General features: G+C 41.2%; 1 protein-coding gene across 1 annotated transcript; it reads left to right on the forward strand.

Moving 5' to 3' along the window:
* The first annotated feature begins 38568 nt into the window (after positions 1-38568).
* On the forward strand, positions 38569-57669 carry KCNG1 (potassium voltage-gated channel modifier subfamily G member 1). Its single transcript, XM_020779550.3, has 3 exons — positions 38569-38706; positions 49034-49842; positions 55207-57669. Exons 2-3 carry the CDS (start codon positions 49084-49086, stop codon positions 55975-55977), a joined length of 1530 nt encoding a protein of 509 aa, XP_020635209.1. The 5' UTR covers positions 38569-38706; positions 49034-49083; the 3' UTR covers positions 55978-57669.
* The last annotated feature ends 3279 nt before the right edge of the window (positions 57670-60948 follow it).

A 60948-nucleotide genomic window follows, 5' to 3' on the forward strand; every position in this document is an offset into this window, starting at 1 on the left:
TGCTTCTTAATTTAAATATCAAAACAGAAATGCAATTCATAAAATACAGAGAAATACTTAACAACATTGATAAACCCTGAGTGTGCATATTTAGTTGTAGAGGAATGTCCTTGCCTTAATTAAATATCCTGAATAAAAAGTTCTGCAATTGTTGATTACCACTGTTAATTACCATTTCCTGGAAGGCAAGCCCGATTAAACCTGATTTTAAATATCTATATTGTAAAACTGTAGTTGGTTATGTTGACAGAAGCATGATTTTATCTTTGCATTATTGAATTAAATTATTTAGGCTGTGGTTACACTGTTGAGATGTATCGGAAGGTGGGCCAGGGGTTTCGAAATCAAATTAAAGTCACATGGTTTTTGTGTCAGTGGGTGTGTCCTTTGGGGACTATTTTAGACTGGTTTTTAGCTGTGTGGTATACCAATCCCAGGAACTACACAGACTTTGAGATTGTTGCATTTACACACAAATTGAGACTTCAGTGCTCCAGGTCCCAGTGTTTCCTGGTACCTCATCACACCCAAAAACTGTGTTCTTCTCATGTGTTGTATTTTGTCCCCATGTACACAATTCATGTAAAAATAAGAGACTCTCTGCTGTGTTAAGAGTTTCTCCAGTTGCACCTTGCCTTCCAGCCACACTTGCCTTTTCTACCTGTCTGTTGCATGCAACGGAAAAACACACAAACCCACACACACGAAAAGAGGAGGAAAATGGGGGCAGGGGCGGGGAGTGTCTTCCTTTGCTTTCTTAACTGTTTAATTTGCAGATATCCTGAACTGGCTCATTTATTGTGGGTTGAGGTACCCCTGAGGGCACAATGAGGCAAATTGGTATACTCATTGTGTGGACATTAAAAAAAAGAGCCAACCAATCTGCCTCTACCAAACAGTGGGGCAGACGCCTGTCTAGACATGACATTTGTTAATATAAAATGGTGTCAGAGGGTCTTTCAGGAACATATAGAGATGCAAATTTTTGCGTGGTGTCTATGGTCAGAGCCATAGGAGGGCCTGGCATGCTCTGGTCCATGGGGTCACAAAGAGTCAGACACGACTTCACTAAACAACAAGAACAAATGGCCAGAGCATGGACATGGTACTTTTTCGCTTACAAATCCCAGCATCCCACACCCAGAATCCCACATCTCCAAGCTCTATCTATAGCTGCCTAACCATGTTCTTTCTTCAGAGACACATCTGAGCAATAAGACAGGGAAAGGTGGATTTGTGACATACATTTTGCTGTGTTATGCCTGGAAGATCAAACTATTGTGTTGATTCTTAATTACGCTGAGCACAAATAATAGTTTGTTTTTCTTTTTCTTTTTGGTGACGTCTGAATTGAGCCAAACTCCACAACAGGGTTATTAGAGCTAAAAAAAAAACCCATTATGTTATTTGAAATATCTCACTCTTTATAAGAGCAGAATGTCCATTTTGGCCATTTCCCACTTCTTTAAGCAGCAAAAGAGTTGGGGGGATAGTACTGCAGGATTTGGTTTTCTGTGAAAGAGAGGGTGCATTGGAAAGTTATGCTATAACCTATTCTTTTTAGGAGGGGGGTTGCAAGTACACATATACGTACTATAGGGAGAAAGCAGACTAGGAAAAAGCAGCATGACTGCTAACCTGTGTGTCAGGTTTCCAAGGCAATAGCAGAACTTCGAATCAAATTTAGACTGGGCAGGCATTCAAATAGCAAGCACCTTCGAAATACCACAGCTTTTCCATCCACTGAAGACTTGTGCACTTCCCATGTAATTGAAACACCTGCACTACCCATACAACTGAAGATCATAACAGTCATCTGTTTGTTGTTGTTCTTATAATGAAAAGGTGACTTCTGTTGCAGAGTTTTGAATTTCTGGCAAAAACTCCTTTTGGTACACAGTAGAAATATAGAGACTCTAATCAGGATTAGTTTATTGGCAGATGATACATTACAAACCATAAAAGATCCAATAATGGTTATGCAGAGAGATGAATCACATTTGAGAGAATTTGGAGAGATAGATGGTTTACGTATACATTGGAATTAATCTGAAATGAAGTTGTATAATTGCAATAAAGAAGAAAAAGAGAAAATAAAAAATGAATTTCAAAATAAGTGAAGTTAAAAAATAGTTAGATATAAATATAACGAAGAATCTACAAGAGTTAAAAAATAATTTTGATAGGAAAAAATATAAAATATTGATAGACATAGAAGACCAACAATATAGTCTTAAAACAATATGGAAGCAATTTAAGTAAAGAAAGAAGTGCCATGGTTTGGAAGAATATATGAAATAGATGTATTCTAAAGATTATGTCAGTGAGGATAAGGGAAAACTGATATAAAATAATCTGGAGATGGTAATTAACACCAGTAAAACTGAATTGTCTGGATTCCAAATAGTCTATATTATGTTGGAGTTGCAGTCAAGATATTGGTACCTAGCTTCATATGTGGTGGAAATGCAATCCTGTTTTGAAATTTTGGAAGACAGTATTCAAGGAAATTACTGAAATACTATGTATTAAGGTGGAAGTATGCCCCCATATTACATTTGCCGTCCCAACCCCGGAATAAAGCGCGAGACAGTGATTTGGGTTAAATACGGGACATACTTTATTAATATACATTCAGATTCAAAATTTTCACTCTTTCTCAAAAGGTGGGGGTCTGCTGTAGTGTGGAAACTGTTAAATGATGTGAGTACAGTATCTAAATATCCCTTGATCAGTGAAGGGGCAAGTCCCCAGCCCCAGGTTCCAGTGATCTTAAGGACAGCAGGAACCCAGCAGGCCGCTAATAAACACCCCCAGACCTTGAGCCCTCTTTATTCGAGGGCTGTTAGTCCAGAAGAGGGCCAGTGCGTCTTTACGCCACAGGCACTGTAATCGCACGATCCGCAGTGCTGGGAGGTTGGATGTGCTGTTGGCTTACTTGAAACAGCGGGACCCATTGAAAATACCTGGATTTTTCCACTCTATCCATCAGTGTGACCAAAATTTAGTCCACCAACTTGCCAACAACCCTCTTCCAGTGTGGGATAGGCAAAAACTCCCCCATCCAAAGGCCAATAAGGACGAAGGTCAAAATTCCTAACCGGCCCCTTAAAGGCGACCAGAAGAACTCACACTAGAAATAAGGAGGGCAGGTGGATGCTTGAGAAGAAGAGGGCGGCCTAGAGGGGAAAGCCTCTTAAGTAACCTGGCTTTCCCCTCCCACATATTAATCACATGAGACTAATCCATCCCACGATATCCCGGGGGAAGGCAAAAGCCAGCCTCGCTGTTCGAGATCTGAAGCTGGAGCATTTTGGCTATTTTTGACAATGTTAAATTGGGATGGCAGGAAATATTAATTACAAACCTAGTTATTAGCAAGGCTAAATATAGCAAAAAAATTGGAAAGTTAAATTTAATTTTCAAATTAGTGAATGGTATAAAGAAGAGAGGACTCCCTGGAAAAGATCTTAATGTTGGGAAAGTGTGAAGGCAAGAGGAGAAGGGGACGACAGAGGATGAGATGGTTGGACAGTGTCACCGAAGCAACCAACATGAATCTGACCCAACTCCGGGAGGCAGTGGAAGATAGGAGGGCCTGGCGTGCTCTGGTCCATGGGTTCACGAAGAGTCGGACACGACTAAATGACTAAGCGAAACGATAAAGAAGCATGGAATTGAGCTATCAACAATAAGCTCACATGTGAGATTAAATTTAGAAATGAATAGATTTAGCAGCATATGGGGAGATATTGTAGAGTAGGTTTTTGTGAATGGGAAAAGCCAGGTATCAGGACAAGCAACATGGCATTTTTGGAAAGAACAAAGGGTTTGGAATGAATAACTAAATTATCATCTCTCAAAAAGTCCTTGGTGAGGGGTGGAATGGGACACTGAATATTGGAAATAAGAAAGATTGTATATAAGAAGCATAACCTGCAATAATGGTTATATTGTTATACTTGTAGTTATTAATGTTTTTATTGTACTATTGCATTTTTCTTATATTGAAATTTTAAAAAATAAAAAAGAAGACGTACAGAGAGTCACAGAGGAGAATATAGTAATTATAAGTTCAAAAGAGTCCAGCCCTTTCTCATTACCTGGCACTTAAAAGTCTCAAGAACTCACCCTGAGACGTTTGTATGAGAAAGAATGTTACTTTTTTTTGAAGAGCTCTTTTGGACTTAGTTAAATAGTGAAGCAAAGGTGTGAGGAGGTACAACGCATACAACAGAGAAATATACATGTCCTTTAACCACTTGGTTAAACTAATGTTGTATGCCCACTCCACCAAATGCAGACTGGAAAGCTATGTTCCAGCTTCAAATCCTTCTCTTTGAGTTAGGCAAGCTGAGGAGGAAAAGCTATATTGGACCAAAAGTTCTACTAACATGTTATGTGCATGTTTTCCAAAATATGTCCCTTTGCTTTTGGAAATTTTTAAAAAGGGAGAGGTTGGAGTTAGCAAAGATGGCACTGGAAGGCAATGTCAAAATCATCCATACTATGTGAAAGAAAGGCAGTGAAGAAAGATAGGGGCAAATCAACTCATTTGAAATGTGGTGTTGGTACAGATATTAAAAACAGCCAGACAGGCAGAAAAGTGGATGCTCAGTCACATCAAGCCTGAATTCTCACTTGAGCTAAAATGAGTAACCTGAGTCTTTCCTGCCATGCACAGATAATGGAAATACAATAGTGACCAGAATAAACTACTATATTGCTGGGGAAAGTGGGTTAGACCAGTACACAAAGAGGAAGATCTAATATGAAATGGGTTTACTCAATAAAGGAAGCTACAGCTGTTAGTTTGCAAGATCTGAGCTTAATGGAACTTAATGGAAAAGACAATATTTCTAGGAAGTGGGGGCAGCAGGAAGAGAGTAAACTCTATCCTGAGATGCTGTTGGTTTGCAATATCAGAGTACAGGTCCTAATGATATGTTATTTTGGAAGTCTGTAAGTCATATAGATTGAGAAAGGGAGAGGAACTGGTTTTTTTACCTACCCAATGTTCTCCCTCTCATGTCCTTGGGCGCTGTTTCCTTACTCATGAGTAAATGAGATAAACTCACTCATTTGTAAAGCAGGTAAACTTACTTGTGAGTAAATGAGTTAAAAACGTGCTTTGAGATCATCCCCAGTCACAAAGCAAAAAACCCAATATTTTCACAGCTTAAATGAGTAAGCTTCTGGATATTATTCTATATATATATTTGTTAGGGATAACTCTATTTTTTTGAATTGGTTTACAGAATGCTGAATCTTGCTGTCAGCACAATATATTGCTGCCCTGTCAGGCACCAATAACAAAATAGCCAACTACTGTATTATAACACAGCTATCATTGATTCTTAGAGAGGCTCAAGAACATTTACTAGTGTTCACAGAGCAAACAGCATCTGAGTTAACTGGCAAGCCCATCCCCTGAATGTCAGAATCATTAAGAAAGCACTTTTTACATTGGGAGAAGGAAATAACATCCAGACTCCTTATTCAAGGAAAATAAGAAAACTGCTATTTATTAGTGATAGGAAAAGTAATAGGCATCCTAGTTCCACCTAATGAAGGGGGAGATGCAGACAGTCAGGCTGCCTGTGTCTTTTGGGACCCTCTGCAAGGGAAGGCTGAGAGGGAAAATAGAGGAGAGAATGTCAGCATAAAGAAAGAAAGGTGAGCATAAATCAGAGCAGGTGAAGGACAGGCCATCTATGCCTTCCTGTGTAAAGACATGAATCTCAGTATAGAGGATCTCAGCAATTATTTGCACTATAGGCAGTGGAAATGCTTATATGAAGGGCAGGTAATCTAGCTGATATCTGTGTTCGTCTGTTGCAGCCCAAGAGAAACCAGAAGCCTTGTAGGAACCTTTAAGACCAACTAGTTTTTACTTTTCATATGTTTTCCTGAGTCCAAGCACACTTCTTTAGATAAATGAAGAGTAGTGGGTTTCTGTTTAGGAAATAGTATTGCCTTTACACACCTGTAACTATTTCAAGGTTACAAGAACAAAGTGTAGTTCCACTTTGTTTCAAGAAAAGAAGGAGTAAAATACGATCGTTGTCTTGCAAAAAAATCTTGCGAAAAAATTCCCTATGGGAACCTCACAAGACGAATGAAATTTATTCATCTTGCGAAGCATTGGTCTCACAAAAAAAAAGTATTGCGAAGCATGGGCATAGAAAAAACCATCTTGGGAGGCACCATAGGGGTCGCTAAACACTTCGTCTTGCGGGTTTTTTGTCCACCGAGGCAATCATCTTGCAAAGCACCACTGTAGTTCATTGTCATACATTTATGTGTTATGCCTGAAAATTGATTCACTGGCGTTAAATGTTAGAAATGAGGAAATTAATTCAGTGCTGTTGCCACATAAACTGGGAAACATTTAATCATCCGAATTAGCATGATTAATTTTTAAGTACTTTCCCAGTTTTTAAGTAAACAGGGGGGGTTGCAGAGAATGTCATGTAGGTTGTCACCATGGCCTCCTGTGAAAACTATCAAGTTCCAGAAGGATGGTTCTCTAGCCACAGAGGAAGAGGTACCCAACTGTGCACACCCAACACAACTCACCCTACACAGAGTCATTAATTTATTTGAACACTTCAAAGTGCATTGCTTTAGCAGAAAACACTAAGCTTTGCCCCCAAAGGTAATCTGAAATGGGGGGGGGGGGTTTGCTGAGCTTTTCTCCTCCAGCCTTATGCCCTCCATAGGCTGTAAAGGTCCAGAAACTTAGCTCATTAACTTGCTGACTAGAGCTTCTGAGAAATGGACTCCAGAAGAATTTGAAGTGCCAAGATTATGAATCACCGGTGTAGAGTTAGTTCTCCAGGGAAGTATATGGGTGATTTCTTCCTGAGGAAGAATAGTCTGGATACACTGGCATAGTAGAAGCAGTGCAAATTTAACACCTTAAAGTTTGTTCGCATTGCATGCTACCTGTAATGTGTTAGATAAACTCGTACTTCTTCCATTTAATGGATAAAGAAACAAAAGTGACATTAACATACTAATTTTAATACTTTACTCTCAAGCTTCTAAGAAACCCATCCCTCAAATATTTATGCATTTGGAGTCTGTTTTTGTGTTTCGACAACAAATTAAATTCAATGGTCAAGATAGTGGGTTTGAGTTGATTCAAAGTTCACTGGTTGAGTTAAATTTTTAGTTAAAAATTAGTTTGTTTTTTGCCACACTGACTGAGCACTATAGCAACAATATGGCGATAAATATTGACATACCTTTGGTGGTAAATGCCAGTGAAAACTATAAATATAACATACTAATTTGGAAAATCTGCCTGTACATGTGTTGAAAGGACCTATAGCATTTTTTAAAAAACTGCTAGGTTTTTGAGTTAAAATTTTATGTATTCTTTTGTATTTTTAAAAGCCTTTGATGAAGGAATTGTATTTCTGGAACATGCTTGCCATGGTAGATTAAATGTTTTTCCCTATTATGGGGCAATTAGAGATTTTTCCATCCAAAACAAAATGACTTAAAAGAACTAATATGTCCAATTCAACCCCACCCCCTCATATTTTCTTAATATTTGGGCTTACTACGTACCTATCACCTAAAATTACTTGCCTCACAAAGTACCTGGATAGGTCTATACAGTATTAAACGATATCTTTCTAGCTTTTTAAAATAAGGCATCATATATTGCCATTTAAAATTGCAGGTGAAAGTAATCTCACATCTTATTTAGCAGGTTATAATCAACCTTCACGGTCTTGCAAAGAACTGAATATTCTCTGGTGATGGATGGAATACAGAATTTTGGTTTTGTGCCACGTTTAAATCTGTGTTTCTGACAGTAAGCTTCCATCTGTTCCAATGAAGGGAGAGAGAATAGCTGCAAGATGAATTAATTCGGTGTGACCCAAACACTTTCAAAAAGTGCAGTATAAAATTATGTGTGCAACTGTATAACAGAGAAAGGTCAGTATCTTAAAGGTTTATGTTCACTGTAGCTTCTGGATAGTGTTTTGAACTGGCATTTAAGCAAAAAGCCTGAATGCCTTCATCTGTGACAGGTAGGATATTAGATACCAGCCTTCTCCAATCAAGTGCCATTTGCATGTGTTGGGTTACAACTCTCAAGAGTCCCAACCATCATGAGGATTCAGCAGGACTGGGAATTATGGGAGTTGTAGTCCAATACACCTGGAAATTGCTAATTAGAGGAAGGCCAGATTACATTGGCCAAGAGTATCCCAGTGTTCGACTCACTGTGTTTCACCAGGGGCCACCTTGTAGGTTTGTTGAGAGAATACAACAGGGAAGATGACAGCTATGTATGAACTCACTGAAAGAAATACAGTATGTGCTATAAATGTAACTCTTTCAGAGGGAAAATGTATGTGCAAAACCTCTGAGTTAGCCAATGCTAATGTTGGTACTTTCCACCCTACTCTGACAACACAAGACTTGGTCGAATATCTTCGGTGACTTCTTGTGAGTTGTCTGCCTTTCCATGCCCCCTGACCTGCCCACCCACCGCCGCCCACTTCTCCAGGACATGATCTATTGTGTTCTGGGGATTTATTCTGATTTGTTCTGGTGCTATCAACCGAAAGTTCATTTTCGTGATGAAAACTCTCAGTCAGAAACTTTAAACTAGATCACGATATTAAAAATAATAATTTTGTGCCATCAAGTCAATTCTGACTTAGGGTGACCTTTTTCAGTGTTTTCTAAGTGGACACTGTTCAGAAGTGGTTTACCAGTCTCTTCTTCTGCAGGGGCCCCTGGGACTGTGCAGCTTGCCCAAGGCCACACAGGCTGGCTCTTCTCCCAGGAGGCACAGTGGGGAATCGAACTCCCAACCAATAGCTCCTCAACCAGATACCTAAACCACTGAGTTCTCCAGCCAGCTCACTCATTCAGAAGGTCACCATAAGTTGGAGATAACGTCACAGCACATAACAACAACAGCAGAGCTAACCTTTTTTTCTGTTGAGAATCCCATATACCTTGAGGGGAAAGTCTCTCACATGATGAAAATGAGCAAAGCTGGCAAAAGAGGTGAATCGGGTCACTTTCTCTTTTCCCCTCTCTGATACCCCCAATGTCTCTCCCCACTACCATCTTGCCTAATAAATTTTAAAAAGGGGGTTGGAGGAGAGAATGCTCTTATCAAGGGAAATGACCTGGACTAAACAAGTTGACAATGGAGCAGTTTCCACAAGCCAGCATGATAATTTCATTCTGCTGTGGAGATGAGGAGGAGACTAAGAATATCTCTGCACTAATTTCACAAGCCTCTTTTTTCCCATTCCATGGCAAATTGTTCTTTTAATTTATACTCTAGCAGAAGAGAGAAAACCCATTTTGCACAGACTAAAACCTCATTGTCAGACCAAAAATATGAATTCTGAAAGCTGTAAAGATTGTGGGTTGTTTCCAAAAGGAAACATTTAGGAAATGTCATTTTCTGTCCTGAATCAGTGGAGCAAATGATGATAGCAAGTGCTCTAACAATGGCAGAACTAAGGGCGGATAATTTAGCTCAAGTTATCTTCTCTATTGTTGGTTGTGTCTCCACACAACCTGTTCATGCCTTCACACTAAAAGGAAATGCTGTTGCTAATAAACGCTTTCTCTATTCTCTCTATTCCTTTATGATTTCTTTTTTTAAAAAAAATTGCATTTGCTCCTTCATTCTTGATTATCTTGCTTGACATTTGCAATCAAATAATGGGCCAGATGTATTCCTGAAATGAAAGGTGTTTATTTGGTGGGAAAGAAGACAAGGCTTATTATAGCAACTCAGCTGAATTCATAACCATTGCTCATAAGACTACTGCAGCGTAATACCAGGTCTACAAGCAAATTTAAGTGCGTTCACTTGGACTTGCTCTATAGTAAGTCCAATAGAAGACATCCATACCAAGCATCTTTTGGCCTCCAAGCTTACAACGGTATACCAGGGCCATTGCTTCTTACAAAGTGTAGTAGTGATGGTTTTTTTTGTCCTCTAAGTTTTCTCCAGCAGAATGATAACTTTCAGGTCTAGTGTAGAGTGTCCCAGGGAATTAAAGTGATTTGAAACAGGTTTCTATGCATTGCCATTCCTGATGTCCGATTTGTGTCCATTAATTCTTTTGCACAGATACTATTCTGTTTGTCCTATGTAGAATGCAGAGGAGCACTGTTGGCAAAAGAGGGCATAGACAACATTGGCAGAGGAACAAGTAAAGGTACTCACATGTTATTAGAAATATTCTGTCCACAGACAAATAAAATAAAATAAAAATTCAAATCTTTGTGTCTTATCTATCAAAATCTTGCTTACATTCTCTTTTCTTCCTTCTTAGTTTCAGGTTGTTGTTGTTTAGTCGTGTTCGACTCATCATGACCCCATGGACCAGAGCATGCCAGGCCTTCCTGTCTTCCACTGCCTCCTGGAGTTGGGTCAAATTCATGTTAGTAGCTTCAGTGACACTGTCCAACCATCTCGTCCTCTGTCGTCCCCTTCTCCTCTTGCCTTCACACTTTCCTAACATCAGGGTCTTTTCCAGGGAGTCTCCTCTTCTCATGAGATGGCCAAAGTATTGGAGCCTCAGCTTCAGGATCTGTTCTTCCAGTGAGCACTCAGGGTTGATTTCCTTCAAAATGGATAGGTTTGATCTCCTTGCAGTCCAGGGGTCTTGAGCCTCCTTCAGCACCACAATTCAAAAGCATCAATTCTTCCGCAGCCAACCTTCTTTAGGGTCCAGATCTCATTTCCATATAATGCTACTGGGAAAACCATAGCTTTGACTATGTGGACCTTTGTTGGCAAGGTGATGTCTCTGCTTTTTAAAATGTTGTCTAGGTTTGTCATTGCTTTCCTCCCAAGAAGCAGGCGTCTTTGAATTTCGTGTCTGCTGTCACCAACTGCAGTGATCACGGAGCCCAAGAAAGTAAAATCTGTCACTGCGTCCATATCTTCCCCTTCTATTTGCCAGGAGGTGATGGGAACAGTGGCCATGATCTTAGGTTTTTTTATGTTGAGCTTCAGACCATTTTTGGTGCTCTCCTCTTTCACCCTAAGTACGAGGTTCTTTAATTCCTCCTCACTTTCTGCCATCAGAGTGGTATCATTTGGATATCGGTGGCTGTTGATATTTCTTCCGGCAATCTTAATTCTGGATTGGGATTCCTCCAGTCTGGCCTTTCGCATGATGTATTCTGCATATAAGTTAAATAAGCAGGGGGACAATATACAGCCTTGTCGTACTCCTTTCCCAATTTTGAACCAATCAGTTGTTCCATATCCAGTTCTAACTCTTGCTTCCTGTCTCACATATAGATTTCTCAGGAGATAGATAAGGTGGTCAGGCACTCCCATTTCTTTAAGAACTTGCCATAGTTTGCTGTGGTCCACACAGTCAAAGGCTTTTGCATAGTCAATGAAGCAGAAGTAGATATTTTTCTGGAACTCTCTGGCTTCCTCCATAATCCAGTGCATGTTAGCAATTTGGTCTCTAGTTCCTCTGCCCCTTCGAAATCCAGCTTGTACTTCTGGGAGTTCTCGGTCCACATACCGCTGAAGCCTGCCTTGGAGGATTTTGAGCATAACCTTGGTAGCATGTGAAATGAGTGCAATTGTACGGTAGTTGAAGCATTCTTTGGCACTGCCCTTCTTTGGGATTGGGATGTAGACTGATCTTTTCCAATCCTCTGGCCACTGTTGAGTTTTCCAAGCTTGCTGGCATATTGAGTGTAGCACCTTAACAGCATCTTCTTTTAAGATTTTAAATAGTTCAACTGGAATGCCATCACCTCCACTGACCTTGTTGTTTGCCATGCTTTCTAAGGTCTACTTGATTTCACTCTCCAGGATATCTGGCTCAAGGTCAGCAACCACAATATCTGTGTTGTCCGGGATATCCAAATCTTTCTAGTATAATTCTTCTGTGTATTCTTGCTAGTTTCAGGTACATAGGATAAACTAGCTGTGCCTATTTTAAAAATGGAGTGTGACAATAACTTTGACTTCCCTGAAGAATATGTTGAGGCAATCCTCTCTTACTAGTTATTTTCTGAATAACCCACAAACACTAGGCCCTTTGTGTACCCTGGATCAGTTCCTAAAATAGCTCACCTCTCTTACTTAAGCCTGCCCCACCTTGCTGTCCCATCAAACCATCTGTACAACAGACCAAAGCTTTATTCTTGCTATAAGGGACCTCCGATTCCTGGTCTGTATATTTTAATCCTAAACAGACACTGAGTAGCATGTCCACAATTCCCTCTACATTAGCTGAACTATGTGCAAGCCAGAAGCCTGTGATGTGTTTATAAGCAAGGGAAAAACATACATAATTATAAGAAGGTGGGGGAAGAAACATTAAAGCAATTGTTTATTTTTAGATAAAGACTTGGAAAGTTCAGGAAATGCAGAAGATTTATGGTCCAATTATCATGAAATACCATTATCTGATTCTTGTGTCTGCTTAATAAAGGACTTATTTTAGAATAATGTTTCCTAAACTTAATTTGTAAAAGCAAGAATCATTAACTAGATAGCTAAACTACATTTCATGGTAATTCTGTCCTATGCAAGGCGTAGGTGTATAATAATTACATTATGTATGCCTCATATCTTTGTGTATTTTTTTAAAAAAATGCTGGATTATGTGAATTACATGCAGTATACTGCTTGAACTTCATGTTATCTCACCAAACCCACTGTTACATATATATATATATGTATGCCCTTAGCATGCTGAATTGTCTTCCCAAACCCTTGCACTCCAATTTAGATTAAAGCTGATTTAACTGCATGCTGTTATATTCCTCAACTAAGCAGCATATGGGGAAACTACTTTTAGAGGCATCTACTCTCTCAAAAACCAATCAGCATTTCCCCGCTCTTTCCCTCTCTTTCCTTCTTATTTCTCACAATCCTTTTTTTGCATCAGAGTTCTGATAACTGGCATCCTTTAAGTGTCCTTACCCGATGCATGAAATAATGCATGGTGTAGGAAAAAATGGTTTGAGAAATGTTTTTCTCCATGTCTTACAACATGAGAACCTGGGACCAATGGTCATCTGATGAATTTGAGAGCAAAACTGTATATTAAAGATAACTCATAATTAGAAGAGTACATTCCTTAGGGGATAACTGTGTGAAAGCATGATCACTTGATAGAATTGTGATTCTTGCATAAGCCCAAGTTAAATTGTAGCTTAATTTTATGGTCAAATGATGTATGGCCATTAGCAATTCATTTTACTGGACAGCAGTATACAGTAACTGCAGTTCAATTCCCATTTGCTAGGATGTTTCTTGTAATTCTGCCCAATTTCCACACCATGATTTCTGAGGTAGGGCATCTATGCAACTCTCCACTTCTAGCCACTTTATTTGGGCTCATAGATGGCCATCAGGTCCATGTAGGAATACAGATCGAAGGATATCTGCCAGGTAAAGGTAAAGGTAAAGGTTCCCCTTGACAATTTTTGTCCAGTCATGTTCGACTCTAGGGGGCGGTGCTCATCCCCGTTTCCAAGCCATAGAGCCAGTGTTTTTGTCCAAAGACAATCTTCCATGGTCACATGGCCAGTGCGACTTAGACACGGAACGCTGTTACCTTCCCACCAAGGTGGTCCCTATTAATCTACTCGCATTTGCATGCTTTCGAACCGCTAGGTTGGCGGGAGCTGGGACAAGCAACAGGCGCTCACTCCGTTGCGTGGATTCGATCTTACGACTGCTGGTCTTCTGACTCTGCAGCACAGGCTTCTGTGGTTTAGCCCACAGCGCCACCACGTCCCAGGTGGTTGTCTAAATTTATCTTGAATCCCTTTAGTGTTGGAGCATTCACCACCTCTTAAGGTAACTGGTCACATTGCTGTACTGCTCCAACAGTTAGGACGTTTTTCCTGATATTCAACCAAATGTCTTGCAATCTGGGATAATTGAGAACAGATCCCACCCCTCCTCTGCATGAAAGCCTTACAAAGTGTTATCATATCACCCCTCTATCTTCTTTTCTTAATGCTAAACATGCCCAACTCTTTCAGTTTTTCCTCATAGGGCTTGCCTTCCAGCCTCTTTATCATCCGTGTTGCCCTCCTCTGAACTTGTTCCAATCTGTCAGCACAATATTCAAGGTGAAACCTAACCTCAGGAGAACTAACACCTCATGGGATTTAGAGACTAAACTTCTGTTAATGCATCCTAAAATAGCATTTGCTTTTTTTGTAGGCACATCACACTGTGGGCTCTTATTCAGCTTGTGATGTACGATTCCAAAATCTTTTTTTTTTTTTTTTTTTTTGCTTGTAGTATGGCTTGTAGTATGGCTGAGCCAGGTATGCCCCCATCTTGTAACTGTGTGTTTGGTTTCTTTTTCCTAGGTACAGTACTTCGCAGTTATCCTGGTTAAATTTCATTCTGTTGTTTTCAGCCCAGTGCTCAAGCAGATCCAGATCATTTTGAATTTTCTTTCTTTCTTCCAGAAAGAAATAGCTAGTATTAGCTATTCCAACCAGTTTTGTGTCATCTGCAAATTGGAATAGCATTCCCTGCATCCCCTGACCCAGGTCGTTAATAAAAATGTTGAAGAACACAGGGGCCAGAACTGAGCCTTGGGGTACCCCATTTGCTACTTCTCCCCAGTTTGAAATGGAGCCATTAATCATCATCCTCTGAATATAATTCTGTACTCAACTATGTATCCACCTGACAGTTGTTCTATCCAGCCCACACCTAGTTAACCTGAGAATCAGAATATTATGGGATACTTTGTCAAAAACTTTGCTTAAGTCAATATATTATGTCTATAGCATTAAAAAATCTGTGTTGGCTCCTAGTTATTACTGCAAGTGACCACTTTATAATCTGTCCCAGAACTTTCCCTGGAGTTGATGTCAGGCTGACTAGTCTGTAGTTCCTAGGTTATTCTCTTTTGCCCATTCTGAAGACAGGGACAACCTTAGCACTCTTCCAATCATCTGGCACATCATTCATTTTCCACGTTTTCAAGAAAACAATGGACACTGGTTCTGAGAGTTCTTCAGCCAGTTCTTTCAATATTCTTGGATGAAGTTCATCCAGCCCTGGGGATATGAGTTCATTCAAGGTAGTAAGATATTCCTTGACTATTTGTTTAGCAATCTCAGATCCTCTTCTTCTTCCACAATATGAATGATGATGCAATGCTCTGTTCAAACATGCCTACATATTGTTTCCATTCGCCATAAATTTGAAACTAGAGCATGAAACCAGCTTCTAATTCTCGTTACGGAGTACAATCCTAAACATGTTTATTCAGATGTAAATGATACTGAGTTTGCCAGAATTTACCCAGGGATGGCAACTTCTGGCTCACCAGATGAGGCTGAATCCCAAGGGATATCAGCCATAGCCAGTATAGCCAACAGTGAGGGGTAATCAGAGTTGAAATCCAAAACTATATCTGAAAGATCATAAATTGTTTTCCTGTGCTTAAATGTAATTCTTTTTAAAAAACCCTGTTTATGAATGTGGAATATTGCACTTCTGTATCCACAATTCAAAACACCAAGAAATGCACCCACATTGCCAGAAGGAAAAAGTATGCCAAGCTTGACACAGCAAAAGGTAGCCTGAATGTTGGCAATACCAATGGTAGCAGTCAAGATGGTCTAAAGGATACTCTTGTGCTCACTACCATTCACAAAGTGACACCAAGCAAGGAAAATCCAAGAAGCTGACTTTATTTCATGAGTTAACTTCTTGCCCAAACACAAACGAGTTGTCAGGGCTGCTTTTCAACAAGTGTGAATGGTAGTGAAAGAACATCTTTGGTTTTTTTTTCTTAATTACCAGACAATTGTATAAGGACAAATGTTGAAACTGTAACATGGTATAGACACCAAAACTTTGTTATCATTGAATAAGACTGTTTGGCCAGAAAGGAGTTAAAAAGTTCTCCTCCTGAGAGACAGCTAATTGGGTCTGATTGATGGGGTCAAAGATTCAGATTTCCCCAGCTGATTCCCCCTTTGAAGACTTATATCAGGAGCCTGGTCTCAGAAATCCTGAGAGAATATTTACTGAAAGCACTGAGGACTGGGACAAACACAACTCTTCTGTGGTTTTGTAGTGCAGAAATATTTTGAATGTACTTTACAAAATTTATGTTAATTCCTTCGAAATACATGGCAAAATGTCCCCTTTCCAAGAGGGCTCTCACTCAATTACTTCCTTTTGACTCTTCAAAGAAAAGCTGCCTTTTGACTGTTTCTGTAATCTTTCATTGTCTTCCAAATGTCTCCCTTCTAGGTTCACAAAGCTGCAACATTGTATGTCAGTTTATTAGTCACTGTTTTACTGTTTTGGAAGGCCTTTTGGAAGGCACAGTATTTCAGCTCCTGCAGCCTGGATTCCTTCCAAATAAAAAAGTGGGTGGAGCAAACCATTATATTTTAATATAAGGAAGACTGTTCTTTCCAATTTATTTGAAATACAGTTTTACTTTTTAAAAAATTATAACTTGAAAACCCTTTCCCCAAACTTCCCCAAATTTGGAAAAGGGCAGGAACAGACAGCTCACTATACCTGGGCCAAATATGGTGCTGATCTGATATCCGGTTTCAAGGTTATAATTTTGTGTTTGGGCTGTCCCCATTTTTTGAATTGCCTTGTAGAATGTCAATTTGCTCTGCTTCACAATGACATAGCTGCACTGCCATGCAGCTATAATAAGCATGCTTATGAATGTAACCGTATTCTCTATTTTAAAAGCTACCCATGGTTAGAGATAATTGAAAAAGCTGTTGAAAGAATAATGCTGGGTAATAGCTTGTATCAGTTCTTTTTGTTTGCACTGCAATTCCCAGCAAGCATGAATTTTCCAGAACACTCCCGAAACTCTGATTCACACCACCCTGGGAAGAAGGGCATAATCATACAAGTGAAGGAGATGGGTGGGGGGAGAAATTTGTTTGGTGTTCTGATAGAACTACTAGTTTCCAGACCTTTCTTCTACAAAACAAGAACAGCACTGTCAAAACCTGCCCTTGACCTCCTACTGAGACCAGGAGAAGTGAGACCAGAAGGAATGGGGAACTGTATTATTCTTCAACAATAGCCTTATAAAGAGCTTTTCCACTCTCAAAATAATGGTAATTTACTTCTCTGCACAGCCTTCAAACTAATCAAACTGGTATATTTCAATTAAAAAAAATTTCAGGGCAGCACAACTTGAAAGGCATAATGAAACACTCATTCACACTGCTGCAGTTAGCAAGCGGAGTGAGGCACAAAGAAACAGCCAGAAACTTTCTAGTGAACCGAGAGAAAATGATCAGGTTCACATTGTCACCCATGCACGCTACAGAAACAAAAGAGCAGGGTAGAAAGGAAAGTGACACAAATGATCAGGGAGGTAGGAAGCATTCTGAAATAAACTGGGTGACATAGTCCAGACTATTTGCAGGATGGAAACTGATGGCTGGAAGGGAAGTAGGATAACGCTGAGAAGAGGGCTGAACTTAAACTAAATCATAATCAGATATAGCTCAAAGGAAGAGAGTCAGGACTAAGCAAATACCTCCTTGGAGGGGAAAACAAGAACATAGGGCAGCACATGGTCAGTTATACAAAATGGCACAGTGGAGCCAGGACTGAACTCCAGAGATTATTGGAGAATTTTGTTAACTCCTTTTATAGTTAGCAGAGTACTGTACTGTATCGGGTAAAAACAAGAACTGCAAGAAAAAGTGTAAGAGAATAGCTTAAGTCTCAGTAACCCACCATTTTTCATACTGACTCGCAGTTTATACATTAAAAAACACTCTGGAAGCCTTTTAAGTGGCGATAGCATGTATATTTGCTTACAGTTGCTGTCTATGGTTACACTCAGTAGAAAAATAGGAAAATGGTGTCTCCATATGTGGGAGAGACCTCTCCGTGCTTCCTGCGTTCTCAGAAGTCAGGAAAGGAGAGAGAGTAACAAAACAAAGGAAGCAAAGCAAATGAACAGGAAGAGGGGAGGGAAAAACTTTATCACTAGGTTTAGTAGAAAAGAAGAATCTCTTTAGGTCCTCAAAGCCATCTTCTTACTGATACCCAGCGTTAGAAAGCATGCAAGATTGTTATTATCTCAACAGAGATCACCTCAGCAGCAGGCACTATGATAGCATTCATCACCCCTTCAAACTTACCTCAGTGAGCTCAACTGCACTCCTTGTTGCAGCAGGAAGAGACATCTATTTTTCCAACAGTATATTGTTGCTACAAGCTATTCCTCTTGCAGTCCAAAGTATCGGAGAGTAGTTTGGTCTTGAATGGTATATTAAGAGCCACTACCTATACAAAAGTCCCGTTCTTCATCTATTAATATGGGACAACCCAGTTGTTAGGGAGAAAGCTGACCATGGGGACTACTAGGATTAATTCTCAGACAGTACACTATTAATCATATTGTATCCCATCTACTCTGAATGGCAACATCTTTTCTGGACCTTAAGCTGAGATCCTTCTCGTTGCCTGCTATGTGACACTCTTAATAAAACCTTTTGTGGGAATGTAAGAGCTTACATGTGTTCTGTGCCACTGGGTTATAGAGCCTTTCCTATAAAAGTTTAGCCAATACAAGAGATGTTTAGGGGGAAAATCATGTTGATCAGTGATCACTGATTAGAGTCATCAAAGGCAAATGGTCAGTATGGCTCTACATCACTTCATATATCACTTGTTAGAAAACATTAGATGGATAGTATCACTGTCATCCTGTCTTGCTCCTTAACTTCCCTTTAAGCAACTGATTAGCCATTGTGGGAACAAGATGCTATACTAGATATTCAGTCTGTCACAGCATACCTGTCACAGCAGCTTTAGAATAGAATATGTGGATTTATTTGCTTTCACCAGCAGCTCTCCATGATACATGGAAAATGGCTTTCAAAAATGGGGGGGGGGGAGGTGATGCTAAATAAATAACATAGGAAACAGTGTTGTGGTGGTGGAGGGAGAGAATTAACACTGCCCTAGGCTTGAGTAAATGATTGAACACTACTCAGGAAGCTCTCTGGACTGCAATCCTTGTCAGATTTATTGAATTTTTTTTTCCTTTTTGTTTGTTTACATTCATCAGTTTGGTTAGAAACATAAGAGACACATGATTACACGGTTCAAAGAAAATATCAATAACTCTTTATTTCCACATTGCTCAAACAAATCAGAGGGAAATGTCTTTTTCTTAATTTAATTTTACATAACCTATTACCATAGAGCTGCAATTGAGAAATGCAGAACACAAGTCATCTTCCAGGATTCCTTTAGCTTTAAAGCTTACACTATTTTGAAATAGGCTGTAGCTTCTTAGGACCAATTCTCTCTCTCTCTCTCTCTCTCTCTCTGTGTGTGTGTGTGTATTTCTCAGTTGACATCAGTAGCTCCCCCTTGCCCTCCCCAAACTCTATAGGTATGAGAGGACAAAGAAGATACTTTAGGGATCCATTTTGTGTGTTTGTGTATGGGCATGGGGGCATATGTATACACAATTATAAAGTCATATTTCTCTGCTCTATGACATCCCTTGATTATGTAGAAAGTCTAGTCTGTGGACTGATGTTCTGTCACAGCTACCTAAATATGAAACCACCAAGTATGACATTAGAAGTATGCAATGAAGGTTGTTCTGCATCACCAGCCATTAACAGATGTTAGGACTCTAGTCCAATTTCAAATGGGATCCTTGACGTATTGGCCAGAATCCCAGTGCTGTGGCTAACTGATGAGGCATTGGGACATGCAACTGAAGCTGCAATATCACCATACAGTCATCTGCAAGCATGTTGCTACAACACAGTCAAGCTAGCAGTTCCACCTAGAAATGCATGAGAATTTTGTTTGCTCTGCATTTTTGATAAGATTAAAGAATTCTGATTCTTCAAAACTTCATGGGGAAAAATGAGATTTAAGAAAACAATAGAAAAGCATGCAAAACTGACCATTTTTTCCCATTCTTATCCATGTTTAAACCACCATTAGACATGTTTTGAGAACAGTAAGAGTTACTGGAGCTTGGGAGCTTCATAAATCACCTCAAAGCCATGTAGCTCAGTTAATCTTCTTGCAGGTTTCATCCAAAAGCTGGAATTGTTTGCAAATCTGTAGATCTATTGAAGGTGAAAGCATGTTTTGAAGCTCCATCTATCATTTCAAAATGTGCATTGACTTTACCTGGCAGGCTCCATTTAAGATGCACCCCGATGTTTTTATCCAAAGCTTTGGGGAGAAAAGATTTAAATATGCAGCCAATACAGATCTCTCGTTGCATCATTATCTTCTGTACATTTAAATCTTCTCACAGCAGACTATGTCCTGCGTCTTGAAAAACCCAACCACAAATTTCCTTAAAAGAATCATAAAACTGGAACCCTAGAGTCATAATAATTTCATCATTACACATGTCTAGATTATAAATTTTCAAGTCTAGCATGTGAAGATTCATAAATCACTCTTCTATTTCAGACCATAGTTTGACCTTTTGCAGGAACTCAAAAAGCCCAATGTTGCAGTCCTAGCCAAGCCACTGATATTGGGAAGAAAAAGTGTTATTCCTTTCGGTAAAGCAGGCACCAACTCTGCAGCCAAATAATCTGCTTGGCACACAAGAAATTCCTGATTGAATCCTTGGCTTCTTGAGTTAAAACAATCAAATGATGCAAAAGACTTCTACCTGTGATTCTTTGGTGATGCTGCCATTTCAACCGGACCATAATGTGCTAGATAAACATTGGTTCCTTCCTTTGCTCTAAAACTGTGATTCTCACTTTGCAGGAAATACTCCATATCATCAGCAGCACTGAGGGGATTTGCAGATGGAATGCCCAATTTCACAGAGTGAAACTCATAGTACAGTACAACCACTGACAAAATAAACATAGGCAACAGCAGCCACGGGCTTTAAAAAGCAATATCTGATTACTATGCATGGATTAAATCACTAGTTTTGCCTAAGCTAGCCAGTGATGCATTGCCAAATAAGAGGGAAATGCATTTCCAAAAACAGGTTCAATGATGTGCATGCAGTTTGTTTGGGCAGATTTATATACATAGATACAAACTCAAAATATTTCATTCCTGGCAGTCCATGGTCTAAGCGTGTATGAACCCTTTTGCTATTTCTTTGTGATGGCCTACCATTGTCAGTCACAAGTCATCTATGCATTTTACTATATCAGGGGAGAGAGTGACCAGGTGACTTGTGTCTGTTGTCCAGGTGATAATTCCCAATGTCAACTGTCTTCTCTTCTTCATATAGTTCTTTATCTTTAAGCTGGGGTTCAACTGAGCAGTCCTTCAAAACTTCCTATTTAACAGATCACATTTTGAGCCACGCCACCTAGAAACTCTCAGCAATCTTCCCCGTTCTCTATCTCTATTTGCTTCTCTGACCATGATTACATTAGAATAAAAACCATATTTTAATCAGGTCTAGCACGTTTTAAATCAATTTTTAAAAAGGTGACTATGACAAAATAACACATAGTCACCCATGGAAGCATGGGTTGATTTGGCAGAGAAGTGTGTCATTTTGATTGGAAGCAATATAAAATGCAGCCATGAGGGTGACTGGATGCAGGACAAAGCCTCAAATACAATGATTCTAAAAGCCCATGGAGCCCTTCAACTGATACACAACAGTTTAAAGACAGATTAAAAGTTTTCCCAAGAGGACACGCACACCAATGCAAAAACCACATGACTACCACAGGACTTTAAACTGAATTTAAAACCCCCGATTCCTCACTTATTACAATAGTGTAACCACACACTCTGTTTCTCGAATGCAGTCTCTGTATCACTCATCTCAGATCTTGGATATGGTAGAGATGAAACCCATAAAGTGCAGCCATACACAGAGAAAACCCTCAGCCTACATGTGCAACAGCCCTCATGCTGAGGCATTGCTGTCTAATTGCTATGATCAGCTTGCCTAATGTAAACCTGATGGTAGTTGGAGGGTTTGACAAAATAATGTTAATGTTCTTGAGTGTCTGTAGATGTTTCCCCAATGGGCAATTCACGTTGGAGACAAGCGCTCAAGAGAGCCCATCAGAGAAACAAAAAGGCAAGTAGAGACAGAGAAATCTGCCAGTTTTTAACTGGAGCTGCAGAGGGTAATGTAGTTTCAGAAACTGTTGAAATTGTTGTCTAGAAATGGAGGCCAACAGGGGGAAAAAGTGGTCTGCCATGTTGCTTAAGTCTCAGCCTCAGTGTTCCTCATCTTGTATTAGTTCATTACCTTTCAGCACATATTTATGCGCAGTTCTGGAGTCAATCAGTTTTGGAGTTTATGGTGTGTGTGTGTTTTTGAAACAAATAAACTTTGATTTGTAGTTGCACAGACATAGATTTTGTATTTTTATATGCAGCCCATTCTACTCTATGATTTACAACATGCAACAGAAAACTAACTCTGCCCATCCTAAGCCAGAATTTTATATCAGATTTCCTGCCTTTTCCACTCACCAGTTTTCTTTCTGGCTCCAGCTGCTGAATGTTAGCAATATAGTTTAACAATAAATCTGGAAACTGGGAAAGCATGTACCTACAGGAGGTGGCAGAGTAAGATCCCCAAGAATATTCTCTATTATCTTATTTGTTGCTTCCTTGCCTTTAAACTGGCTTTCTTAGGTTTGTCTTCACCTCCTCTTACTTCTCGTCTTTATAGTTTTTGTCTTAGTCATGAAGCTCTAACCAGCAACGCCCATCCTTCTTTGTCTATTAAGTACGTAATTTCCTTAATATAATTTCTCAGGGAAGTCTTAAATACTGATCCAGTTTCTATGCAAAGCCAAAAGAAGTGTAAATCCCACAAGCCTGAAGTCTGCCCATCTCTGCTCTAGAACAGAGATAGAAAATCTGTCAGCTCTACTCTCCCCCATGTTTATTTGTATGCATGTTTAACCCTCAAGCTGTTTCCATCCTAAGTACTTTTCAAACATGCAAAATTCAGCAATTGGTTCAAAATGAACTAAAAAATATTTTCTCCCACTTGCAGCAGCTAAGTTGAACTGGCAAGGCTATTTAGATCATGGAGAGGACCATGTCGGTCCTACCTGTCATGTATGGATTACATAGCCAACTATGGATTATGTATAAGATGAGGAGAAGAATTAACACCCTAATTCCACACACAAACAGATTACAGTATGCAGAGACTGAAATCTACTTTTTCAAGAAGCAGAGTAACTTTGCTACTCCATAAGAAAAGTGCAAAATCCATATTACAGTAATACTGTACCTTTCACTCAAAAGTAAGGATGAATCACTGGAGTCCGAGACCAACACCAAGATCATCCACACTCTTTTATTCCTGATCACCATGTAGTGGTGTGAAAGCTGCACAATTAAGAAAACTGACAAGGGAAAAAAATAAATTCATTCGAATTGTGATGCTGGAAAAGATTTTTGCAGATAGCCCGGACTGCCAGAAAGAAGAACAAGTGGGTCCTAAATCAAATCAAGCCTGAACTATCTCTGGAAGTAAAAAGCTGAAATTGACTATGTCCTAATTTTGGCAAATCATGAGAAGAAATAATGAACAAAAAAGTACCTATACAACCCATTGTGTATGAGAATAAGACACTTCAAAATGTTGTTCTTCCCTGTGAGATGCTGATATATTTTCTCCTTCTATGGAGGAGAGTTCTTTCCTTTGTGAGCACTCTTTTTTTGCACAAATTGTGAAATTGTACAAATAATAATGGCTGCTGTTTTGTTGCATTAACTTCTAAAACTTAGAAGGTTTAATTGGTTGGTTATCCTTCTGTAATTGTTACGTTTTTGCTCTACATCCCAATGGAAAACAATAGTTTGTGGACAGATATTTGGCAAAAAAAGAAGGAAATTGCAATTTTTATAAAAGCTTCTTATCTTACACCTAAATTGGAAAAAGTAAGTTAACAGACAGTCAAGAAGTAGAGGATGGTTGCCTCTCTTCAGCATAGAATGGAAATTTCAAAAAAACCTCAAATTCATCAGTATTTTATTTTATTTTGCTTGCAGTCTTAGGCAACACCTGTAAAATCTATGGGAGACAAGTAATACAACAAGCAAAATCATATTGTTTAGCACAATAAATTGTACTAGAGTAGGCCCGCTACCAGGGATGTGGTGGCACTGCAGGTTAAACTGCAGAAACCTCTGTGCTGCAAGGCCAGAAGACCAGCAGTCGTAAGATCGAATCCACGCAATGGAATGAGTTCCCGTTGCTTGTCCCAGCTCCTGCCAACCTAGCAGTTCGAAAGCATGTAAAAATGTGAGTAACTAAATAGGTACCACCTCAGTGGGAAGGTAACAGCATTCTGTGTCTAGTCGCGCTGGCCACGTGACCATGGAAACTGTCTTCGGACAAACGCTGGCTCTATGACTTGGAAATGGGATGAACACCGGGCCCTAGAGTCGGACACGACTGGACTAAATGTCAAGGAGAACCTTTACCTTTACCTAAACCCACTGAATCAATGAGAATTTGATGAATCGATTGCATAACTTCCATTGATTCAAATGGGTCTTCTTCTTTAGTTGCAAATTACCTCAGCACAGAAATCTGCAGTAAGAGTTAGGCCCATTTGAATCAATGGAACCTAGGAGGGGCTGAGTCACCAAATCCCCATTGATTCAATGGGTTGAGTCTAGTGCTATTTACTACACTGATGGATTGACTGATTTGATTTGATTTGTACACTGCCCCATTAGTGTGATGCATTATCCAAGGCAATTCACAACATGGTAAAATAAGGCACAACAGACAATAAGATTAAATAGACACAAACAATAAAACCAAAAACTACAATTGGTGTAATCTGCAGATAAAAGGTGAAACATGAGGCATAAAATCAGGCAGGGTTGCATTGAAAGACCTCTCTGAAAAGCAACATTTTCAGAAGCTTTTTCAATGTTGGGAGGGAAGGGGCCAGGCACAGCTCCATCAGCAGTTGATTCCAAAGTGTTGGTGCCACAGCATAAAAAAGACCTACGGTACTTCTCACAGATGATTTCCTGGCCTCCTTCAGAGTGGCTACCCAGAGGAGCATTGCCTGGGGCAACCTAGTGGGGCAGGTAGATGACCTTGCAAAAAGATGCTCAGAAAAGTCAAAAGTTAAGCAATAGGATTTTGGCCATTAGATTTCCCAATGCCTATTTTGGGTCATTTCTGATTCCCAACTACTGTAGATAACTTACCAATCTTGATTCTTCATTGTATAGCAATTCCTTGAAATATTGTATGGCTTAGGAAGCTTCCATTCCTGTAAATATTCTCATTGCTTTGTCTTAGCAGAGCCAAAGCCTATTAATATTTTAAATAAATAGTTATTTGTTTTATTGATCATTCATTATTTCATCTGCAATCCACATATGGTACACAGTACCTAGAGACACAAATGGCTCTCTCTTTTTTAATTAATGTACAGTTAAACTACTTGAGAGACTTGGGAAATCTACCACAAGGACAGATCAGAAAACATCTATAGCAAGGGCAGGCAATAATGTAGCCCTCAAAGCTTGAGAGCAAGACATGAATGGTAGGCATTAGTCCCCATGGCACTTCTACTGCAGATATTAATATCACTGAAATCAGAATCCAAATAATTGTGCCATACAGTCTCATGAGGCTGCCTGGGGCAGAATTCTTTGGTGCCTTCCTGAAGCACAGAGCTGCTGCAGTTGCCACTGAGTATTGGCAACAAATGCCATGATGACGTATCTGTGAGGGAAGTCTGAAGGGCTGTAGAGTAACCAGTGAAACCCCTTTCATGCCAAGAAGTTGACCGTCCCAATTTATATAACAGGTTCCATAAGAATTCAACTCCAGTTGGTGTTTTAATTTGCCTCATTTGAAAGATTTTTGCAGTATTTCTGGGAAATTGCTTAAGGTAACTGAAAGTTGAGAGATCCTTGAATGAGAAGGAACTGTAGTTGCATGTAGTCCATGGACCACACTCTGCTCACCCAAACTACAAGGAGCAATAGATGGATATATAAATGTAAGGCACAGTTACAGCTTCTGCTGATGAACCTCTGTTGAGTTGTCAGATATGATGAATTTGATACAATGGACTGGAATACAAGAAGCATGAAGCAAGTGATCAGGTGCTCCACTGAAAATGGGCCTCATGTTCCCTTTGCTCCAGATATTGGTCACTCAATTGTTTATTGCAAATAATATAATGCATGTCCCTGGTTGCTTTTCATACACTGGACCAGATCTAAGTGAAGATCTTTGAGAATCAGACCCACTCTTATCTGAGTAGCCTTGCCTAGGATTCCATTTCCTGTTATAGTACAGAACAACTCAGAAATTTTTTAAACTAGCTTTTATCTTGATTACTAAGGAATAGCACACAACCCTCAGATGAATGGGGTAAGATTTGAGAGCAACAAGCATATGTTAAATTCATGCTTCAACACCTGTATATACTTTGGAGAATTGATTATGCTGAGAACACCTCATTTTTATCATTAATTCAGAGCCTGAAGAAGTCATTTAGGAGGGGGGAACCACAACTCACAGACTCCCCTAGCCAGCTAAGGGCTTCTGGGAGTTAGTGTCCAAAAAAGTAACTTTTTTCAAGCTTTAAGCGAATTCTTTATCTACTCTTTATTTTTTATTTCTTCTTCTTCCTTATTACAGGGGTTTGCTGAATCCAGATTTAGGTCCAACCGTGCAGAGAACAAATTAAATTCTGCTTTCTGCCCCAAAGTCCAAATCGCTGCTGCTTCTCCTTTGGCATTTCTACCAACTGCTGAATGCCTCTAGATTTATCTGCAGAGCACAGGGAGCTGCTAAGGCAAGGTTTCCACTACAAGACTCAGCAGAACAGAAGCCGGCCCTCAAGCGAAAAAAAAGGAATGAGGGTTGGATTAACATTTCTTCTGGAGCTAAATCTTCAAGGAGAAGAGAGTGGCCTGTGTATTCAGGAAATCCTTACCAGTGAAATAAGCATTGATTCTACCTTTCCTTTTGTCCTTGCAGAAACAGGTGAAGACTATCCTTTTTAGACAGGCTTATAACAACTTAGCAGTAGAGAGGTTTGTTCTTGGGTGCTCAGCATTATTATTGGGTGCATTTTAATGTGCTCTTAGGGTGTTTTTCAACAATTTACTTAATTGTTTTAATAGCATTATATTTTAAGTGTTTTTAATGTACTAATGTATCATGTTTTTAGTTGGGTCTTTTTTTCTTAAAATAATTTGAGAGCTTCCTTGGATCCTTTCCTTGGGAGAAAGTTGGCATAAAAAGGAATAAATAAATAAATAAATAAATAAAATGCATCCATCATATATGAGATAGGAAAATATTTCTAAAACTGATCTCTGCTCAGTGGCATCTGTTTTTCTATCTGAATTCAGAGTGCGATGCCCTGTTTCAAGGCTGTTGATAGAGGAGTGACACTGCAGTTTCAAATGACCTATAAAGTATGAAAACAATAGGACCATTTAGAAAACCCAATTTTTCAGTTCCAAGTACTGTATACCCTATACAGTTTTTTGCATGCTTTGTTGGAGAATACACTGAGGCCAGAAACTAATGTTAGAGGTAGCCTGTGACTAAAAGAGGAAGATCCTGAACCAATATGAGCATCTGACTTGTCACAGCATGAGCTTCCTTTACCATTGGGATTATGCAGAATAGCATGTTTGCTTGGTGACTGGTCTTCGGGATTTAAGCACAGAATTCCTTTAAAGTCTGATTTCACAAATGTAAAAAGATTGCTTCAATCACATTTCTGAAATATTAATGTTGTTTCAGCTGTAATTATTTGCTATCTCTAATGGCCGATTCTGGTCTCAAGGGTGCAAAAATGGATTTAGCATTTCATGCAATCCCTGTGTCATCCAACCCTACTTTAATATGATAAAAGTGGAAGCATTCAAGAGAAACTTAGACAACCACCTGGCAGATATCCTTTGATCTGTATTCCTACACGGACCCTTCTCTATTCTATGATAAACGTCCAGGGCTTGACAAAAATTACATTTTTGGAACTATATCTCTCAGAATCCTCCAGTCAGTATTTTTTTTCCTAGAACCCTGTCATTCATCATTTGCAAGGGCATCTGTTTTTCTATCTGAAATCAATGGTGATGGTATGGATTGGGATGCCCAGACATCTCCCAAAATCCTCATGACCCATCATGAAAAGCTTGCTCAACCAATGAACATGTATAAAGATTTAAATAGCAAAGCTGTGGATTACAAAGCTTGATTATAGTACTTGAACTGCAATTATAGTCCAAAGATGTCTCCAAGCTGTCAAGCTGATATAAAGTTCACATACAGTGTATCTTGTAAACTATGGACCAGAGGGTATTGGAGAATTATAAATAAATTCCATATCAAAGTGCCTTAACCAGCTCATTATAATAGGCCATTTGTTCAGTGTGGCTAAAATCCAGAAAATATGGCTATGCCCCAAAACACCATTCAAGTCAGTATAATGTACAGTGGAGTCTCTACTTAAGAACTTAATCCGTATTGGAAGGTGGTTCTCAAGTTGAAAAGTTCTTATGTTGAATCTGCATTTCCCATAGCAATGCATTGAAAACCATTTAATCCGTATCTGCTCTTTTCCGTCCATAGAAACTACAGTGGAACCTCTACTTAAGAACTTAATCCATTTCGGAATGGTGTTCTTAAGTTGAAACGTTCTTAAGTTGAAGCAAAATTTCCCATAGGAATGGACTGAAAACCAATTAATCCGTTCTGGCTGTTTTTTTGTTATGTAGAGGTGCGTTCGTACATTGAAGCATTAGTTCCCATAGGAACTAATGCAAAGCTGGTTAATACGTACTCTACCACTAGGGGGAGAATTTTTTTTAACCTAAAATGACCTAAGGTTAAAAAAAGAGCAGGAAAGGTTTTTTTTCCTGTTCTTATCTTGGATTTCTGTTCTCAAGTAGAAGCAAAATTTAGCAAATGGAGCTGTTCTTAAGTTGGATTGTTCTTAAGTAGGGACTGTTACATACAGCACTGATGTTACCTGTCTGTCATGGGTTTGGAGGGAAAGTTCCATCCTATGGGGAGTGGAAGGCGGGACATCAGGAGGAGGGGCTGTACTGTATATATATGTGGAGCTTGTGTGGAGAAGCTGGAGGAAAAGCTGAGAGAAGAAGCTTGAGTGGGAGTCTGTGTGTCAGACAGGGTACTACTGTGTGTCAGTCAGTACCAACCTGATAGGTTCAGGTGTCTGTATGGTTAGCCAGAACTGATAGGTTCAGGGTCTGTGCTTCAAGTTAAGTGTTCTGTGTGAACCAAACTGTGTGTATGTATGATTGAGACTAAGCCACGTTACTGTATCTTATTCACTTGATCCTTTTATTTTTCCCTGTGTGTTATTTAATAAACCTTGTTCTTTTATTTGTTAAAAATCCATCCCTGGTCTGTGTGACTTCTTATAGGGAATGGTTGGTGGCAGCTTAGTGAAACTGTGGCATATCCCAGTAGGTCTGGGTTTGTCACATTGATTGGTGTCCAGCGGGTGGGATACGACTGGTCCAGTTGTCCAGTGGTACAGCAAAGCCTTGGCAAGTGTGCCCAGAGCAAGGGGGGTCTAGTCAGGGACAATCTGAGGGCGCGTAGGTAATCTTCTAGGTGTACCTCACGGGGAGGTGCGCTAGTGGAAGAACGTGCCAACTGGGGACTAGATTAGGGAGCTCTGAGGCAACCTGTTTTGGCGGGAAAAAGGCTGAGGCAAAGCTGTGTAAAGTAGAAGTGATTTAGCCTGCCTGCTGAGAGGCCTAGCAGAGGGGGGTAGACTCTGGCTCGCAACTGTTGCAAGTTAGTGCTGAAGAACAGCAGCAATCTATAGAAAGCTGGTTCTGAGGCAAAAGAAAAAAAAAGTGGTCGCTTTATTTTGAGGCTTGACTTTTGAAAGCAGCCTGTTCTGGGGGGGGGATTATGCCCTTGACTCGAAGCCAAATGGCAGAAATGGGTGAAGTGAAAGACCCCCAGGTTGACCAAGGTTCTGAGGATGAATTTGGCTCAGTGCAGGGTGACAGCACGGGAGAACAGAACCCAGAACTCAGAAAATTGCTCATAGCCCAACAGCATGAACTGAGGGTGAGGGAAATGGAGGAAAGATTAGAGAGAGAAAAAATGGAGGAAAGGGAAAGAGAGAAACAGAGACATTTCGAATTAGAGAGAGAGAGAATGGAAAAGGAGGAAAGATTAGAGAGAGAGAAAATTGCTCTGGAAAAAGAAAGGATGGCGTTTGAGTTAAGAAAATTGGAAATGATGAACCAGAACAATAATAACAATAGGGATTCTGAGGGAGGCCAATTGTCTAAAGCTGACCTGAAGAAATTCCCTGTGTACCACAAGGGAGATTGTCCTGAGGTGTTCTTTTCCCTAGTGGAAAGAGCGTTTGTGGACTTCTCAGTAAGGGAAACTGAGAAGATGACCATTATGCGATCTTTAATCAGTGGCAGCCTAGCAGAAGTCTATGCAGAGATGCCAGAGGAACTGATGAAAGATTTTGCAGAGTTTAAAAAACTGGTGTTTGCCAGACATGGGATAAATGCGGAACAGCTGAGGCAAAGATTCAGGTCACTCACCAAGAAACCAGAGCAGACTTTTACCCAAGTGGGGGCCCAATTGGTGAGGCTGCTAGAGAAATGGCTATCTCAGGAGGGGACAGAGACCTTTCAGCAGCTCAAAGACTTGATAGCGCTGGAACAGTTCTATTCAGTCCTGCATGGGGAACTGAAATTCCAGGTGAGGGAAAGGAAACCGAAATCTGTGGCAGAGGCAGCCGAGATCGCAGATTTTATTTACCAGATAAGAAAGCCCTTAGGTGAGGAGAAATCTGTAGGAAAACCCAAAGAAACCTACAGCAAGTACTCTCAGGGACCAGGAAAAAACCAGCAAGGGGGAGGGACCCATGGTGAAGGGAAGCCCTCAGACATGAAATCAAGACCTCAGATTTTGGAGGGAAAACCAAAACAAGATGAGAAAGACTCAAAATATAGCAGAAAATGTTATTTCTGTCAGGGAAAGGGCCATCTAATCTCAGAGTGTGAGAAATTAAAGCAGCTAAAAGGAATTGTGCCTCAGGATTCGAGTGGAACCAAGCCAAAAGCTGTGTTCTGTGTCCAGAAAGAGCAAAGCTGCTTGTCACTGAGGGAGCCTGTTGCCATGGCTACTCAATCTGGAACAGTGACATCTGCTGATCAGGCTGAGGAAAATGGTCCTCTTGTGGAGGTCAAGCGCTGCCTACTTGTGAGAACAGATTCTCAGTTGTTTGAAACAGCAGGGGTGGACGTAGGAATACTTGACCATCAGTATCGGGGGCTGAGGGACACTTGTTCCCAGGTGACCCTGTGCCATCCAGATATTATTCCTAGGGAATATATAATCCCAAATGAGAGCATGAAGGTGGCAGGGATTGAGGGGCAGGTGATCTCACTGCCAGTAGCGGAGGTACCTGTGAGCTTTCAAGGCTGGAGGGGAGTTTGGCAGCTAGCAATTTCATCGACTCTGCCAGCAGCCGTGCTCGTGGGAAATGACCTGGCTGAACATGTGAAACGGGTGCTAATGATTACACGCTCACAAGTCACCACGGGGACAGTTCAGGGGGGTACTGATGAGCCCGAGATGGAAGCAGAGGGGAGTTCAGAAGCTGTGGTGGAAACCTTAACCACAGACAGCCGATTTGGCCAAGAGCAAAAGGCAGACGCCACTCTCCAAAAGTGTTTTGAACAGGTGACTGACGCCCAGCTAACACCTGAAACCCCAGTGAGATTTCTAGAGAAAAAGGGGATTTTGTATAGAGAGACCCTGAGGAATATCTCAAAAGGGGGAGATGGGATCCGAAGTCAGCTAGTGGTACCTGAAAAGTATCGCCCCATGATCTTACAAAGGGGGCACTCTGACATGTTTGCTGCGCACTTAGGGGTGAACAAAACACAGCAGAGAATCACACAGAATTTTTACTGGCCTGACATAGGGAAGCAGATCAGGGAGTTCTGTAAACAATGTGATGTGTGTCAAAGGCAGGGGAATAGCCGCGACAGGACCAAAGCAAAGTGGTGCCCTTTGCCTGTGATTGACACTCCGTTCAAATGCATAGGGGTGGATATTGTGGGACCTTTGCCCAAGGCCACAAAGAGGGGGAACAGGTTCATTCTCACCATTGTGGACCATGCCACGAGGTACCCTGAAGCCATTCCCTTGACTAACATTGAAACTAACACAGTGGCAGATGCCTTGGTGGGGTATATGTCCAGGATGGGATTTGCCTCAGAAATAATCACAGATTTGGGCGCATCGTTCACATCGAAGCTCATGAAACGCTTATGGCAAATCTGTGGAATTAAGCACAAGGAAACCACTGCCTATCACCCTGAAAGTAATGGGTTAACTGAGAAGTTCAATGTGACTCTAATGCGCATGATTAGGGCTTACTTGGCAGAGAATCCAAACAATTGGGACCAGAAGCTGCAATCCCTTTTGTTTGCTTATCGATCAGTGCCACAAGCCAGTACCGGGTTCAGTCCGTTTGAACTTTTATTTGGGAGAAGGGTGAAAGGGCCCCTTGATTTGATCAAACAAAATTGGGAGCAGATCACCCAGGATGACCCACAAGACGTTGTGACATACATAGACACCTTGATGAATGACCTAAAGAGAAACCTAGAGCTAGCAGCAGAGACCCTGCAAGCTCAAAAGGTCAGAAAGAAAGCTTGGGATGACCAGGAAGGCAGGGAGAGACACTTTGACCCAGGGGAGGAAGTGCTTTGGCCTAGGCTCTGCAAAGAGAACAAACTGCAGCTGGGTAGCCCAGAAATAAAAGACTTGGGTCACATAGTAGGGGGAGGAGTGATCAAACCCCTAGAGGCCAAGATAGAAGCAGTTCGTGATTGGCCCAAACCCAACACCAAGAAAAAAGTCAAATCATTTCTTGGGTTGGTGGGCTACTACAGAAAGTTCATCCCGAGATTTAGCGAGATTGCGGCTCCGCTGACCGATCTGACGAGGAAGAAGGCTGATGACCGCATCCCGTGGACCAGCAACTGTGAGGAGGCGTTCCGGAGGTTGAAGGAGGCGCTCATCAACTATCCAGTGCTGCGTGCTCCAGACTTCGACCGGGAGTTCATCATCTACACCGATGCGTCTAACAGCGGGGTAGGAGCAGTTCTTTGCCAGGAGGATGAAAATGGTGACCAGCATCCAGTGTCCTACCTGAGTAGGAAACTCCAGAAAGGTGAGAGACATTTGGCAACCGTGGAAAAGGAGTGCCTGGCCATAGTCTACGCGATCCAGAAGGCCAAGCCTTACATCTGGGGAAGACATTTTATTCTGTGCACTGACCATTCACCACTGCAATGGTTAAAGACAATGAAAACCCACAATAGTAAACTTATGAGGTGGGCTTTAAATCTGCAAGACTATGACTTTGAAGTGAAGGTGGTCAGAGGGTCAGTGAACTGTGTTGCTGACGCCTTGTCAAGAAGACCTGAAGAATGAAGACGGCGAAAGAAACATGGACTATGTATATATTTTGATGACAAAAAGTCAAATGTGTCTGTTTATTAAACATGCGTGGTTTGTATGAATAAAGGTAACTTGATGTATTGTAAATGGTAAATGTTTAACTTAGAGTGTAAGTATAAGTAAGTATGGTATTGTATGTTATTATATGACTGTTTTTGTTTGTTTTGGGTCCAGGTTGTTTTTTGGAGAAAAGCACTTTAGCTTTCCCCCTACAAAACAACTTATAAAGAGGGGAGGTGTTACATACAGCACTGATGTTACCTGTCTGTCATGGGTTTGGAGGGAAAGTTCCATCCTATGGGGAGTGGAAGGCGGGACATCAGGAGGAGGGGCTGTACTGTATATATATGTGGAGCTTGTGTGGAGAAGCTGGAGGAAAAGCTGAGAGAAGAAGCTTGAGTGGGAGTCTGTGTGTCAGACAGGGTACTACTGTGTGTCAGTCAGTACCAACCTGATAGGTTCAGGTGTCTGTATGGTTAGCCAGAACTGATAGGTTCAGGGTCTGTGCTTCAAGTTAAGTGTTCTGTGTTAACCAAACTGTGTGTATGTATGATTGAGACTAAGCCACGTTACTGTATCTTATTCACTTGATCCTTTTATTTTTCCCTGTGTGTTATTTAATAAACCTTGTTCTTTTATTTGTTAAAAATCCATCCCTGGTCTGTGTGACTTCTTATAGGGAATGGTTGGTGGCAGCTTAGTGAAACTGTGGCATATCCCAGTAGGTCTGGGTTTGTCACAGGGACGTTCTTAAGTAGAGACCCCACTGTAGAGACAAAGAAAGAGCACTGACTGGGGAAACTTTCACTTTTCACTAGAAGTCTGGCTGAGTTTAACCCTACAATGTGAGGATACTGAGCAGCCCAAAAGAATTTTGAAATGCATTTATTGATGAAATATTGGAAAGTAGCATACCGCAACATAGGGGGTCTCAAAAATTATAAACGAAGACACCAAAAACATCTCTAGAAAACACCTAGTTAGAAATTGGAAAGAATAGCCAGCATGGTGTCACCATTCTTTAAAAACCGCTACAAAAACTAAAGTAGGTCTATCGCTGTGAGGACCTAAACCACCAAAGTTTGAGTTGGAAGCCGCCATATATTCATCAACAGTAGATCATTTCATAAATTCTGCTAATCCATTTCCAAAAAGACTTAATCAATGTTTTGCTTGGACATTTTTGCAGGAATATATTGTGTTGTAAAATAACAGCAAGTATGGACAGAGCTGCAACAATAATATCTATTACAGTTCCTCCAGAATTGGAACTGTGATGATCAGTAGTATAACATGCACAAGATTTTCTGTTAGATTCTTCGCACTGCCAGTGAACAAGATTTGGGTGATATAAGATCTTTATTTGTTTGTTTGTAGTTTATATATCCTGCTTTTCTTCCTATAGGTGTATATAGCTGTCCACACTTTATTCTAACAATCCTGTCAAGTCAAGTCAGCGTGAGGAAATGTGAGTGGCCAAGGATCATAGAATAGAATAATGAAGCTGGAAGAGGCCTATAAGACCATCGGGTCCAACCTCTTGCTCAATGTAGGAATACAAATCAAAGGATATCTGTCAGGTGATTATCTAAATTTTTCTTGAATGCCTCCAGTGTTGAAACACCCACATCCTCTCGAGGTAATTGGTTCCACTGTTGTACTGATCTTAAATTTTAGAAAAATTTTCCTGATATTCAACAAAAATCTGGCTTTCTGTAATTTGAGCCCATTGTTGGGTGTCCTGTACTCTGGGATGATTGAGAACAGATTCTGCCCTTCCTCTGAATTACAGCCTTTCAAGTATCTGAACAGTACTATGATGTCTCCCCTCAGTCTTCTTTTCTCAAGGCTATACTTGCTTATTCAGTCTTTCCTCATAGGGCTTGACTTCCATCCCCCTGATCACCCTTGTTGCCTTCCTCTGAACTTATTCCAATTTGTTGCCATCCTTCTTGAAATGTGGTGTCCAGAACTGGACACAATAATCAAGATGAGGCCTAACCAGTGCTGAACAGAGAGGAACAAGTTCCTTGTGGGATCTGGAGACTGTACTTCCGTTAATGCCGCTATTAACAGCCCCAGAGAATTTTCTGTTCAAGTGTTTGTTTTAATCCAGATCTCCTGAATCCTAATCCCACACACTAACTGCTATGTCACACTGGCTATATAATTCGTCAGACTGTGGTGGGCCTCTAAACCAATAATAATGACAATAACTCTTTTAGAATAGTTGTTTATTATTTGTTTGTTTGTTGTTTTTATTGTTTTTTAATGCTGCAGAGCTTATAAATCAGACATAATTTAAGGCCTCACTGTGTCTTAATCTGGTCCTACATCTACCTTGAACCTTGGAATGTCTCAGCTAATCAAAATGCACAATACTGAACCAGGATGAATAGTCAGCTCCAGTCCAAGGCAGCTGCATATGTGGTGCATTGACTGAACCTCTGTAGTAGAATAGTTCTGCCCAAAATAAACATGAGCAAGTTCTTTTATATCCAGAACTGGGAACTGAATCAATGTTCTCCAGACTGTGGTCCACATTGTCAACTGCAAAGCCAACCCTTCCTATTCAGCCATGACCTTTAAATAGTCTAAAGTGCATAGATGGTTTGAAATATTAATAGAAAGGTTGATACACTACTAAATTCTAACAATTTCCTGGCGTGTAATTTCTGAACAGCTTCTGTGCTGCTGTAATTTGAGCACTTTAATTCTGAAGACTATATTTAAAGCGAAGGAAATTCACATTCAGTTTCCAGGGTTTGGGTGAGATGTACAAGGCAGCTTTTACCTACAGTCATTGTTCACATTGGCTTTTAACAGAGCCCAAAGTTACAGGTGGAAGGGTGTACAAGGGTGTTTTTTTTTTTTAATATGTGAGGTCAAACTATTAATAGCAGGAGTATGGGAAGCAACACGTGTGAGAGAGGCCTGCTGTTCAGTCAAACTCAGGAAAACATAGCACCTGCTCCTCCCTTATTCAGTAAATAAAACAAACCCAGGTCACAGAGATGCAGCGACACCTAGTGGTCCAAGATCATAAAATCTGAGGACAGAAAAAAATCCATCCTTATTCTGCAAAAGAAACTGGCAAGGAAATTGTCTGAATGGGACTGTGGTTTCCATTCACCAAGCAATGCAAACAAAACATTTATCCCCACTGTAAACCTGTGGATTCTTACATGGAAATATGTCACATTGGAAATAATCCAAATGTTACTTCCAACTCGAGTAAAGTGATGGAACTTGCTTAGGTATGGAGTTAGGGAGTCCTAGACATTCAGTGGGTCTATTCTGTTTAGGACAACTAACTGGGTTTTCCAGTTACTCCAATTTCATGGGGGTGGTGGTGCTGAATGCATTATCGGTTTTAGTCCAAACTTTACAGAATAACTTTACTGCTAACCAAGGTGCTGAAAATAATCCCTTTCCTTAATAAGAGCTGCTAAGCTCAATAGTACTGTGCAATGTTATGCACTGTCAAGTCAGATCCAGATTATAGCCACCCTAATAAGGCTTTCAAGAAAAATGAGATATGTAAAAATGGTTACATCAGTTCCACCTTCCCTCACTGAGATTCCATGACCAAGTTGGGATTCAAACCCTGGTCTCCTGTACCATAGCTCATCACTCTTTCCAGTACACCACATTCATCAGCGCTAGCAACTGTTTTTCAGGCCAAAGGTCCCAGTTAAATGAAGCATGGGAAAGAATTCCCCCCCTTCCAAACTCATTTGCCACTGAAAGGGCAATACAGGGCTAATTCTTTGAGGAAGACAGCTACAGAGGGACGCACCTGCACAACTCTTACCAACCGCTTCTGTATCTTTATAATTAATAAATCCATCACTGCTGTCATTTGAATCCTGCACCAATTCTTTCTTCCACCAAGACAAGAATCAGAAGTATAGGTATGTGTGCGTTGGTATGTGTGTAATATGTCTCCACTCCATCGAGAACACATCTGTGCTTCTTTTACACCAAAGGACAGGTGAGAGACTGACTTGGAACAGCGTCTAGTGTGGCTGCGAAAGCCAATTCGAGACTGAAAATCCCTTCCACGCTGAGGACAAATACGATGGGTCCCCTGTCCAGCTCAATGATTTTGCTGCGTTCGGGACTGCCTCTTTGCCTCGGCCTGCTGGACAAGGGTCTCTTCAAATTGGGAGAGACCCTGATGCACCGACGCTCAGATGTCAAGGTGCTCCCAATACAATTCTGGCCGCCATAGATAACTTGCTGCCTGAGGCAGCTCCGCAAAAGATACCTGTCCCCTTTGACTCCAGCAACTGCCATTCTGAGGGTGCTCAAGTCACTTTGGCGCCTGAGGCAGGGCATCCCTTGGACACCTCTTCCTCTCCCCTCTCTAGCACTAAAAATATATATTATAATAACTCAGCAGTTGTCGGAGGCAACTACCACGCTCTGCCCACTATCGGGGCCGGCACCGGGGAGGAAATGCGGAGGGCAGACTCCGCAAAGCGTCCTCTCGCATTTCTCCTGGCTTCTCTTGCACCGCCCTTGGGATGCTGGACTCCAGCAACAGCGAGCTTTGCTTACTCCTCACGGAACGTTTCGCGCGCGTCCGGCCCCCTTTCCACGCCCACTTGTTGCCCGGCCGTCCAGACGCGTGTTCCCCGCTCGCCAGCGACGGGTGTGTGTGTGTGTGGAGGGGGGGAACCTCCCTCACCGAGATGGTCCACGAAGCGTGTACGCGCCCGCCTGGTTGCGGTCGGCGGGATGTGCCCGCGTACCTGTTGCAAGGCGGCGCGTCCTGTTCCGCGCAAGGCTGGGAGGTGCCGCCGCTCCCCGTCGCTGCACGGGCGAGGCGGCGAGGGGCTGGGCGCGCGTCCGTGGCGTGTGTGTGCAGGGTGTGCCCTTCTCCTTCCTCGACGTCTCTCGCCTCGCCTCTCGGGAGGGCGGGAAGCCCTCCCTCAGGGCCCGACGGGAGGCGCCGCGCGGGCTGCCTGCGCCGCGGTGACCATGAGGGCGCTTCTCCCTCCTGAAGCGCCGCGGCAAATGTCCCGGAGGCGCAGTCCCGCCGCCGCCGCCGCCGCCGTTCGCGCTCTGGGGGCGCGGCCCTTCTCGCCTGCTCCGCCGCGCTCCTGCCGCTGCCGCTGCCGCCGTTCTCCTCTCCCGGCTGCTGGGTCGCCTTCCTGTCCTCTGCCTGCCCGAGAGAAGCGACGCGTTCTCGTTGCAAGTAAGTGGATTTGCCTCGTCTCGACCCGCTTTCGCTCCCCTTCGGCTCCCGCGAAGGCCACCCGCTTGGCGCAACTTGTCGGGAGGAAGCAAGTTTTCGAGCGAAGTTTGTCCTCTTTCCAAAAAGCGAAACGGCCAGGGCGCCCCGGCCGCCGCTGCCTGATGGATCGGGGGGGGGGGGCTCGTTCCGGATCTTTGGTGGAACCGGCTTAAAAGCCTTAATGCGGGTTTCCATCTCCCCTTAAAAACAAGCTCCTTCCCCCCCCCTTCGTGCGCATAGAGGGGGGAGTTTTATGCTCTATTGGATCTCGGTCAATTCTTCATCAAGGGCGTCCGCGGAAATAATTCGGGGCGTTTGGATGTATTGATCTGGCTATAGCTTTTACCTGGACACTTTTAAAGAAATGCTTAGTTTAGGATTGGGGTGGAGCGCCCTCCATGTCCCCCTGCCCTGCCTGGCAGGCACCCATGTTTCTCCTTGTGATGAAAAAGCAGAGTACGAGATGTCGTTGATCGGGATCAGGGCTGGGAAACCTTGCTTTTCTGGACATCAGCTTCCAAAACCCCCAGCCAATTGGATTATGGGAGTTGTGGTCTTTTAAAAATAACCTTTTCAAAATCTGGTCTAAATCACCGGTAATTATCACAGCTACTACTGCCTGTGGTTGCAATAGTCCTTCATCTCCTTTATGTACCATTTTCACCTTTGGGTGGAAACCTGAGAAACTGCAGAGTGGAGTCCCACTGGGGTAGTTTAATAATAATAATAATAATAATAATAATAATAATAATAATAATAATAATAATAATAATAATAATAATAATAATAATAATAATAATAATAATAATAATAATAATAATAATAATAATAATAATAATGTCTAATCGTCCTTGGGCTTATCCACTAAGTAGGAAGGAGCTTCTCTTTGGTGCAGGTGTATTTGCACATGCCCTGTCCTTGCATTCTCTAGGTGTGCAGCTTGATCCTGTGCATGCTTATCCAAAAGAAATCCCACCCACCACCATTGTCACATTAACCGGGACCTGCTTGCAAGTCAGTATGCATGGGATTGTAGCTTTAATTTTGCAAAGGTTGATTCTTTTGCTTCCCCCCCCCCCATCTTCACCAGCTCTAAGATATATGCCTTAGCAGGAATTCAGCGCCTTCAGTGTATGGAATAAGATATTAGCCCTTGAAGACAGTTGCCCAATGGGCAATGGGAGCTCTGAATAAAAGCAAATGATAATATTGAACTGCACTGCATGCCATCATGCATGTTAAAAATTATTTTTGCATTTCTCAGCACAGGCAAAATCGCTTTGTTTATTGACCAAAGTGTCAGTAACAATGCAAACTTCTGTGCTGTTTGCCTGCTTTTAGAGTCGTACTGTATTTCTCCTTGATTAACTTAACTAGCCAACTAAGCAACAACGAGTTTTGTGACTAAAAGCACCAAAAACAAGGAGACTTTTGTGGCACCTTAAAGACAATTTTGTCTGTCATAAGCTTTGTGGACTAAAGCCGCCTTTGAACAGAACCATGAAGTACATTGTGTCTGATAAGAGCCGCAGTCTATGAAAGCTTGTGTTAAAAGAAATGTGTAAGGTTTTAAGGTGCCACAAGACTCTTATGTGCAATATAACACATACACATCCTGGAATCACCACTACAGTAGTTGTAATTCTGTGGCTTTCTCATTCTTGCTTTAGTTGAATGCTATCCCTAAGTTTGATGAAAGTGATGCATTGAAGTTAGTTTTTACTATCCTTTCTATTTGTCCTTTGCTTGATTAAGAGAAGGGATGATTTTTTTTTCTTATTCTAGTTGAGCTTTACAGTACTGTTAAAATTAGCTTTACTCTTTGTCTTTGCCTCTGATGCATTTCAATCTCTCTGTTCTTAGCACTGTTTTCTTTTGCTCTTATAATTATATTTCAAATCATGCAACTTTCTAAGGGTTTTTAAAGTGTGTTTAATGGTTGTCTTGGAACTTTAGCCTTCTGTGGAAAGTTAGTGTATTTGAAATCAGTTTATAGCACAAATATATGTTGCATAACCCCCACCTTTGTCAACAAAAACAACTCGTTTTCTGGAATTAATATTTGAATGAATTTACTATACAGTATTTGCAGAACAATCTGCTACAAAGAAATAAAGTTCTTACCCCGCAAGGTTACTTCTTTTTTTAATGGAGACAAATCCAGAACTTTGACCAATATTGAATTGATTTCTCTCCAGGTATAAAATCACTCAGCTACAGGCAACAGCTAAACTACAATAATGAAGGCTCTTTTTTTAAAAAAAAAAAGCCCCTTAAAACTTATATATGCAATACCCTCATTTTGTAATGGCTCTCTTCTTGCTTTATAATATAGGACAAAAGTTTTAAGGTCACCTTGTTACCCTGTGGGATTTAAATCTGCCAAATCAGAATTTGAATGCCGGACAAGGGAAAACTGTGGGGAAGTTTAAGGTGCCCTTCAGCTAAGGGGGAGATATTTGCTGAGCTTCTGGCCTCAGCTGAACTTTTCTGGGTATTCAGTACATAGATTGGCAGGGCTACCTAAGAGCAGTCCCACTGGATCAAACCAAAGGTCCAGTAAGTCAACAGTGGCCACTGTTGGGTTTCCAGGAAATTGAACAAATAGGGCTTTAAGGCAATAGCCCTCTTCTGTACTGTAGTTGTTCCTCAACCACGGATACCCAGGACTATTGCTTCTGAAACCTGTAGGCTGCTTTTAGCCATCCTAACTGTTACCTGTCCGTTGATTTTGCTTATGTGACAGGAAATCAGTAACAGAACCACAGGCATGTTAATTTTCTGGTAGTAATGGTTTCTTTCAGAAAGGCCATTCATTATGTAGGTAACTTGTGTTTTACAAGAACAGAAAATAATGAAGAAGTATTAAGGAGCTTCAGGAGATCTCAAGCCTGTTCAGATGTTTTAGGGCTTAGCTCTGCTGAGCCTGGTATCTAATAGTGCATTATTGTTTTCATCCAAGGAAGGGCTTTGAGATTGTCTGCACTTTAAAATGGTAGCAAGTCTTTTCACAAGTTCACTGATTACATCAGAGATGCATTGCAGAAATCAAAATGCTGCAGAGGAAATTTGGAAGGTGGTGGTAGAGGGAGTAGAATTTTAACACTAAAGTTGCTGCTTCTCCTTCCTGCTTTAGGGACAGAATTTTTTTCAGATCCATTTCTTTTGACAGTGTCTTCTTGAAGACCAATCACATAGCTACCTACATTTTATTTGGTGAATGTAACTGATCAGAAAAATAAAATCATGCAGCGAAATCAGTTGCTTAGGTGATTTGCAACCCATCCTACATATGCTTACTCAGAAGTAAGCCTAATTGAAATCCATTGGGCTTACTCCAGAGTAAGTGTATATATAGGATTATATTCTTTTTTCCAATCTGCAGCTCTAAATTCATACCTTGCCTGTCTCCCATTTTTCTTTGTATGCATATAAAAAAACACACCATCATGGTAAAGAAAAATAGGAAGAAAGTAGCAATGGAACAAAGAAATCTTTCAGTTATATTTTTCTCAGTTAAACAAGTACTTGTTACACAGAATTGTCCCCAATTTGGAGCCCTCTAGATGTGTTCAAGGGTGCACACACATTGAAATACTTCTGAGTTTGCATTGTTTAGCACACTTGAATTTTTTTTAAAAAAATATCCATTTTATATGGCATACAGCTGAGTGCACATTTTTTGGCCAGGAAGTGTATTTTTTTTTTGTTCTGAAAGCAATTTTTTAAAAAAAAACCCGACTAGGGGCTTGTTTATATTAATGCAATTATGAACATGATTTATTTTGAATCACTTTTGCATGTGTGCTCGCCTGTGTTGGAGAAAATTGTGTCTGTGGGGTTTATCACATATTGAATGTTAGAATCCTGGGTTTTGGGCTGCAGGGTATTTTTGCAGTCCAATCTGTTATTTCCCCCCACCCCCATCTGTAACACTGATCTAGCACTATGCCAATTTGGAAAAAAATAAATACAACCAATACTGTATTAAAAATCACGCCATAGCAGAAGAACATGGCCTTTGTCACTGATGCCCATATTACTTCAACATAGGAACTGTGAAAGGCAGGTGGGTGCAGGATAAAAACCTCAAAAGTAGTTCCAGGTTGATGTGCCGGCAACCAGAGAGTTTCCCCAAAGGACCATGAGGTTTTATTCTAGTTTTTTAGTGCAGACATTTCACTCCAGGAATGCATAGCCTTGGGAAAGCAAAACATAGGAAGCTAGAGCCCAGTTGTGCCAATTTAATACACATCGCACAGCCAGATTAAAAGTTGTCCCAAGAGGAAGCACATACCAACCCCAAAAGTACGAGAGTACCATGTGAGTTCAAACCTACTTCAAAACCACCAGTCCAGCTTCCAGTTTGTTTCAGTAGTGTATCCGTGCCCTGAATTAATTTGCACCATCATCTCCAGCTAGCATGACCAGTGGAGAGGATGAGGAAGCGTAGCCTTAACACAACTGAGGGCGGCACTGGGCCAAAAAAAGGTTATTATATATTGTTTGTACTTCCACCATTAGCTATTTATTTGGTTTTTCCAGTAAAAACAGTGTTCAACATAGACAACAGTACAGTGGTGCCTCACAAGACGAATTTAATTCTTTCCACGGTTAATGTTGTCTTGCAAAAAATTTGTCTTGCAAAACGCGTTTTCCCATAGGAATGCATTAAAATCTAATTAATGTGTTCCTATGGGCAAAAAAAGTCAGAACAAAGTCAAATTTGGTTTACAAAGAGTTTATTAAGTGCTCTTTAAAGCCATACATATTGTGCAGATGATTTTTAAAAATTCAATCAGAAACTTTAACTTTTTAAACATCATAGAAAAACATTTAAAAATCAGCAAACATGAGGCAGGAAAAAAAATGAAAAACATTCTTGCGAAGCATGGCCATAGGAACATTTGTCTTGCGAGTCATCAAACCAAAACCCACCCACCGCAATTGCAAAAACCATTTGTCGTGCGAGTTTTTTGTCCTGCGAGGCATTTGTCTTGCGAGGCACCACTGTAAAATATAAATAAAATTGGAACTAAAACCTGTAATACTGCAGATCTATAGCATTCAACCTCAGATAAAAATATATTATGTTCAAAAGACATATTAAAAATCACTTCACGTACCAGATTAAAACTGACTTCAGCAAATAGTCAGTTTAGATACCAAAAGCCTGTCTAAATTTTTTGAAAAAAATCTTTTTGGCTGAAGGACAACAGAGATGGAGCTTCCCTTGGCAACGAGTTCAACAACCAAGGGGCAAACACCAAAAGGGCCTTTTCATCCTTTTATCTTACTACGCCACAGAAATCTTTTTTTCTGGCAAAAGAAGAGTTTCACCTTTTTTTTTCTTCCATTATAAAGTAGTAGTGATACCTTGTATGGTATAGTAGATAGAGTGACAGACTAGGATTAAGCAGACCTGGGTTCAAATCCCCACTCAGCCGTGGAAATTCACTGGGGTGTGGAACTTGTTAAGCCACTCCTTAAATGTCTCACTTACCTTGAGACCCCTGCTAGGGTTGCTATAAGTCAGTTCCAACTTGACAGCACAGAACAACAAAGCTGGAATTATAGATTTCTAATTAAGGTCCAGAATGAACCTTGGAATTACAATCAAACTCCCTCTTATTGATTAATCTCTTGGGGGACACACTATCCTGTAGAAACAGACATGGATTTTAACAATATTTAGATGATTTTTTGGTCATTTCCTGTCAGCCAACCTGAATAGGAGTTCTATAGATCACCAAGGATTTTCCTGCCAGAAAGTCAAACAAGTGGGTTGTTGAACAAATCAAAGCTGAACTGGATCTCTGGAGACAAAAATGTTGAAGCTGAAGCTGTCATACTTCGAGCACACCATGACAAGACAAGATTCTCTGGAAAAGACCATGCTAGAAAGGGTTGAAGGCAGCAGGAAAAGTGTAAGACCAAATATGAAATGGGATTAAGTCCATGAAAGAACCACAGGTGTGAGTTTGCAAGAGGTGAACAAGACTGTTAAGGAAAGGATATTTTGAAGGTCGGTCATTCATAGGGTCGCCATAAGTTGGAGTCAACTTGACAGCATGTAACAACAACAAATCAGTAGTGGGCAGACAGTAAGCCTTCAGAAGCACTGTACCATTCTACACACACGGTTTTTACTGATTTCAGTGCTTTAAAAAGTTTGTCTTGTTTAGGAGATGAGCAGGAAACAACCAGAGAATATCAGGTATGTTCTTCCTAATGTTTCACCAGTCTCAGTGGCCAGCATCTTCAGAGGACAGGAGTCAGAATTCTGTGCTCTGGTAGAGTTCTGACTCCTGTCCTCTGAAGATGCCGGCCACAGAGACTGGCGAAACGTTAGGAAGAACAACCTTCAAAACATGGCAAAAGAGCCTGGAAAACCCACAACAACCATCGGATCCCGGCCGTGAAAGTCTTCAAGAATACAGTATCAGGTATCTCCAGAAATGAATCCTACCCTGAAACTCTAGAGAGCCACGGCGAGTCAGTGTTGACAGCACTGGTCTAGATGGACCAGGGGTCTGACTCTCAGTATAAATACAGCTTATTGTGTTCCTGTAATCTAATTTATATCAGGGGTAGTGATGAAAAGGGACAGATTCAGTCACAAAAGGGTGGTTTGGAATAGAGCATAGTTGGTTAGCAAGTGGAGCCCTCAAATTGATTCTGTCGGACCAGGCGGCGGAGAGAGACCTCCCCCCACCCCTGCATGCACTCACCCTGCACAGCCCTTTGTGCCTGCGTGCAAGTGGGCGAGCACCCACACAAGCACTGTGCCACCCTTTGCACCTGCGCACGAGAGAGAGAGAGAGTGCGCCTTTGCGCAGGCGCATCAGCACAGGGGGGGCGCCCCGCCTTCCCCAGTCGGTCCGCAGGGATAAAAAGATTGAGGACTGCTGGTTTAATTGATCTTAAAAGTATGTGGTAGGAGAAAAAAATTTACCATCTTGCTTCTTCCATGATAAATCTTTTGTCCCCTTTATCATCAATCAGTATCAAAACTGAGCTGAGCCTAAAGAGATGCACCAGAACTTGCAGATACGCACTTCCTGTTACTTTGCAGTCCTGTTGCATTCTTCCTTTCTCTGTTGTTTTCTCTGCTCATTAAACTTCATTTCTGAAATACAGTACATGTGAGAACCTTACTGGGATTGTACTGTGGAGGATGTGAAATCATATGATTGTGGTGGCAAATTGCACCTAATTACAGTACCAAGATGCTGGTCAAATGGCTGGCTGTGTGCCAATCCCATGACTGGGGTTTTATTCATTAGCTTAAGTTTGTTACTGTGACTTACACGATTTTACTTATTCCAGAGCAAATTCCCAGTAGGATTCTAGTGTGTGATCATGTAAGGACAAGAAGTGCAGTTCTAGGTTGTGCAGATGGATGTCTAATATTCAGCTCATGAGATTGCGTAGTTCCATTTTTATTCTGTTCTGAGTAATCTACAAGAGACCATATTTCCAGGAAGATGATACTGATAAACTGGAATGTGTCTAGAGGAAAATACAGATGCTAGAATGTAGCAGAAGATGGTTAATGGTCCTGGAATTCAACTCCTGTAAAGTCATGGGTTCTTCCTAAGGAATCATAGCATGTGTATGAGGTACTTAGAATTGTGTGCAGAGAATCCCAGGATATGATGAAATCCCGGGATTCCCTAGACTAGCAATCCTAGGATCATAATTAAGCTGGAACTGCTATAACTGTTGATTATAGATGAATTCTGTCAATGGTGGGGCCAATGTTTTTCTCTTTTGGTCCACATAGTGAGACAAAACCATCAGGTTTCAACTGCATGGAATGGTATTCCAATTAAATATTAGAAGGAACTTTCTATGCATATGAACTACTTGAAAGACTGCCTCAAAAGGTGATTGTCACCATTGTTAGAAATCTATAAATAGAGGCTAGGCGGCTACCTGTCAGCAATGCAGTGGCAATGGCATTTACTCCATCAATAATTTAGATTAAATGACTAAATCACCTGGCAAAGAGTAAATTGATGGATGAGACAAGAAAAGAGTTGATTTCCTTTAGTTGGTTGTTGCTTGTAGTTCCTCCTGAGCCACAAATTTTTTTGTGGCTCAGGAGGAAGGCCATTTTTGCAAGGCCATTTTTGCTGGCCTTGCCCCCCACTAGGAGTGCTTGATTCATTAAGTTTAACTGGCATTTAGAACACTTGCTGTTTTCAAGAGAAAGGCTCCAGCATAAAGGTCAGATCCAAGTTGGATGCAGTTCTGCATATTACATGTTCTCCACCACCCCAGCTGCCAGGTCTCCATCCAGAATTGTCAGTAGTGCAGTGGTAGTTTTCATGAATTGAATGTGCACATATGGACAACTTAAGTATAATTTTGTTTGTTGTCTGATCCCTATGCAGTCTCCAAGTGTAGAAAGTATAAAAGTATATATTTGGGAAACTTAAATTCTTCCCCAGTTTTTTTTTTTAACAAATCAGTATGTAAAAATAAATGAAACTTTTTACATTAGGAAAAAACCCTTAATTTTTAATTAGCATGATTTTTAAAACTTACATCAGATTATAAAATTTTTATTGTTAACATTATTTTGAATTGCAAACCCAGACTCATTATTTGGTATTAAAAAGCAGATTATTTGTTTTGTTTTTGATTGTTTGTTTAAAAGCACTCTGAAAGAGCTGCATAAATACAACTGAATGGTCTGGAGAATATTCAGATGTTTGCAGATTGACCTCAAGTAGCCCTAAATCAGAATCTAGTAGCTTTGCAAAAAAACAAAACAAAACAGAAAGTTATAGACACCGTTAACATTGGCTCAGAGGCCACTAGAAAGCAGCTCTGCAAAAGCTACCCAATGCTAGGTCTGTAAAATGGGTTCTTTTCCCTCTAGGACCAGAACATGCAAAGTTACTTATATGGATTCACAGAATCATCAGTTTTGCAGAATAATAGATTCTAGAATCATAGATTCTAAGAATTGTCATCCAAAAAGGCAAATCTTCCAAGCTCCATTCAGGGCACCCTCTAATAAAAGCAGATTCTCTTTGGTTCGCACCATTGGGAGCTGTGAGCAGGTCCTGGCAGGTCATCAGCCCTTGCCTCGCAGCGCTCTGAGAGTATGGGCAGAGTTGTAGCTCTGACCTTGCAAGAGGAGGAAAGCCCGCATGTCACTGGGGAGAAGGGTGAGAGGGAACAGCTGGTCAGAGAGGAGTAAGGCATGCTGGTGGCATTAAAGAAGCATGGAGGCAAAATGCCAGGGCCTTGTATATCTCCAGTGCTGGGTAAGGGGTCAGCCAAGGAGAGACCTGGCGGTCTGCGGCAGAGGAATTGGAGCCTATCCTCTCTACTTTCAAAAAATTGGCCTGGAAGAAGTATGATTACCCCTGGCAGGAGCCTCTGATCTGCTTCCCAGCATAATAGTGGTAGAGGCCAGGGAAGAGGGGTTCCTACTACCCTATCCTCAGGAAAGGTACCTGCCCCACCAATGTTTGATGCCTGAGATGACCAATGGGTCTGGTGGTACCCATCCTCACAACCAAAGTGCTGATCAGCGGGAGAACAGCCGAAACATATGAGCTGACTTTGCCAGCCTTTGCTGAAAGGCTCCAAGACCAACTCTAAATGGGACTTGTTTATTACAAGGACTGCCTCAGTGATGGGAACTGAGGCTATTTCGGAACTTACTGTTTCCAGGAGACTAGCATGGGAAAGCCAATCCCCTGGTGCAGGAGGACAGTGACAGGGAGGTAAAGGTAAAGGATCCCCTTGACAAATGTCCAGTTGTGTCCGACTCTAGGGCGCGGTGCTCATCCCCGTTTCCAAGCCATAGAGCCAGTGTTTGTCTGTAGACAGTTTCCGTGGTCACGTGGCCAGCGTGACTAGACACGGAATGCCGTTACCTTCCCACCAAGGTGGTCCCTATTTATCTACTTGCATTTGCATGCTTTCCAACTGCTAGGTTGGCAGGAGCTGGGACAAGTGACGACATCTTGTCCAAGACCACCAGCTCTGCCAGGGATGAGAGCGGTACCTGCTCACAAGAGCAGATAGGTTTTGCTTGCACTTTCCACCACCACCTGGACTGCCAGTTTGCCAATGCCTCTATTTATCCAGATGCCTTCCCATAATAAATCCTTGTCATTTATTAATATTCATACCCTGCTAACCTTTCTGTGTGTATATGTATTCCATACTTTATTGGGCATCCTTGCCAACGTTTGGAGAGAGAGCAGGGAGTGGAGACACACCCACTGAGACCTCAACTCTTTCTTTTCCCCTTCTTTTGCAGAGAGCTATAGCTGGAGCACCAAGGTGATGTGAGGTGACCTGGTGATCAAGATGACTCTTTTACCAGGGGAAAACTCAGACTATGATTACAGTGCCTTGAGCTGTGCTTCAGATGCCTCCTTCCACCATCCTTTCTTTGCTGAAACAGAAACTCTGAAAGGAGTCTTTTACCAAAGAGCAAAATTCATCCACCCTCAAGAAGAACTCTATGAATTTGTTCACCCAGAAGACCGGAAGCATCACATAATTATCAATGTTGGGGGCTTTAAATATTTGCTCCCTTGGACCACTCTGGATGAGTTTCCCATGACCCGCTTGGGACAGCTAAAATTTTGCAACAACTTTGATGACATCCTCAACATTTGTGATGATTATGACGTGACCTGCAATGAGTTCTTCTTTGACCGTAACCCAGGGGCGTTTAGGACCATCTTGACTTTCCTGCGGGCAGGGAAGCTTCGGCTGTTGAGAGAGATGTGCACTCTTTCATTTCAAGAGGAGCTGCTTTACTGGGGCATCGAGGAAGACAACCTGGAATGGTGCTGCAAGAGGCGTTACCTGCAGAAAATGGAGGAATTTGCAGAACTGAATGAAACAGAGGATGAATTTATAGATAGTGAAAACCAATGTGATGCCATAGCAGAGACCAAATCTGGCCTATGCATGAAAAAATTACACGACATGGTGGAAAGACCTCAATCTGGAATTCCTGGGAAAGTGTTTGCCTGTTTATCAGTGCTGTTTGTGACTATCACTGCAGTCAACCTTTCAATCAGCACTATGCCTAGCTTAAGAGAAGAAGAGGAAAAAGTAAGTTCAATCAAGATGGGAAACATTGCTCTGTGAAGCAATCTTGTACATAGCTAACTACCTTGTCACCGTGCATAGCAGGATTCACTTTATTGACAGTGTTTAGGTTTCCATGTTGGTATGTAGGCTTTGTGATTTGATGTTATGCTAAACAATGGGAATTCAAGGGTCGGACTGTCAGGTTAACATGATAATTATTTTCCAGCATCAGTGTGTCATAGAAGAATCACCTAAATATACAAAGGCATACTGATTACCTATTCCTTTCCTCCTCATCTCCTTGGCTCACGCAGGCTTATTGCATGAAGGGTCTTACACTTTCTTTACACTGTTTTTTAATACATTTGAAAAACTCCTCTGAGAAGTGGGGATGGGCAAAGGTGGCTTCTGGATCAATACAAGAACCATCCAGCTTGTATGCCTAGTAGAATGGGAGGACCAAGTTTTCTTTATGTGTCATCTGGCCAGAACACTTTACTTGTGCCCAGAGCAGTTTGAGGGCTGGGGTGATTCCACTAAAGTGCCCAAACATCTTAAAATTATATCTTAAATTTTACTGTAAAGTACTAAGAATTATGTGCTGTCAAGTAGATTCTGTCTCGTGGCAACTCTTTCCAGAGTTTTCTAGGTATTGAGTATTCAGAAGTGGTTTACTATTGCTTACCCAGTTTGATGCCCTCCAAATGTTTTTGAACTATATCTCCCATTAATCCCATCTAGTGTAAGATAATGTTCTGTGATCATTCTCATCATCATCTTAGAATTGCAAAGCTGAAAGGGATCCTATGGATCATCGAGTCCAGCCCCTGTCAAGGAGGCACAACTGGGGGGAATCAAACTCCCAACCTTTGGCTCTGCAGCCAGATCCCTAAACCACTGAGCTATTGATGATGAAACAAGAGGCAGTGGTGGAAGATTAGATTCCCAAGTGGGAAGGTAGTTGAATCAGTTATTATCAGAGCAGATAATAATTACAAAGAATCTTGTAACTGGTTCTTTGATAGGGGCAGCTACCTTCACAGGTACGTACATCAGGTGGAAACGAGATAGAGGGCCTTCTCTGTGGTTGTTCTCAGGTTCTGTAATGTGCTCCCTGGGAGGCTATAGGTTGGTCTCATCACTCTTATTCTTCCAGTGAAAGGTGAAGACTGTCCTTTTTAGACAGGCTTTTAACTGCTAACTGGCCAGTTAAGAGTTCTGCTACATGTTATTATTTTGTATGTGTTTAGTGTCTTTTTAAAGGTTTTCCTAAAGTAGTTTCAATGGATTGTTAACTATTTTATTATATGTTTAAATTGTTTTAATGCAATAATTTATTGTGGTTTTCGCTGGTGGTTAATAAATTGTGAGCCAGCTTGGGTCCCTTCAGTGGGAGAAGGTAAAATAGTGAAGGGATAAAGGAATGAATAATAAATGCAACCAGCACCTCATTAGCAGCAGTATACCTTAGTGAGTTGTGTACATACAAGTTATGCATGTATAAACCAGCAGCACGATTCTGGTCATTATATAAATCTTTATTTTTTAAATAACTGCTTGGGAAACTTGTTTAATTGATGTCTGTCCTGGCAAATCTCAAGGAATGTTTCACAAAAGCATGCTCTTCTGCTACCTCGTTTGCTTTTTATAAACCCTAATCTTAAACCCAGTTAATGGCCTAGGGAAGAACATGGGATATTGCAGTACTACTGAAGGTAAGCAATCATGGACCTGATTCTGCCCTGGAATAGAAGAATGCTGAGTATAAAAAGAAAATTTTGTGAGAGCATAGATGGAAGGCATGATAATACTAAGAGTATCTTTTGTGGTGGCTTCACATACTTAGCCTTTTGTTTCTGATCATGGGGCGTTCTTGGCAAAGATACTGGAGTGGCTTGCCATTTCCTACTCCAGGTGGATTGCGTTTAGTCGGAACTCTCCACTATGTCCTGTCCGTCTTGGGTGTCCCTGCACGGCATAGCCCATAGTTTCTCTGAGTTACTCAAGCCCCTTCGCCACGACAAGGCAGCAATCCATGAAGGAGACATACTTATGTCTGAGGAAATGAGCTTGTCCACAAAAGCTCACATTAAAATATAGTACAGTGGTGCCTTGAGTTGCAAACTTAATTCGTTCTGGGATGATGGTCGTAACTCAAGTTGGTTGTAACTCAAAGCACCATTTCTCATAGGAATACAGTGAAATGCAATTAATCCATTCTGGCCATTTTAAAGGTTAAAAACAGAGCAGGAAAGAAGGGAGGGAGGGAACAGTGAGGAAAAGAGGAAAGAAAGAAGGCAACCAGTGGGGTACATAGACCTCTCGACAAAGGTTTGTGCTTTTAGGCACAAAAATAGAGAGGAGAGAGAGAAGACAGTTGGAGGGGGGGAAGAGAGTTTGGAGTCTAAAACAAATAAAGAACCCCATTCCAGCAGGGACGAAAAATAGGGACTAATGCAAAAGCAGTTAATCCGTCCATTAGGGAGAAACTTTTTTAAAAACCTAAGATGACCTCTAAAGTTAAAAAACGGGTAGGAAAGGAAGGAGGGGACAGTGGGGGAAAAGGCCTTTTTTCCGGTTGTATCTCAAAGCGCTGGTTGCAAGTCAAAGCAAAATGTTGCAACCGGAGCTGGTTGTAACTCAGATTGGTTGCAAGTCAAGACAGTTGTAAGTCGAGGCACCACTTAGTTAGTTTTTATGGTGCCACAAGATTTTTTCTTCTTAATATTTTACTTTTCTTTTGTTTTTGCCTGACCTGAACTGTTAACAGAAATAATATTAAAAGCACAATAAGTGACAGATAGAAAGGCAATAGAACATGTAATAATGAAAAATCCATTATTTAATTGAAAATCATTTAATACTTTAAAAACAGATGTAGGAAAAATAAAGCATCTAGCATGTCAATCATAGTTATTAAAAACCCTCTTAAAGAGGTGGATCTTCCACTGTTGGCAGACGGGTAAATGGGAGGGGGCCAACCTGACCTCCCAAAGGAGAGCATTCCACAACCTGGGAGCACCCAAAGAGAAGGCCCTCTCTTCTTTCCAAATTCATCTGTGATAGTAATGGGACCAAGAGAAGGGCCTCCTCTGAAGATCTTAAAGAGCCAGGAAGGCTCATATGGAGAAATATGGTTCTTCAGATAGCCAGGACACAACCCATATGGACTTTATAAGTTATAGGCACCTTGAATTGGGCCCGGAAATGGATTGGTAACCACTGCAGTTGTTATAGCGGGGGGGGGGGGGGTATGTGTTGTTGTTGAGTGTGATGATGATGATTCAATATATAAGCCGCCCAGAGACCTTCGGGTAGTGTGGGCGGCATATAAGTTAAATAAATAAATAAATAAATAAATAAATAAATAAATAAATAAATAAATAAATAAATAAATAAATAAATAAATAAATAAATAAATACCACCTCATAGTGCTCACACTCTCCGGGCAGTTTACAACATAATTATGCAAGCATCACTTCACTGTAGCCACCCATCCTCCTAGTCAGCATAGCCTGTGGCTTGCTGGTCAGGTATAATTGTTGTTCTAATCCGTTACATTTAAAGGGTGCCTGGTTGGGAAAGACTACAGTGAAGTATTGGTTAATTGAAAAAAAAATTGGAAGGGGAATATGGTGGAACATGCCTACTGGTGAGTAAGTTACCTGAGGGAACTGGAGAAAGTAAGAAAGAGGAGGTAACTGGGAGATGTTGAAAAAGAAACGAGATTTTGAGAACGGAAATGCTTGAGTGACATTATATTTGAAACAGTTTCAGGAGAAAAGGGATTCAGAACTCATGGGGTCTCCTGCAGTTGCTGAAGTTCTCAAGGATCTCTCTCCGACCTGGGTACAGAAAAGCTCTTGGAGGATTCTAGCTTCGGTGACTTTTAAAACAGATTAGACCATTTCATGAAGAATAATTCTAACAGTAGATGTTTGTCATGGGGTCTGAATCAGGGCCGGGGAGAGTGTGCCTCTCCAGATGTAGTTGGACTGCAACTATCATTAGTCATAGTTGGCATAATCACTGATAGGAGATTATGGAAATTGGAGCCCCACATCATGTACAGAACCTCATGGTCCCCAACCCTGTGCTGAACAGAGGCTGCCTGCTTCATAACACCAAACCTGGGTATGAGAATAGGCAATCGCCTTATTGTCCTGGCTTTCCAAGGATATACAGTGGTGCCTCGACTTATAACCATTTCGACTTACGACCAGCTCTGGCCGCAAAAGTTTGCTTCGAATTGTGGCTGGAGGTTCCAGTTACGAACAGAAAAGGGCAGGGGAAAAAGGCAGGAAATTCAAATTGCTAACCATTGGTAGGCGAAGAGGCTGCTTCTTTGTAGCTCTTTCGCCCCAACAGTTAGAGTGAGTGCTATCAGAGGAGGCTTCGGACTGCCTGGTAAGGTAAGGTGCTGCTTTCTGCTTTTTAAAAACTGTTATGGGTGTTTTTGCAGTGTGGTTTTGGGCTGGGGGGGGTTATGTTTCTGTGCTGTGATGGGTCTTCAGGGGTTTGTTGGTTTTCCCCCATTTCTGATGGTTCTTGGGGGGTTTGCTTGCTTTTGGGGTTTTCCCCCATTTCCGATGGGTCTTGAGGAGTTTGGTTGCTTTTCGTTGTTTTTTCCCCATTTCCGATGGGTCTTGGGGGGTTGGTTGCTTTTTGCTTTGCTTTCTATGCATTTTCGATGGGTCTTGCACAGTTCACTTGCTCTTTGCTTTCTTTGCATTTCTGATGGGTCTTTCATGCTCTGCTTGCTTTTTGCTTTGCTTTATTTAGATTTCTGATGGGTCTTGCACAATCTGCTTGCTTTTTGCTTTGTTTTCTTTGCATTTCTGGTGGGTCTTGCATGATCTGCTTGCTTTTTGCTTGGCTTTCTTTGCATTTCCAATGGGTCTTGCATGTTCTGTTTGCTTTTTGCTTTCTTTGCATTTCCGGTGGGTCTTGCACACTCTGCTTGCTCTTTGCTTTGCTTTCTTTGCATTTCCGATGGGTCTTGAATGCTTTGCTTGCTTCCCCCCCCCCCTTTAGCCGGAAGGGATTAATCGCATTTCTTATGGTTCTTGCAGTGATTGTTTATTTTTATTTTTATTTTATTTTTTCCAGCCGGAACGGATTAATTGCATTTCAGTGCATTCCTATGGGAAATGGTGCTTTGACTTACGACCATTTCGAGTTACGACTGGAGTTCCGGAACCAATTAAGTTCATAAGTCAAGGCACCACTGCATGACTATCCACAGTTGGAAGATGAATGCTGAACTAAATGGCATTTGGCCTCATCTAAGCCAAGCACTTGTTAATGTTCTGAACAAAATGTCCCTCTGAGTTTTGCCAAACTAAGTTCAAAGAGCTCACACATATCCTTCTCTTCCACTCCAGGGCGAATGTTCTCAGATGTGCTACAACATTTTCATCGTTGAATCGGTCTGTGTCGGATGGTTTTCTTTGGAGTTTCTTTTGAGGTTCATCCAGGCACCAAGCAAATTTGTGTTTCTGAGGAATCCGTTGACCTTGATCGATATTGTTGCCATCCTGCCCTATTACATCACTTTACTTCTCGACAGTGCTTCTGTGGGTAGTAATAAAAAGCCAAGCTCTGGCAACATTTACCTGGACAAGGTCGGCCTGGTGCTCCGCATACTCCGGGCCTTGAGGATTCTCTATGTCATGCGGCTTGCTAGGCACTCCCTTGGTCTGCAGACTTTGGGGCTCACGGCACGCAGGTGCACCCGTGAATTTGGCCTCTTGCTACTGTTCCTTTGTGTAGCCATTGCACTGTTCGCACCCCTCTTGTACGTGATTGAAAACGAGATGGCAGACTCTCAGGAGTTCACCAGCATCCCTGCTTCCTATTGGTGGGCAGTGATCACCATGACAACAGTAGGCTACGGCGATATGGTACCCAGAAGCATCCCAGGCCAGGTGGTAGCCCTGAGCAGCATCCTGAGTGGCATCCTTCTTATGGCCTTTCCTGTCACGTCCATCTTCCACACGTTTTCCCGCTCCTACATTGAGCTGAAACAAGAGCAGGAAAGAATTATGTACAGGAGGGCACAGTACTTAATGAAAACAAAGTCACAGCTAAGTAACATGTCACAGGGGAGCGACATATTTCCAAGTATGTCTTCAGAGACCAGAGACCGTGACTGAAACAGAACTTTCCATGCCCATTGCTGAGCAAACAATAAGAGATTTCATCTTGGCAGTTGCTTCTAGAGGTGTTTGGGAGATGCGTTGTGCAAATAACATACAAAGGGCTTTTAGCCATTATGCTAATGGGGGCTTATTCGTCATTATGCATATTAGCATTATTATTGAGGGAGGGAGGTCTGCTGGTTCTCAGTCGACTGCAGTCTAGATGCAAGATCCTAAAATGATTTTTTTAAAAGCCAAGCATCATTAACCAAAAGGAAAAGAACTGTGTAAAAATGTCATACTGGGCACAGCTGTCGCCATTTGTAACAAAGAGGCAAGCCATTTTCCAAGAAAACAACTGTGAATGTCAGTGTTTTGATCATTCAGTTACTTGACCTTTTTGTTGGTTATTTGTACCTGTACTTGTGGTCCATAAACCATCTCAGAGATCCATATTAATCCTTGGGTGTATAACTCTATTGTCTCTATACTAAAGTTATCTCCATTGCATTTGCAGAATAATGCATTCATTTATTTCATTGGCATTTTTTTAGTTCCAGAGTGCAAAAGGTCATCTTGTCCATCTCTTTCCCATCTGATGCTCACCTTGAAATACAAAACATTCCAAAGCAGATCACTGATTGTTCTAGTTAGTTAGTTATTCATTCATTCACCAGTGGTGAGCAGCAGTTCCCACTTAGGTGACCGGCTGAGCTAAGGGAATTTTACCTCTTCCCCCGCCCCAAAGTACCATAACCATCTAGATTATGGGCTATGCTGGCTGGGCAGTTCTGAGAGTTGCTTTTCAGAAAGGTAACTTTTCAAGCCTTTGTGACAGAATACAGTTCCAGTCCCATTGGATGTGGTTTCTTCTTCTCCTGTGAGAAAGGAATTACAGTGGTGCCTCGCTTAACGATTGCCTTGTTAAACAATGGAACCGCTATACGATGACTGTTTTGCGATCGCAAAACAATGTTTTAATAGGCAAAATCCACTTTGGTTCCCTGCTTCAGGAACCGATTCTTCGCATTACGACATTTTTAAAACAGCTGATCGGCGGCTTCAAAATGGCTGCCCGCTGTGTAAAATGGCTCCCCACTGTGTTTTTGGACGGATTCCTCGCTTTACAGGCACCGAAAATGGCTGCCCTTATGGAGGATCTTCGCTGGATGGTGAGTTTTTCAGCCCATTGGAACACATTGAACAGGTTTTCAATGTGTTTCAGTGGGATTTTTTATTTCGCTTAACGAGGATTTCGCTCTACAATGATTTCGCTGGAACGGATTATCCTTGTTAAGCGAGGCACCACTTTATGTAAAAGGAGTTATGATCAGAAGATATTTTGCAAGTGGTCTTTCATATCCAGTCCTGTCTTGATAAGCCCAGGAGCTCAAATTTTAGTGGTATTGGTTAGGACTAGGCTTGAAACCCTATATAACTGTTCTTTAAAATCACATGTGCAAGTGACCTTCCATTGTTTATGGAAAATTACATTACATAATCATCCTCAGTCTCTTGGATACTGGCTGCATTAGACTGACTTGAAAAGGCTGTCCTTCTGCTCTGTGTCCTCTAACATCAATAACAAAAAGGTAGCTAACTGCAAATCAAACACAATATGCACCAAAATATCACACCATGCCGATCACTGCCTCGTAGTTGTTATTTTTCTGCATGGAATAGAAGGAAATAAAGCTTCTGTGACAAGCTGAATTGCCACAATTATTAGTATGGTAGATGGAAATAACTCATGGACATCTGGTGTCCTTAAAGAAGGGGAAATTATCAAAACAAGTTGCCAGAAACACAAAGTAGAGGTTATATATTGGATGAGTCATCGGTCATCCAGCAAGTCGTTCAGAAGTGAAATCTAAAAAGGTGGAAATTTCTTCTCTAATTTTTTTTTCTTTTTTGGTCTTTCTCTAGTAAGGTTAAGCTCTCTAATAATAATCATGCGCTGTCAAGTCAGTTCTGCCATATGGCAGCCCTTTTCAGAGTTTCCCAGGTAGAGAATACTCAGAAATGGTTTACCATTCCCTTCTTTTGGGGGCACCCTAGGACTGTGCAGCTTGCCTAAGGCCACATAGGCTGGCTTTTCTCCCTGGAAGCACAGTGGGGAATCAAACTCCCAACCTCTAGCCTGCAGCCAGGTACCTAGCTCAGTGTGCTGGTAATTATACAAAGTGCTTCTATAAACAGTGAAAACAAATCAAGCACCTACCATCACCCAGAAGCTGAAATAGTTACATTCTGAAACTACAACTCCCAGTATCCCCTAGGCAGCAGGATTATTACTACAACTCCTAGAAGGTGTAGTACTACTCTAGTAGTTGTAGTAAAAAAACATTCCAATTTCTGCATTTATCACAATGCATTCTTGTCTAATTCATTTCAAGACAAACTGGGCTTGTGTTTTAGTAATCTGTGTTGGCATTTTTGTCTCTATAAATTGGTTATCCTTGGTAAATATTTATGAACAGGCAAACAACAAGAAAACCCCCAGAAATTTGTAGATGTTTCTTTAGTGACTAAATCCGCATGGTTTTATTTCACACACTTTAAATGACTGGCACTCAAGTAGCACAACCTGTATGCTACTTGGAATTTTGTCAATGTGGGCAAATAACAATGACTGTCCAGACTGAAGAACAAGGTGACTCAAATAACTTTGCAACTGTGCAGATTTGGTACCATGACGGTTTGTTTATAATCTGTGATGAGCAGACCATGTTCCAAGAAAGTCTGGAGACCCTTGGAAATGCACCAGGACTTCCAAAGTGAGAAAATCAGTACATAATAGACAGTTCTCAAGAAGAAGCTTGTCCTTTCACAGAAGTGCAGTTCCAGGGAAATGCCTCGTGGAATAGACTGATGATTAGGCCCAACATGCATGACTCTTGCTTTGTACAAATCAATTAGAGTGTGCTTCAGAATCCTTTCCAACATGCTGAGGCTCCATGGCAGACAGGCAGGGGCTGTGCAGGAAACGAACTCTTTCCAAATGGATGGAAGTTGGGAAGTCACTTTTATTAACTCACCTTCCAACCTCTTTTCTAAGTGGTCCTATCAGTACAGTACTTTGTAATGACTGAGTTGGATTTATTAACCTTTCAGACCAAATTACTTAGGTCTTCACTTATTTCTGCTAGACATACTCATTGAGCTATATCATCTTAATCAATTAATTGGGGCATACAGGGAGGTTAGTAAGTCATGTTGCAAGATCAGATCCTGGAATGCAATGCATGCAGATCAGACAGTTTTATCAGCCAGGGAGTAAAATATAAATTAATGTTCAGTGCTGGTTTATAATACAGATGAACTTCATAGGTGGTTCCTTCCCTAATGTGAAAAAGAGCATTAGCTCACAGTACTTCACATGGGCAATGTACATCCTGATCATTTGTATGCTTGCTGAGAACTACATCTCACTGTGCTCAGTGGGGCTTATTCTGGCAGACGCATTCAGAGGATTGAAAACCTAATGGTCCAAATCCAACACAATGCTGTCATTGAAGCACTAGCACAACAGAATTGCCTTTCTTTTCACCCACAATCCTTACCACCATTCAGAAATGTCTCTGGAGGGCTCCCCAGCTATCTCAGTCAGCTTTTGGGGCTTCACAAGTGACTACAGGGTAGGAATAAGAGCAGTGTCCTGCCCCTGTTCTCCTGAGAAAAACAATTTTGTCAGTGGATTTATCCTGTTGCATCCAACAAACTACAGAATGAACTATGTTTGGCTCACATCTTGCAAAATTCTCGATGCAAAAACCTACTTACCCAACTAGGGACAGAAACAGCCTGTAATTAGAAGACAGAATTCCTTAGCTGCTGAAATCCTCTGATATACAGCAGGAATGTTTCTCACTTCATTATTTGCAAATTCACCATTTTTGTTTTGTTACTGCCCTTCACAAATTCTTTCAAGTCTGATTTTCTCAAATAAGACAGCCCCAGTCCGTCTTTCTGATACTGGCATGCTTTCAGCTATAATCTGTTGGCCAAATACATTCTGCAGCTATTAGTAATGTCTGCTGCTGCCCTATAGCTATGTGTGCAGTCGTCTGCTTTATATGTCATCAAGTTGGAACCAACTTACAGTGACCCTGATAGGGCTTTTCAAGGTAAGTGAGAAATTTTAAAGAGTGGTTTTACCAGTGCCACACACACACATGATGTTCCATGACAGAGTAGGGATTCAAACTGAGGTCTCCTGAGTCCTAGCCTGTCACGTTATCTACTGTATCACTTTGTGTAGAGCTGCTATCCTATGCAAATTCAGCACGGTTAGGTATAGTTAAATGCCGCTGAATACAGTCAGTTCTGAGTAAACATAAAGAGCATTGTTCATCCTGAAAGAGGAATGGTTTGTTTCAGTTTTGTCCCTTGGTAAAAAATTGTACAGTAGAAGGATGTCCTTTGAATCACTGTAAAAAATAATTCCCTCACCCCACTTCCAGAACAGCAAATGGAGACATACCGTGGCTTCTAAATTAATACAGCAAATGCTTCAGCAATCACAATAGTAGCCTTGAATTCCCATGCTATGTTTCACTTCCAACTGTGAAGATGAGTTTTTTTTTTTTTTAAATGATCAACCTTTTTCTGGAACATAATTTCATTTGTTTTTTTAGAAGTCAACTTCACTGAAATTAATAATTTGTTTAAAGATCCCCTCTTGAGTGCTCCAGTTTTGAGTTTTATAAAAACTATGTTGTAACGGTATATACAGCTGGAAAGACTTTGTGAAAACACAGTCTTTTATTATAATAAAACACCTGCAATTATCACTGATAAAAAGCAAAGCATGTACAATATATCATAAGAGATACATCTTACATATCAAACGGCACTTTTTTAGTAGTGGGAAATTAGGAAAGGCTGATCTGTATCTTTATTGTGTGCATACTGGGCAATTGTTTGTGTGATTTCAACTCAAAACAGTAACAACATTTGGCTAATAAAGGAATGGATTTGCTTATC

This window comes from Pogona vitticeps, chromosome 4, assembly GCF_051106095.1.
Source record: "Pogona vitticeps strain Pit_001003342236 chromosome 4, PviZW2.1, whole genome shotgun sequence".
Lineage (NCBI taxonomy): Eukaryota > Metazoa > Chordata > Lepidosauria > Squamata > Agamidae > Pogona > Pogona vitticeps.

What these genes read in the sequence shown, in the direction of transcription:
- KCNG1 (XM_020779550.3), top strand. Translation starts at nt 49,084, where the DNA reads ATGACTCTTTTACCAGGGGAAAACTCAGACTATGATTACAGTGCCTTG. An exon ending in TAAGAGAAGAAGAGGAAAAA is followed by an intron (nt 49,843 to 55,206) that starts GTAAGTTCAATC and finishes CTTCCACTCCAG; the next exon opens with GGCGAATGTTCTCAGATGTG.